We start from the raw sequence: 70,555 nt of genomic DNA on the forward strand, positions 1-70,555 counted from the left end.
GGTAGTCTACACAGAGTGCATTCCTGTGCGACGCACGCTGCTACAGGGTCGTGGCTGTGTCTGCTCTCATTTGAAAGGCACTGTGAACCCAGGACGCGAGTCTTGTGCCCCGGAATGCAAGGCCCAAGAGGCAGCAACTCTCTTGCAAGTCTTCTTCCCTCATGCAGGAGAGCAAACTTCTAAAGCTTTGCTGTGGATGCAGAAGCAAAGTGCTGTTCGCCCCAAGCAGAAAACCTCTGGAAAAGCTCAGCATTCACCGGGAAATCAATGTCAGTTCTGTGGCCAAGCCAGGCTTGTCTCAGCATAGTCTCCACAGTCTGGAGGGTGAAACCCGCATACAGCGAAACCCTCTTTACCCAGACTTTCCTTCTGCTCGAGAGATAAGCATGGTTGTGCTTATGGAAAGAGCAATAAGGAGAGGGACTCACCCGTTCACACGCTCCCAAGGAGAAGGTATGGGGAAGGCGCAATACCCGCTTCGGGAGAAGAGAGGAGACGTTGGCTTTGGTGTTGGCAAACAGAAGTGATGCTGGAAAGTATGCGCTCTGAGGAACACCCCTTAGGGGAAAACTAGTGTCATCGACTCCCTCTGAGGTGACACAGAACCCTGGATTCTTAAGGGTACATGACGGGACAACTAGGACAAGGGTGCTGCTCCACTCTGAGAAAGGTGTCTTGGCACAAGGCTCTTGTGTTCTGTGTACACCTGAACGCCAGAGCAAAAGGACAGACCCTGGTTATGCCAGGTGTTGGTAGTCTACACAGAGTGCATTCCTGTGAGACGCAGGCTGCAACAGGGTCGTGGCTGTGTCTGCTGTCATTAGAAAGGCACTGTGAACCCAGGACGCGAGTCTTGTGCCCCGGAATGGAAGGCCCAAGAGGCAGCAACTCTCTTGCAAGTCTTCTTCCCTCATGCAGGAGAGCAAACTTCTAAAGCTTTGCTGTGGATGCAGCAGCAAAGTGCTGTTCGCCCCAAGCAGAAAACCTCTGGAAAAGCTCAGCATTCACTGGGAAATCAATGTCAGTTCTGTGGCCAAGCCAGGCTTGTCTCAGCATAGTCTCCACAGTCTGAAGGGTGAAACCCGCATACAGCGAAACCCTCTTTACCCAGACTTTCCTTCTGCTCGAGAGATAAGCATGGTTGTGCTTATGGAAAGAGCAATAAGGAGAGGGACTCACCCGTTCACACGCTCCCAAGGAGAAGGTATGGGGAAGGCGCAATAACCGCTTCGGGAGTAGAGATGAGACTTTGGCTTTGGTGTTGGCAAACAGAAGTGATGCTGGAAAGTATGCGCTCTGAGGAACACCCCTTGTGGAAGACTAGTGTCAACGACTCCCTCTGAAGTGACACAGAACCCTGGCTTCTAAAGGGTAAAGGAGGGGACAACTAGGACAAGGGTGCTGCTCCACTCTGAGAAAGGAGTCTTGGCACAAGGCTCTTGTGTTCTGTGTACACCTGAACGCCAGAGCAAAAGGACAGACCCTGGTTATGCCAGGTGATGGTAGTCTACACAGAGTGCATTCCTGTGCGACGCACGCTGCTACAGGGTCGTGGCTGTGTCTGCTGTAATTTGAAAGGCACTGTGAACCCAGGACGCGAGTCTTGTGCCCCGGAATGCAGGGCCCATGAGGCAGCAACTCTCTTGCAAGTCTTCTTCCCAAATGCAGGAGAGCAAACTTCTAAAGCTTTGCTGTGGATGCAGCAGCAAAGTGCTGTTCGCCCCAAGCAGAAAACCTCTGGAAAAGCTCAGCATTCACTGGGAAATCAGTGTCAGTTCTGTGGCCAAGCCAGGCTTGTCTCAGCATAGTCTCCACAGTCTGGAGGGTGAAACCCGCATACAGCGAAACCCTCTTTACCCAGACTTTCCTTCTGCTCGAGAGATAAGCATGGTTGTGCTTATGGAAAGAGCAATAAGGAGAGGGACTCACCCGTTCACACGTTCCCAAGGAGAAGGTATGAGGAAGGCGCAATACCCGCTTCGGGAGTAGAGAGGAGACGGTGGCTTTGGTGTAGGCAAACAGAAGTGATGCTGGAAAGTATGCGCTCTGAGGAACACCCCTTGTGGAAGACTAGTGTCAACGACTCCCTCTGAGGTGAAACAGAACCCTGGCTTCTAAAGGGTACAGGAGGGGAAAACTAGGACAAGGGTGTTGCTCCACTCTGAGAAAGGAGTCTTGGCACAAGGCTCTTGTGTTCTGTGTACACCTGAACGCCAGAGCAAAAGGAATGTCCCTGGTTATGCCAGGTGTTGGTAGTCTACACAGAGTGCATTCCTGTGCGACGCACGCTGCTACAGGGTCGTGGCTGTGTCTGCTCTCATTTGAAAGGCACTGTGAACCCAGGACGCGAGTCTTGTGCCCCGGAATGCAAGGCCCAAGAGGCAGCAACTCTCTTGCAAGTCTTCTTCCCTCATGCAGTAGAGCAAACTTCTAAAGCTTTGCTGTGGATGCAGCAGCAAAGTGCTGTTCGCCCCAAGCAGAAAACCTCTGGAAAAGCTCAGCATTCACTGGGAAATCAAAGTCAGTTCGGTGGCCAAGCCAGGCTTGTCTCAGCATAGTCTCCACAGTCTTGAGGGTGAAACCCGCATACAGCGAAACCCTCTTTGCCCAGACATTCCTTCTGCTCGAGAGATAAGCATGGTTGTGCTTATGGAAAGAGCAATAAGGAGAGGGACTCACCCGTTCACACGCTCCCAAGGAGAAGGTATGGGGAAGGCGCAATACCCGCTTCGGGAGTAGAGAGGAGACGGTGGCTTTGGTGTTGGCAAACAGAAGTGATGCTGGAAAGTATGCGCTCTGAGGAACACCCCTTGTGGAAGACTAGTGTCAACGACTCGCTCTGAGGTGACACGGAACCCTGGCTTCTAAAGGGTACAGGAGGGGACAATTAGGACAAGGGTGTTGCTCCACTCTGAGAAAGGAGTCTTGGCACAAGGCTCTTGTGTTCTGTGTACACCTGAACGCCAGAGCAAAAGGAATGTCCCTGGTTATGCCAGGTGTTGGTAGTCTACACAGAGTGCATTCCTGTGCGACGCACGCTGCTACAGGGTCGTGGCTGTGTCTGCTGTCATTAGAAAGGCACTGTGAACCCAGGACGCGAGTCTTGTGCCCCGGAATGGAAGGCCCAAGAGGCAGCAACTCTCTTGCAATTCTTCTTCCCTCATGCAGGAGAGCAAACTTCTAAAGCTTTGCTGTGGATGCAGCAGCAAAGTGCTGTTCGTCCCAAGCAGAAAACCTCTGGAAAAGCTCAGCATTCACTGGGAAATCAATGTCAGTTCTGTGGCCAAGCCAGGCTTGTCTCAGCATAGTCTCCACCGTCTGAAGGGTGAAACCCGCATACAGCGAAACCCTCTTTACCCAGACTTTCCTTCTGCTCGAGAGATAAGCATGGTTGTGCTTATGGAAAGAGCCATAAGGAGAGGGACTCACCCGTTCACACGCTCCCAAGGAGAAGGTATGGGGAAGGCGCAATACCCGCTTCGGGAGTAGAGATGAGACTTTGGCTTTGGTGTTGGCAAACAGAAGTGATGCTGGAAAGTATGCGCTCTGAGGAACACCCCTTGTGGAAGACTAGTGTCAACGACTCCCTCTGAGGTGACACAGAAACCTGGTTTCTAAAGGGTACAGGAGGGGACAACTAGGACAAGGGAGCTGCTCCACTCTGAGTAAGGTGTCTTGGCACAAGGCTCTTGTGTTCTGTGTACACCTGAAAGCCAGAGCAAAAGGACAGACCCTCGTTATGCCAGGTGTTGGTAGTCTACACAGAGTGCATTCTTGTGCGACGCACGCTGCTACAGGGTCGTGGCTGTGTCTGCTGTCATTTGAAAGGCACTGTGAACCCAGGACGCGTCTCTTCTGCCCCGGAATGCAAGGCCCAAGAGGCAGCAACTCTCTTGCAAGTCTTCTTCCCTCATGCAGGAGAGCAAACTTCTAAAGCTTTGCTGTGGATGCAGCAGAAAAGTGCTGTTCGCCCCAAGCAGAAAACCTCTGGAAAAGCTCAGCATTCACTGGGAAATCATTTCAGTTCTGTGGCCAAGCCAGGCTTGTCTCAGCATAGTCTCCACAGCCTGGAGGGTGAAACCCGCATACAGCGAAACCCTCTTTAACCAGACTTTCCTTCTGCTCGAGAGATAAGCATGGTTGTGCTTATGGAAAGAGCAATAAGGAGAGGGACTCACCCGTTCACACGCTCCCAAGGAGAAGGTATGGGGAAGGCGCAATACCCGCTTCGGGAGTAGAGAGGAGACGGTGGCTTTGGTGTTGGCAAACAGAAGTGATGCTGGAAAGTATGCGCTCTGAGGAACACCCCTTGTGGAAGACTAGTGTGAACGACTCCCTCTGAGGTGACACCGAACCTTGGCTTCTAAAGGGTACAGGAGGGGACAACAAGGACAAGGGTGCTGCTCCACTCTGAGTAAGGTGTCTTGGCACAAGGCTCTTGTGTTCTGTGTACACCTGAACGCCAGAGCAAAAGGACAGACCCTGGTTATGCCACGTGTTGGTAGTCTACACAGAGTGCATTCCTGTGCGACGCACGCTGCTACAGGGTCGTGGCTGTGTCTGCTGTCATTTGAAAGGCACTGTGAACGCAGGACGCGAGTCTTGTGCCCCGGAATGCAAGGCCCAATAGGCAGCAACTCTCTTGCAAGTCTTCTTCCCTCATGCAGGAGAGCAAACTTCTAAAGCTTTGCTGTGGATGCAGTAGCAAAGTGCTGTTCGCCCCAAGCAGAAAACCTCTGGAAAAGCTCAGCATTCACTGGGAAATCAATGTCAGTTCTGTGGCCAAGCCAGGCTTGTCTCAGCATAGTCTCCACAGTATGGAGGGTGAAACCCGCATACAGCGAAACCCTCTTTACCCAGACATTCCTTTTGCTCGAGAGATAAGCATGGTTGTGCTTATGGAAAGAGCAAAAAGGAGAGGGACTCACCCGTTCACACGCTCCCAAGGAGAAGTTATGTGGAAGGCGCAATACCCGCTTCGGGAGTAGAGAGGAGACGGTGGCTTTGGTGTTGGCAAACAGAAGTGATGCTGGAAAGTATGCGCTCTGAGGAACACCCCTTGTGGAAGTCTAGTGTCAACGACTCCCTCTGAGGTGACACAGAACCCTGGCTTCTAAAGGGTACAGGAGGGGACAACTAGGACAAGGGTGCTGCTCCACTCTGAGAAAGGAGTCTTGGCACAAGGCTCTTGTGTTCTGTGTACACCTGAAAGCCAGAGCAAAAGAACAGTCCCTGGTTATGCCAGGTGTTGGTAGTCTACACAGAGTGCATTCCTGTGCGACGCATGCTGCTACAGGGTCGTGGCTGTGTCTGCTGTCATTTGAAAGGCACTGTGAACCCAGGACGCGAGTCTTGTGCCCCGGAATGCAAGGCCCAAGAGGCAGCAACTCTCTTGCAAGTCTTCTTCCCTCATGCAGGAGAGCAAACTTCTAAAGCTTTGCTGTGGATGCAGCAGCAAAGTGCTCTTCGCCCCAAGCAGAAAACCTCTGGAAAAGCTCAGCATTCACCGGGAAATCAATGTCAGTTCTGTGGCCAAGCCAGGCTTGTCTCAGCATAGTCTCCACAGTCTGGAGGGTGAAACCCGCATACAGCGAAACCCTCTTTACCCAGACTTTCCTTCTGCTCGAGAGATAAGCATGGTTGTGCTTATGGAAAGAGCAATAAGGAGAGGGACTCACCCGTTCACACGCTCCCAAGGATAAGGTATGGGGAAGGCGCAATACCCGCTTCGGGAGAAGAGAGGAGACGTTGGCTTTGGTGTTGGCAAACAGAAGTGATGCTGGAAAGTATGCGCTCTGAGGAACACCCCTTGGCGGAAAACTAGTGTCATCGACACCCTCTGAGGTGACACAGAACCCTGGCTTCTTAAGGGTACAGGAGGGGACAACTAGGAAAAGGGTGCTGCTCCACTCTGAGAAAGGAGTCTTGGCACAAGGCTCTTGTGTTCTGTGTACACCTGAACGCCAGAGCAAAAGGACAGACCCTGGTTATGCCAGGTGTTGGTAGTCTACACAGAGTGCATTCCTGTGCGACGCATGCTGCTACAGGGTCGTGGCTGGGTCTGCTTTCATTTGAAAGGCACTGTGATCGCAGGACGCGAGTCTTGTGCCCCGGAATGCAAGGCCCAAGAGGCAGCAACTCTCTTGCAAGTCTTCTTCCCTCATGCAGGAGAGCAAACTTCTAAAGCTTTGCTGTGGATGCAGCAGCAAAGTGCTGTTCGCCCCAAGCAGAAAACCTCTGGAGAAGCTCAGCATTCACTGGGAAATCAATGTCAGTTCTGTGGCCAAGCCAGGCTTGTCTCAGCATAGTCTCCACAGTCTGGAGGGTGAAACCCGCATACAGCGAAACCCTCTTTACCCAGACTTTCTTTCTGCTCGAGAGATAAGCATGTTTGTGCTTATGGAAAGAGAAATAAGGAGAGGGACTCATCCGTTCACACGCTCCCAAGGAGAAGGTATTGGGAAGGCGCAATACACGCTTCGGGAGTAGAGAGGAGACGGTGGCTTGGTGTTGGCAAACAGAAGTGATGCTGGAAAGTATGCGCTCTGAGGAACACCCCTTGTGGAAGACTAGTGTCAACGACTCCCTCTGAGGTGACACAGAAACCTGGTTTCTAAAGGGTACAGGAGGGGACAACTAGGACAAGGGAGCTGCTCCACTCTGAGTAAGGTGTCTTGGCACAAGGCTCTTGTGTTCTGTGTACACCTGAAAGCCAGAGCAAAAGGACAGACCCTCGTTATGCCAGGTGTCGGTAGTCTACACAGAGTGCATTCTTGTGCGACGCACGCTACTACAGGGTCGTGGCTGTGTCTGCTGTCATTTGAAAGGCACTGTGAACCCAGGACGCGTCTCTTCTGCCCCGGAATGCAAGGCCCAAGAGGCAGCAACTCTCTTGCAAGTCTTCTTCCCTCATGCAGGAGAGCAAACTTCTAAAGCTTTGCTGTGGATGCAGCAGCAAAGCGCTGTTCGCCCCAAGCAGAAAACCTCTGGAAAAGCTCAGCATTCACTGGGAAATCATGTCAGTTCTGTGGCCAAGCCAGGCTTGTCTCAGCATAGTCTCCACACGCTGGAGGGTGAAACCCGCATACAGCGAAACCCTCTTTACCCAGACTTTCCTTCTGCTCGAGAGATAAGCATGGTTGTGCTTATGGAAAGAGCAATAAGGAGAGGGACTCACCCGTTCACACGCTCCCAAGGAGAAGGTATGGGGAAGGCGCAATACCCGCTTCGGGAGTAGAGAGGAGACGGTGGCTTTGGTGTTGGCAAACAGAAGTGATGCTGGAAAGTATGCGCTCTGAGGAACACCCCTTGTGGAAGACTAGTGTGAACGACTCCCTCTGAGGTGACACCGAACCTTGGCTTCTAAAGGTACAGGAGGGGACAACAAGGATAAGGGTGCTGCTCCACTCTGAGTAAGGTGTCTTGGCACAAGGCTCTTGTGTTCTGTGTACACCTGAACGCCAGAGCAAAAGGACAGACCCTGGTTATGCCACGTGTTGGTAGTCTACACAGAGTGCATTCCTGTGCGACGCACGCTGCTACAGGGTCGTGGCTGTGTCTGCTGTCATTTGAAAGGCACTGTGAACCCAGGACGCGAGTCTTGTGCCCCGGAATGCAAGGCCCAATAGGCAGCAACTCTCTTGCAAGTCTTCTTCCCTCATGCAGGAGAGCAAACTTCTAAAGCTTTGCTGTGGATGCAGCAGCAAAGTGCTGTTCGCCCCAAGCAGAAAACCTCTGGAAAAGCTCAGCATTCACAGGGAAATCAATGTCAGTTCTGTGGCCAAGCCAGGCTTGTCTCAGCATAGTCTCCACAGTCTGAAGGGTGAAACCCGCATACAGCGAAACCCTCTTTACCCAGACTTTCGTTCTGCTCGAGAGATAAGCATGGTTGTGCTTATGGAAAGAGCAATAAGGAGAGGGACTCACCCGTTCACACGCTCCCAAGGAGAAGGTATGGGGAAGGCGCAATAACCGCTTCGGGAGTAGAGATGAGACTTTGGCTTTGGTGTTGGCAAACAGAAGTGATGCTGGAAAGTATGCGCTCTGAGGAACACCCCTTGTGGAAGACTAGTGTCAACGACTCCCTCTGAAGTGACACAGAACCCTGGCTTCTAAAGGGTAAAGGAGGAGACAACTAGGACAAGGGTGCTGCTCCACTCTGAGAAAGGAGTATTGGCACAAGGCTCTTGTGTTCTGTGTACACCTGAACGCCAGAGCTAAAGGACAGACCCTGGTTATGCCAGGTGATGGTAGTCTACACAGAGTGCATTCCTGTGCGACGCACGCTGCTACAGGGTCGTGGCTGTGTCTGCTGTAATTTGAAAGGCACTGTGAACCCAGGACGCGAGTCTTGTGCCCCGGAATGCAGGGCCCATGAGGCAGCAACTCTCTTGCAAGTCTTCTTCCCAAATGCAGGAGAGCAAACTTCTAAAGCTTTGCTGTGGATGCAGCAGCAAAGTGCTGTTCGCCCCAAGCAGAAAACCTCTGGAAAAGCTCAGCATTCACTGGGAAATCAGTGTCAGTTCTGTGGCCAAGCCAGGCTTGTCTCAGCATAGTCTCCACAGTCTGGAGGGTGAAACCCGCATACAGCGAAACCCTCTTTACCCAGACTTTCCTTCTGCTCGAGAGATAAGCATGGTTGTGCTTATGGAAAGAGCAATAAGGAGAGGGACTCACCCGTTCACACGTTCCCAAGGAGAAGGTATGAGGAAGGCGCAATACCCGCTTCGGGAGTAGAGAGGAGACGGTGGCTTTGGTGTTGGCAAACAGAAGTGATGCTGGAAAGTATGCGCTCTGAGGAACACCCCTTGTGGAAGACTAGTGTCAACGACTCCCTCTGAGGTGAAACAGAACCCTGGCTTCTAAAGGGTACAGGAGGGGAAAACTAGGACAAGGGTGTTGCTCCACTCTGAGAAAGGAGTCTTGGCACAAGGCTCTTGTGTTCTGTGTACACCTGAACGCCAGAGCAAAAGGAATGTCCCTGGTTATGCCAGGTGTTGGTAGTCTACACAGAGTGCATTCCTGTGCGACGCACGCTGCTACAGGGTCGTGGCTGTGTCTGCTCTCATTTGAAAGGCACTGTGAACCCAGGACGCGAGTCTTGTGCCCCGGAATGCAAGGCCCAAGAGGCAGCAACTCTCTTGCAAGTCTTCTTCCCTCATGCAGTAGAGCAAACTTCTAAAGCTTTGCTGTGGATGCAGCAGCAAAGTGCTGTTCGCCCCAAGCAGAAAACCTCTGGAAAAGCTCAGCATTCACTGGGAAATCAAAGTCAGTTCGGTGGCCAAGCCAGGCTTGTCTCAGCATAGTCTCCACAGTCTTGAGGGTGAAACCCGCATACAGCGAAACCCTCTTTGCCCAGACATTCCTTCTGCTCGAGAGATAAGCATGGTTGTGCTTATGGAAAGAGCAATAAGGAGAGGGACTCACCCGTTCACACGCTCCCAAGGAGAAGGTATGGGGAAGGCGCAATACCCGCTTCGGGAGTAGAGAGGAGACGGTGGCTTTGGTGTTGGCAAACAGAAGTGATGCTGGAAAGTATGCGCTCTGAGGAACACCCCTTGTGGAAGACTAGTGTCAACGACTCGCTCTGAGGTGACACGGAACCCTGGCTTCTAAAGGGTACAGGAGGGGACAACTAGGACAAGGGTGTTGCTCCACTCTGAGAAAGGAGTCTTGGCACAAGGCTCTTGTGTTCTGAGTACACCTGAACGCCAGAGCAAAAGGACAGACCCTGGTTATGCCAGGTGTTGGTAGTCTACACAGAGTGCATTCCTGTGCGACGCACGCTGCTACAGGGTCGTGGCTGTGTCTGCTGTCATTAGAAAGGAACTGTGAACCCAGGACGCGAGTCTTGTGCCCCGTAATGGAAGGCCCAAGAGGCAGCAACTCTCTTGCAATTCTTCTTCCCTCATGCAGGAGAGCAAACTTCTAAAGCTTTGCTGTGGATGCAGCAGCAAAGTGCTGTTCGTCCCAAGCAGAAAACCTCTGGAAAAGCTCAGCATTCACTGGGAAATCAATGTCAGTTCTGTGGCCAAGCCAGGCTTGTCTCAGCATAGTCTCCACCGTCTGAAGGGTGAAACCCGCATACAGCGAAACCCTCTTTACCCAGACTTTCCTTCTGCTCGAGAGATAAGCATGGTTGTGCTTATGGAAAGAGCCATAAGGAGAGGGACTCACCCGTTCACACGCTCCCAAGGAGAAGGTATGGGGAAGGCGCAATACCCGCTTCGGGAGTAGAGATGAGACTTTGGCTTTGGTGTTGGCAAACAGAAGTGATGCTGGAAAGTATGCGCTCTGAGGAACACCCCTTGTGGAAGACTAGTGTCAACGACTCCCTCTGAGGTGACACAGAAACCTGGTTTCTAAAGGGTACAGGAAGGGACAACTAGGACAAGGGAGCTGCTCCACCCTGAGTAAGGTGTCTTGGCACAAGGCTCTTGTGTTCTGTGTACACCTGAAAGCCAGAGCAAAAGGACAGACCCTCGTTATGCCAGGTGTTGGTAGTCTACACAGAGTGCATTCTTGTGCGACGCACGCTGCTACAGGGTCGTGGCTGTGTCTGCTGTCATTTGAAAGGCACTGTGAACCCAGGACGCGTCTCTTCTGCCCCGGAATGCAAGGCCCAAGAGGCAGCAACTCTCTTGCAAGTCTTCTTCCCTCATGCAGGAGAGCAAACTTCTAAAGCTTTGCTGTGGATGCAGCAGAAAAGTGCTGTTCGCCCCAAGCAGAAAACCTCTGGAAAAGCTCAGCATTCACTGGGAAATCATTTCAGTTCTGTGGCCAAGCCAGGCTTGTCTCAGCATAGTCTCCACAGCCTGGAGGGTGAAACCCGCATACAGCGAAACCCTCTTTAACCAGACTTTCCTTCTGCTCGAGAGATAAGCATGGTTGTGCTTATGGAAAGAGCAATAAGGAGAGGGACTCACCCGTTCACACGCTCCCAAGGAGAAGGTATGGGGAAGGCGCAATACCCGCTTCGGGAGTAGAGAGGAGACGGTGGCTTTGGTGTTGGCAAACAGAAGTGATGCTGGAAAGTATGCGCTCTGAGGAACACCCCTTGTGGAAGACTAGTGTGAACGACTCCCTCTGAGGTGACACCGAACCTTGGCTTCTAAAGGGTACAGGAGGGGACAACAAGGACAAGGGTGCTGCTCCACTCTGAGTAAGGTGTCTTGGCACAAGGCTCTTGTGTTCTGTGTACACCTGAACGCCAGAGCAAAAGGACAGACCCTGGTTATGCCACGTGTTGGTAGTCTACACAGAGTGCATTCCTGTGCGACGCACGCTGCTACAGGGTCGTGGCTGTGTCTGCTGTCATTTGAAAGGCACTGTGAACGCAGGACGCGAGTCTTGTGCCCCGGAATGCAAGGCCCAATAGGCAGCAACTCTCTTGCAAGTCTTCTTCCCTCATGCAGGAGAGCAAACTTCTAAAGCTTTGCTGTGGATGCAGTAGCAAAGTGCTGTTCGCCCCAAGCAGAAAACCTCTGGAAAAGCTCAGCATTCACTGGGAAATCAATGTCAGTTCTGTGGCCAAGCCAGGCTTGTCTCAGCATAGTCTCCACAGTATGGAGGGTGAAACCCGCATACAGCGAAACCCTCTTTACCCAGACATTCCTTTTGCTCGAGAGATAAGCATGGTTGTGCTTATGGAAAGAGCAAAAAGGAGAGGGACTCACCCGTTCACACGCTCCCAAGGAGAAGTTATGTGGAAGGCGCAATACCCGCTTCGGGAGTAGAGAGGAGACGGTGGCTTTGGTGTTGGCAAACAGAAGTGATGCTGGAAAGTATGCGCTCTGAGGAACACCCCTTGTGGAAGTCTAGTGTCAACGACTCCCTCTGAGGTGACACAGAACCCTGGCTTCTAAAGGGTACAGGAGGGGACAACTAGGACAAGGGTGCTGCTCCACTCTGAGAAAGGAGTCTTGGCACAAGGCTCTTGTGTTCTGTGTACACCTGAAAGCCAGAGCAAAAGAACAGTCCCTGGTTATGCCAGGTGTTGGTAGTCTACACAGAGTGCATTCCTGTGCGACGCATGCTGCTACAGGGTCGTGGCTGTGTCTGCTGTCATTTGAAAGGCACTGTGAACCCAGGACGCGAGTCTTGTGCCCCGGAATGCAAGGCCCAAGAGGCAGCAACTCTCTTGCAAGTCTTCTTCCCTCATGCAGGAGAGCAAACTTCTAAAGCTTTGCTGTGGATGCAGCAGCAAAGTGCTCTTCGCCCCAAGCAGAAAACCTCTGGAAAAGCTCAGCATTCACCGGGAAATCAATGTCAGTTCTGTGGCCAAGCCAGGCTTGTCTCAGCATAGTCTCCACAGTCTGGAGGGTGAAACCCGCATACAGCGAAACCCTCTTTACCCAGACTTTCCTTCTGCTCGAGAGATAAGCATGGTTGTGCTTATGGAAAGAGCAATAAGGAGAGGGACTCACCCGTTCACACGCTCCCAAGGATAAGGTATGGGGAAGGCGCAATACCCGCTTCGGGAGAAGAGAGGAGACGTTGGCTTTGGTGTTGGCAAACAGAAGTGATGCTGGAAAGTATGCGCTCTGAGGAACACCCCTTGGCGGAAAACTAGTGTCATCGACACCCTCTGAGGTGACACAGAACCCTGGCTTCTTAAGGGTACAGGAGGGGACAACTAGGAAAAGGGTGCTGCTCCACTCTGAGAAAGGAGTCTTGGCACAAGGCTCTTGTGTTCTGTGTACACCTGAACGCCAGAGCAAAAGGACAGACCCTGGTTATGCCAGGTGTTGGTAGTCTACACAGAGTGCATTCCTGTGCGACGCATGCTGCTACAGGGTCGTGGCTGGGTCTGCTTTCATTTGAAAGGCACTGTGATCGCAGGACGCGAGTCTTGTGCCCCGGAATGCAAGGCCCAAGAGGCAGCAACTCTCTTGCAAGTCTTCTTCCCTCATGCAGGAGAGCAAACTTCTAAAGCTTTGCTGTGGATGCAGCAGCAAAGTGCTGTTCGCCCCAAGCAGAAAACCTCTGGAGAAGCTCAGCATTCACTGGGAAATCAATGTCAGTTCTGTGGCCAAGCCAGGCTTGTCTCAGCATAGTCTCCACAGTCTGGAGGGTGAAACCCGCATACAGCGAAACCCTCTTTACCCAGACTTTCTTTCTGCTCGAGAGATAAGCATGTTTGTGCTTATGGAAAGAGAAATAAGGAGAGGGACTCATCCGTTCACACGCTCCCAAGGAGAAGGTATTGGGAAGGCGCAATACACGCTTCGGGAGTAGAGAGGAGACGGTGGCTTGGTGTTGGCAAACAGAAGTGATGCTGGAAAGTATGCGCTCTGAGGAACACCCCTTGTGGAAGACTAGTGTCAACGACTCCCTCTGAGGTGACACAGAAACCTGGTTTCTAAAGGGTACAGGAGGGGACAACTAGGACAAGGGAGCTGCTCCACTCTGAGTAAGGTGTCTTGGCACAAGGCTCTTGTGTTCTGTGTACACCTGAAAGCCAGAGCAAAAGGACAGACCCTCGTTATGCCAGGTGTCGGTAGTCTACACAGAGTGCATTCTTGTGCGACGCACGCTACTACAGGGTCGTGGCTGTGTCTGCTGTCATTTGAAAGGCACTGTGAACCCAGGACGCGTCTCTTCTGCCCCGGAATGCAAGGCCCAAGAGGCAGCAACTCTCTTGCAAGTCTTCTTCCCTCATGCAGGAGAGCAAACTTCTAAAGCTTTGCTGTGGATGCAGCAGCAAAGCGCTGTTCGCCCCAAGCAGAAAACCTCTGGAAAAGCTCAGCATTCACTGGGAAATCATGTCAGTTCTGTGGCCAAGCCAGGCTTGTCTCAGCATAGTCTCCACACGCTGGAGGGTGAAACCCGCATACAGCGAAACCCTCTTTACCCAGACTTTCCTTCTGCTCGAGAGATAAGCATGGTTGTGCTTATGGAAAGAGCAATAAGGAGAGGGACTCACCCGTTCACACGCTCCCAAGGAGAAGGTATGGGGAAGGCGCAATACCCGCTTCGGGAGTAGAGAGGAGACGGTGGCTTTGGTGTTGGCAAACAGAAGTGATGCTGGAAAGTATGCGCTCTGAGGAACACCCCTTGTGGAAGACTAGTGTGAACGACTCCCTCTGAGGTGACACCGAACCTTGGCTTCTAAAGGTACAGGAGGGGACAACAAGGATAAGGGTGCTGCTCCACTCTGAGTAAGGTGTCTTGGCACAAGGCTCTTGTGTTCTGTGTACACCTGAACGCCAGAGCAAAAGGACAGACCCTGGTTATGCCACGTGTTGGTAGTCTACACAGAGTGCATTCCTGTGCGACGCACGCTGCTACAGGGTCGTGGCTGTGTCTGCTGTCATTTGAAAGGCACTGTGAACCCAGGACGCGAGTCTTGTGCCCCGGAATGCAAGGCCCAATAGGCAGCAACTCTCTTGCAAGTCTTCTTCCCTCATGCAGGAGAGCAAACTTCTAAAGCTTTGCTGTGGATGCAGTAGCAAAGTGCTGTTCTCCCCAAGCAAAAAACCTCTGGAAAAGCTCAGCATTCACTGGGAAATCAATGTCAGTTCTGTGGCCAAGCCAGGCTTGTCTCAGCATAGTCTCCACAGTCTGGAGGGTGAAACCCGCATACAGCGAAACCCTCTTTACCCAGACATTCCTTTTGCTCGAGAGATAAGCATGGTTGTGCTTATGGAAAGAGCAAAAAGGAGAGGGACTCACCCGTTCACACGCTCCCAAGGAGAAGGTATGTGGAAGGCGCAATACCCGCTTCGGGAGTAGAGAGGAGACGGTGGCTTTGGTGTTGGCAAACAGAAGTGATGCTGGAATGTATGCGCTCTAGGAACACCCCTTGTGGAAGTCTAGTGTCAACGACTCCCTCTGAGGTGACACAGAACCCTGGCTTCTAAAGGGTACAGGAGGGGACAACTAGGACAAGGGTGCTGCTCCACTCTGAGAAAGGAGTCCTCGCTCAAGGTTCTTGTGTTCTGTGTACACCTGAACGCCAGAGCAAAAGAACAGTCCCTGGTTATGCCAGGTGTTGGTAGTCTACACAGAGTGCATTCCTGTGCGACGCATGCTGCTACAGGGTCGTGGCTGTGTCTGCTGTCATTTGAAAGGCACTGTGAACCCAGGACGCGAGTCTTGTGCCCCGGAATGCAAGGCCCAAGAGGCAGCAACTCTCTTGCAAGTCTTCTTCCCTCATGCAGGAGAGCAAACTTCTAAAGCTTTGCTGTGGATGCAGCAGCAAAGTGCTCTTCGCCCCAAGCAGAAAACCTCTGGAAAAGCTCAGCATTCACCGGGAAATCAATGTCAGTTCTGTGGCCAAGCCAGGCTTGTCTCAGCATAGTCTCCACAGTCTGGAGGGTGAAACCCGCATACAGCGAAACCCTCTTTACCCAGACTTTCCTTCTGCTCGAGAGATAAGCATGGTTGTGCTTATGGAAAGAGCAATAAGGAGAGGGACTCACCCGTTCACACGCTCCCAAGGAGAAGATATTGGGAAGGCGCAATACCCGCTACGGGAGAAGAGAGGAGACGTTGGCTTTGGTGTTGGCAAACAGAAGTGATGCTGGAAAGTATGCGCTCTGAGGAACACCCCTTGGGGGAAAACTAGTGTCATCGACTCCCTCTGAGGTGACACAGAACCCTGGCTTCTTAAGGGTACATGACGGGACAACTAGGACAAGGGTGCTGCTCCACTCTGAGAAAGGAGTCTTGGCACAAGGCTCTTGTGTTCTGAGTACACCTGAACGCCAGAGCAAAAGGACAGACCCTGGTTATGCCAGGTGTTGGTAGTCTACACAGAGTGCATTCCTGTGCGACGCACGCTGCTACAGGGTCGTGGCTGTGTCTGCTGTAATTTGAAAGGCACTGTGAACCCAGGACGCGAGTCTTGTGCCCCGGAATGCAGGGCCCAGGAGGCAGCAACTCTCTTGCAAGTCTTCTTCCCTCATGCAGGAGAGTAAACTTCTAAAGCTTTGCTGTGGATGCAGCAGCAAAGTGCTGTTCGCCCCAAGCAGAAAACCTCTGGAAAAGCTCAGCATTCACTGGGAAATCAAAGTCAGTTCTGTGGCCAAGCCAGGCTTGTCTCAGCATAGTCTCCACAGTCTGGAGGGTGAAACCCGCATACAGCGAAACCCTCTTTACCCAGACTTTCCTTCTGCTCGAGAGATAAGCATGGTTGTGCTTATGGAAAGGGCTTAAGGAGAGGGACTCACCCGTTCACACGTTCCCAAGGAGAATGTATGAGGAAGGCGCAATACCCGCTTCGGGAGTAGAGAGGAGACGGTGGCTTTGGTGTTGGCAAACAGAAGTGATGCTGGAAAGTATGCGCTCTGAGGAACACCCCTTGTGGAAGACTATTGTCAACGACTCCCTCTTAGGTGACACAGAACACTGGCTTCTAAAGGGTACAGGAGGGGACAACTAGGACAAGGGTGCTGCTCCACTATGAGAAAGGTGTCTTGGCACAAGGCTCTTGTGTTCTGTGTACACCTGAACGCCAGAGCAAAAGGACAGACCCTGGTTATGCCAGGTGTTGGTAGTCTACACAGAGTGCATTCCTGTGCGACGCACGCTGCAACAGGGTCGTGGCTGTGTCTGCTGTCATTAGAAAGGCACTGTGAACCCAGGACGCGAGTCTTGTGCCCCGGAATGGAAGGCCCAAGAGGCAGCAAATTTCCTGCAAGTCTTCTTCCCTCATGCAGGAGAGCAAACTTCTAAAGCTTTGCTGTGGATGCAGCAGCAAAGCGCTGTTCGCCCCAAGCAGAAAACCTCTGGAAAAGCTCAGCATTCACTGAGAAATCATGTCAGTTCTGTGGCCAAGCCAGGCTTGTCTCAGCATAGTCTCCACACGCTGGAGGGTGAAACCCGCATACAGCGAAACCCTCTTTACCCAGACTTTCCTTCTGCTCGAGAGATAAGCATGGTTGTGCTTATGGAAAGAGCAATAAGGAGAGGGACTCACCCGTTCACACGCTCCCATGGAGAAGGTATGGGGAAGGCGCAATACCCGCTTCGGGAGTAGAGAGGAGACGGTGGCTTTGGTGTTGGCAAACAGAAGTGATGCTGGAAAGTATGCGCTCTGAGGAACACCCCTTGTGGAAGACTAGTGTGAACGACTCCCTCTGAGGTGACACCGAACCTTGGCTTCTAAAGGGTACAGGAGGGGACAACAAGGAAAGGGTGCTGCTCCACTCTGAGTAAGGTGTCTTGGCACAAGGCTCTTGTGTTCTGTGTACACCTGAACGCCAGAGCAAAAGGACAGACCCTGGTTATGCCACGTGTTGGTAGTCTACACAGAGTGCATTCCTGTGCGACGCACGCTGCTACAGGGTCGTGGCTGTGTCTGCTGTCATTTGAAAGGCACTGTGAACCCAGGACGCGAGTCTTGTGCCCCGGAATGCAAGGCCCAATAGGCAGCAACTCTCTTGCAAGTCTTCTTCCCTCATGCAGGAGAGCAAACTTCTAAAGCTTTGCTGTGGATGCAGTAGCAAAGTGCTGTTCTCCCCAAGCAAAAAACCTCTGGAAAAGCTCAGCATTCACTGGGAAATCAATGTCAGTTCTGTGGCCAAGCCAGGCTAGTCTCATCATAGTCTCCACAGTCTGGAGGGTGAAACACGCATACAGCGAAACCCTCTTTACCCAGACATTCCTTTTGCTCGAGAGATAAGCATGGTTGTGCTTATGGAAAGAGCAAAAAGGAGAGGGACTCACCCGTTCACACGCTCCCAAGGAGAAGGTATGTGGAAGGCGCAATACCCGCTTCGGGAGTAGAGAGGAGACGGTGGCTTTGGTGTTGGCAAACAGAAGTGATGCTGGAATGTATGCGGTCTAGGAACACCCCTTGTGGAAGTCTAGTGTCAACGACTCCCTCTGAGGTGACACAGAACCCTGGCTTCTAAAGGGTACAGGAGGGGACAACTAGGACAAGGGTGCTGCTCCACTCTGAGAAAGGAGTCCTCGCTCAAGGTTCTTGTGTTCTGTGTACACCTGAACGCCAGAGCAAAAGAACAGTCCCTGGTTATGCCAGGTGTTGGTAGTCTACACAGAGTGCATTCCTGTGCGACGCATGCTGCTACAGGGTCGTGGCTGTGTCTGCTGTCATTTGAAAGGCACTGTGAACCCAGGACGCGAGTCTTGTGCCCCGGAATGCAAGGCCCAAGAGGCAGCAACTCTCTTGCAAGTCTTCTTCCCTCATGCAGGAGAGCAAACTTCTAAAGCTTTGCTGTGGATGCAGCAGCAAAGTGCTCTTCGCCCCAAGCAGAAAACCTCTGGAAAAGCTCAGCATTCACCGGGAAATCAATGTCAGTTCTGTGGCCAAGCCAGGCTTGTCTCAGCATAGTCTCCACAGTCTGGAGGGTGAAACCCGCATACAGCGAAACCCTCTTTACCCAGACTTTCCTTCTGCTCGAGAGATAAGCATGGTTGTGCTTATGGAAAGAGCAATAAGGAGAGGGACTCACCCGTTCACACGCTCCCAGGGAGAAGATATTGGGAAGGCGCAATACCCGCTTCGGGAGAAGAGAGGAGACGTTGGCTTTGGTGTTGGCAAACAGAAGTGATGCTGGAAAGTATGCGCTCTGAGGAACACCCCTTGGGGGAAAACTAGTGTCATCGACTCCCTCTGAGGTGACACAGAACCGTGGCTTCTTAAGGGTACATGACGGGACAACTAGGACAAGGGTGCTGCTCCACTCTGAGAAAGGAGTCTTGGCACAAGGCTCTTGTGTTCTGTGTACACCTGAACGCCAGAGCAAAAGGACAGACCCTGGTTATGCCAGGTGTTGGTAGTCTACACAGAGTGCATTCCTGTGCGACGCACGCTGGTACAGGGTTGTGGCTGTGTCTGCTGTCATTTGAAAGGCACTGTGAACCCAGGACGCGAGTCTTGTGCCCCGGAATGCAGGGCCCAGGAGGCAGCAACTCTCTTGCAAGTCTTCTTCCCTCATGCAGGAGAGTAAACTTCTAAAGCTTTGCTGTGGATGCAGCAGCAAAGTGCTGTTCGCCCCAAGCAGAAAACCTCTGGAAAAGCTCAGCATTCACTGGGAAATCAAAGTCAGTTCTGTGGCCAAGCCAGGCTTGTCTCAGCATAGTCTCCACAGTCTGGAGGGTGAAACCCGCATACAGCGAAACCCTCTTTACCCAGACTTTCCTTCTGCTCGAGAGATAAGCATGGTTGTGCTTATGGAAAGGGCTATAAGGAGAGGGACTCACCCGTTCACACGTTCCCAAGGAGAATGTATGAGGAAGGCGCAATACCCGCTTCGGGAGTAGAGAGGAGACGGTGGCTTTGGTGTTGGCAAACAGAAGTGATGCTGGAAAGTATGCCCTCTGAGGAACACCCCTTGTGGAAGACTATTGTCAACGACTCCCTCTGAGGTGACACAGAACACTGGCTTCTAAAGGGTACAGGAGGGGACAACTAGGACAAGGGTGCTGCTCCACTATGAGAAAGGTGTCTTGGCACAAGGCTCTTGTGTTCTGTGTACACCTGAACGCCAGAGCAAAAGGACAGACCCTGGTTATGCCAGGTGTTGGTAGTCTACACAGAGTGCATTCCTGTGCGACGCACGCTGCAACAGGGTCGTGGCTGTGTCTGCTGTCATTAGAAAGGCACTGTGAACCCAGGACGCGAGTCTTGTGCCCCGGAATGGAAGGCCCAAGAGGCAGCAAATCTCCTGCAAGTCTTCTTCCCTCATGGCAGGAGAGCAAACTTCTAAAGCTTTGCTGTGGATGCAGCAGCAAAGTGCTGTTCGCCCCAAGCAGAAAACCTCTGGAAAAGCTCAGCATTCACTGGGAAATCAATGTCAGTGCTGTGGCCAAGCCAGGCTTGTCTCAGCATAGTCTCCACAGTCTGGAGGGTGAAACCCGCATACAGCGAAACCCTCTTTACCCAGACTTTCCTTCTGCTCGAGAGATAAGCATGGTTGTGCTTATGGAAAGAGCAATAAGGAGAGGGACTCATCCGTTCACACGCTCCCAAGGAGAAGGTATGGGGAAGGCGCAATACCCGCTTCGGGAGTAGAGAGAAGACGTTGGCTTTGGTGTTGGCAAACACAAGTATTGCTGGAACGTATGCGCTCTGAGGAACACCCCTTGTGGAAGACTAGTGTCATCGACTCCCTCTGAGGTGACACAGAACCCTGGATTCTTAAGGGTACAGGAAGGGACAACTAGGACAAGGGTGCTGCTCCACTCTGAGAAAGGAGTCTAGGCACAAGGCTCTTGTGTTCTGTGTACACCTGAACGCCAGAGCAAAAGAACAGTCCCTGGTTATGCCAGGTGTTGGTAGTCTACACAGAGTGCATTCCTGTGCGACGCACGCTGCTACAGGGTCGTGGCTGTGTCTGCTGTCATTTGAAAGGCACTGTGAACCCAGGACGCGAGTCTTGTGCCCCGGAATGCAAGGCCCAAGAGGCAGCAACTCTCTTGCAAGTCTTCTTCCCTCATGCAGGAGAGCAAACTTCTAAAGCTTTGCTGTGGATGCAGCAGCAAAGTGCTGTTCGCCCCAAGCAGAAAACCTCTGGAAAAGCTCAGCATTCACCGGGAAATCAATGTCAGTTCTGTGGCCAAGCCAGGCTTGTCTCAGCATAGTCTCCACAGTCTGGAGGGTGAAACCCGCATACAGCGAAACCCTCTTTACCCAGACTTTCCTTCTGCTCGAGAGATAAGCATGGTTGTGCTTATGGAAAGAGCAATAAGGAGAGGGACTCACCCGTTCACACGCTCCCAAGGAGAAGGTATGGGGAAGGCGCAATACCCGCTTCGGGAGAAGAGAGGAGACGTTGGCTTTGGTTTTGGCAAACAGAAGTGATGCTGGAAAGTATGCGCTCTGAGGAACACCCCTTAGGGGAAAACTAGTGTCATCGACTCCCTCTGAGGTGACACAGAACCCTGGATTCTTAAGGGTACATGACGGGACAACTAGGACAAGGGTGCTGCTCCACTCTGAGAAAGGTGTCTTGGCACAAGGCTCTTGTGTTCTGTGTACACCTGAACGCCAGAGCAAAAGGACAGACCCTGGTTATGCCAGGTGTTGGTAGTCTACACAGAGTGCATTCCTGTGAGACGCAGGCTGCAACAGGGTCGTGGCTGTGTCTGCTGTCATTAGAAAGGCACTGTGAACCCAGGACGCGAGTCTTGTGCCCCGGAATGCAAGGCCCAAGAGGCAGCAACTCTCTTGCAAGTCTTCTTCCCTCATGCAGGAGAGCAAACTTCTAAAGCTTTGCTGTGGATGCAGCAGCAAAGTGCTGTTCGCCCCAAGCAGAAAACCTCTGGAAAAGCTCAGCATTCACTGGGAAATCAATGTCAGTTCTGTGGCCAAGCCAGGCTTGTCTCAGCATAGTCTCCAGAGTCTGAAGGGTGAAACCCGCATACAGCGAAACCCTCTTTACCCAGACTTTCCTTCTGCTCGAGAGATAAGCATGGTTGTGCTTATGGAAAGAGCAAAAAGGAGAGGGACTCACCCGTTCACACGCTCCCAAGGAGAAGTTATGTGGAAGGCGCAATACCCGCTTCGGGAGTAGAGAGGAGACGGTGGCTTTGGTGTTGGCAAACAGAAGTGATGCTGGAAAGTATGCGCTCTGAGGAACACCCCTTCTGGAAGTCTAGTGTCAACGACTCCCTCTGAGGTGACACAGAACCCTGGCTTCTAAAGGGTACAGGAGGGGACAACTAGGACATGGGTGCTGCTCCACTCTGAGAAAGGAGTCTTGGCACAAGGCTCTTGTGTTCTGTGTACACCTGAAAGCCAGAGCAAAAGGACAGACCCTGGTTATGCCAGGTGTTGGTAGTCTACACAGAGTGCATTCCTGTGCGACGCATGCTGCTACAGGGTCGTGGCTGGGTCTGCTGTCATTTGAAAGGCACTGTGATCGCAGGACGCGAGTCTTGTGCCCCGGAATGCAAGGCCCAAGAGGCAGCAACTCTCTTGCAAGTCTTCTTCCCTCATGCAGGAGAGCAAACTTCTAAAGCTTTGCTGTGGATGCAGCAGCAAAGTGCTGTTCGCCCCAAGCAGAAAACCTCTGGAGAAGCTCAGCATTCACTGGGAAATCAATGTCAGTTCTGTGGCCAAGCCAGGCTTGTCTCAGCATAGTCTCCACAGTCTGGAGGGTGAAACCCGCATACAGCGAAACCCTCTTTACCCAGACTTTCCTTCTGCTCGAGAGATAAGCATGGTTGTGCTTATGGAAAGAGCAATAAGGAGAGGGACTCATCCGTTCACACGCTCCCAAGGAGAAGGTATGGGGAAGGCGCAATACACGCATCGGGAGTAGAGAGGAGACGGTGGCTTTGGTGTTGGCAAACAGAAGTGATGCTGGAAAGTATGCGCTCTGAGGAACACCCCTTGTGGAAGACTAGTGTCAACGACTCCCTCTGAGGTGACACAGAAACCTGGTTTCTAAAGGGTACAGGAGGGGACAACTAGGACAAGGGAGCTGCTCCACTCTGAGTAAGGTGTCTTGGCACAAGGCTCTTGTGTTCTGTGTACACCTGAAAGCCAGAGCAAAAGGACAGACCCTCGTTATGCCACGTGTTGGTAGTCTACACAGAGTGCATTCTTGTGCGACGCACGCTGCTACAGGGTCGTGGCTGTGTCTGCTGTCATTTGAAACGCACTGTGAACCCAGGACGCGTCTCTTCTGCCCCGGAATGCAAGGCCCAAGAGGCAGCAACTCTCTTGCAAGTCTTCTTCCCTCATGCAGGAGAGCAAACTTCTAAAGCTTTGCTGTGGATGCAGCAGCAAAGTGCTGTTCGCCCCAAGCAGAAAACCTCTGGAAAAGCTCAGCATTCACTGGGAAATCATGTCAGTTCTGTGGCCAAGCCAGGCTTGTCTCAGCATAGTCTCCACAGCCTGGAGGGTGAAACCCGCATACAGCGAAACCCTCTTTAACCAGACTTTCCTTCTGCTCGAGAGATAAGCATGGTTGTGCTTATGGAAAGAGCAATAAGGAGAGGGACTCACCCGTTCACACGCTCCCAAGGAGAAGGTATGTGGAAGGCGCAATACCCGCTTCGGGAGTAGAGAGGAGACGGTGGCTTTGGTGTTGGCAAACAGAAGTGATGCTGGAAAGTATGCGCTCTGAGGAACACCCCTTGTGGAAGACTAGTGTGAACGACTCCCTCTGAGGTGACACCGAACCTTGGCTTCTAAAGGGTACAGGAGGGGACAACAAGGACAAGGGTGCTGCTCCACTCTGAGTAAGGTGTCTTGGCACAAGGCTCTTGTGTTCTGTGTACACCTGAACGCCAGAGCAAAAGGACAGACCCTGGTTATGCCACGTGTTGGTAGTCTACACAGAGTGCATTCCTGTGCGACGCACGCTGCTACAGGGTCGTGGCTGTGTCTGCTGTCATTTGAAAGGCACTGTGAACCCAGGACGCGAGTCTTGTGCCCCGGAATGCAAGGCCCAATAGGCAGCAACTCTCTTCCAAGTCTTCTTCCCTCATGCAGGAGAGCAAACTTCTAAAGCTTTGCTGTGGATGCAGTAGCAAAGTGCTGTTCGCCCCAAGCAGAAAACCTCTGGAAAAGCTCAGCATTCACTGGGAAATCAATGTCAGTTCTGTGGCCAAGCCAGGCTTGTCTCAGCATAGTCTCCACAGTATGGAGGGTGAAACCCGCATACAGCGAAACCCTCTTTACCCAGACATTCCTTTTGCTCGAGAGATAAGCATGGTTGTGCTTATGGAAAGAGCAAAAAGGAGAGGGACTCACCCGTTCACACGCTCCCAAGGAGAAGTTATGTGGAAGGCGCAATACCCGCTTCGGGAGTAGAGAGGAGACGGTGGCTTTGGTGTTGGCAAACAGAAGTGATGCTGGAAAGTATGCGCTCTGAGGAACACCCCTTCTGGAAGTCTAGTGTCAACGACTCCCTCTGAGGTGACACAGAACCCTGGCTTCTAAAGGGTACAGGAGGGGACAACTAGGACAAGGGTGCTGCTCCACTCTGAGAAAGGAGTCTTGGCACAAGGCTCTTGTGTTCTGTGTACACCTGAAAGCCAGAGCAAAAGAACAGTCCCTGGTTATGCCAGGTGTTGGTAGTCTACACAGAGTGCATTCCTGTGCGACGCATGCTGCTACAGGGTCGTGGCTGTGTCTGCTGTCATTTGAAAGGCACTGTGAACCCAGGACGCGAGTCTTGTGCCCCGGAATGCAAGGCCCAAGAGGCAGCAACTCTCTTGCAAGTCTTCTTCCCTCATGCAGGAGAGCAAACTTCTAAAGCTTTGCTGTGGATGCAGCAGCAAAGTGCTCTTCGCCCCAAGCAGAAAACCTCTGGAAAAGCTCAGCATTCACCGGGAAATCAATGTCAGTTCTGTGGCCAAGCCAGGCTTGTCTCAGCATAGTCTCCACAGTCTGGAGGGTGAAACCCGCATACAGCGAAACCCTCTTTACCCAGACTTTCCTTCTGCTCGAGAGATAAGCATGGTTGTGCTTATGGAAAGAGCAATAAGGAGAGGGACTCACCCGTTCACACGCTCCCAAGGATAAGGTATGGGGAAGGCGCAATACCCGCTTCGGGAGAAGAGAGGAGACGTTGGCTTTGGTGTTGGCAAACAGAAGTGATGCTGGAAAGTATGCGCTCTGAGGAACACCCCTTGGCGGAAAACTAGTGTCATCGACACCCTCTGAGGTGACACAGAACCCTGGCTTCTTAAGGGTACAGGAGGGGACAACTAGGACAAGGGTGCTGCTCCACTCTGAGAAAGGAGTCTTGGCACAAGGCTCTTGTGTTCTGTGTACACCTGAAAGCCAGAGCAAAAGGACAGACCCTCGTTATGCCAGGTGTTGGTAGTCTACACAGAGTGCATTCTTGTGCGACGCACGCTGCTACAGGGTCGTGGCTGTGTCTGCTGTCATTTGAAAGGCACTGTGAACCCAGGACGCGTCTCTTCTGCCCCGGAATGCAAGGCCCAAGAGGCAGCAACTCTCTTGCAAGTCTTCTTCCCTCATGCAGGAGAGCAAACTTCTAAAGCTTTGCTGTGGATGCAGCAGCAAAGTGCTGTTCGCCCCAAGCAGAAAACCTCTGGAAAAGCTCAGCATTCACTGGGAAATCATGTCAGTTCTGTGGCGAAGCCAGGCTTGTCTCAGCATAGTCTCCACACGCTGGAGGGTGAAACCCGCATACAGCGAAACCCTCTTTACCCAGACTTTCCTTCTGCTCGAGAGATAAGCATGGTTGTGCTTATGGAAAGAGCAATAAGGAGAGGGACTCACCCGTTCACACGCTCCCAAGGAGAAGGTATGGGGAAGGCGCAATACCCGCTTCGGGAGTAGAGAGGAGACGGTGGCTTTGGTGTTGGCAAACAGAAGTGATGCTGGAAAGTATGCGCTCTGAGGAACACCCCTTGTGGAAGACTAGTGTCAACGACTCCCTCTGAGGTGACACCGAACCTTGGTTTCTAAAGGGTACAGGAGGGGACAACAAGGACAAGGGTGCTGCTCCACTCTGAGTAAGGTGTCTTGGCACAAGGCTCTTGTGTTCTGTGTACACCTGAACGCCAGAGCAAAAGGAAAGACCCTGGTTATGCCACGTGTTGGTAGTCTACACAGAGTGCATTCCTGTGCGACGCACGCTGCTACAGGGTCGTGGCTGTGTCTGCTGTCATTTGAAAGGCACTGTGAACCCAGGACGCGAGTCTTGTGCCCCGGAATGCAAGGCCCAAGAGGCAGCAACTCTCTTGCAAGTGTTCTTCCCTCATGCATGAGAGCAAACTTCTAAAGCTTTGCTGTGGATGCAGCAGCAAAGTGCTGTTCGCCCCAAGCAGAAAACCTCTGGAAAAGCTCAGCATTCACTGGGAAATCAATGTCAGTTCTGTGGCCAAGCCAGGCTTGTCTCAGCATAGTCTCCACAGTCTGGAGGGTGAAACCCGCATACAGCGAAACCCTCTTTACCCAGACTTTCCTTCTGCTCGAGAGATAAGCATGGTTTTACTTATGGAAAGAGCAATAAGGAGAGGGACTCATCCGTTCACACGCTCCCAAGGAGAAGGTATGGGGAAGGCGCAATACCCGCTTCGGGAGTAGAGAGAAGACGTTGGCTTTGGTGTTGGCAAACACAAGTCATGCTGGAACGTATGCGCTCTGAGGAACACCCCTTGTGGAAGACTAGTGTCATCGACTCCCTCTGAGGTGACACAGAACCCTGGCTTCTTAAGGGTACAGGACGGGACAACTAGGACAAGGGTGCTGCTCCACTCTGAGAAAGGAGTCAAGGCACAAGGCTCTTGTGTTCTGTGTACACCTGAACGCCAGAGCAAAAGGACAGACCCTGGTTATGCCAGGTGTTGGTAGTCTACACAGAGTGCATTCCTGTGCGACGCACGCTGCTACAGGGTCGTGGCTGTGTCTGCTCTCATTTGAAAGGCACTGTGAACCCAGGACGTGAGTCTTGTGCCCCGGAATGCAAAGCCCAAGAGGCAGCAACTCTCTTGCAAGTCTTCTTCCCTCATGCAGGAGAGCAAACTTCTAAAGCTTTGCTGTGGATGCAGCTGCAAAGTGCTTTTCGCCCCAAGCAGAAAACCTCTGGAAAAGCTCAGCATTCACTGGGAAATCAATGTCAGTTCTGTGGCCAAGCCAGGCTTGTCTCAGCATAGTCTCCACAGTCTGGAGGGTGAAACCCGCATACAGCGAAACCCTCTTTACCCCGACTTTCCTTCTGCTCCTGAGACAATCATGGTTGTGCTTATGGAAAGGGCAATAAGGAGAGGGACTCACCCGTTCATACGCTCCCAAGGAGAAGGTATGGGGAAGGCGCAATACCTGCTTCGGGAGTAGAGAGGAGACGGTGGCTTTGGTGTTGGCAAACAGAATTGATGCTGGAAAGTATGCGCTCTGAGGAACACCCCTTGTGGAAGACTAGTGTCAACGACTCCCTCTGAAGTGACACAGAACCCTGGCTTCTAAAGGGTACAGGAGGGGACAACTAGGACAAGGGTGCTGCTCCACTCTGAGAAAGGAGTCTTGGCACAAGGCTCTTGTGTTCTGTGTACACCTGAAAGCCAGAGCAAAAGGACAGACCCTGGTTATGCCAGGTGTTGGTAGTCTACACAGAGTGCATTCCTGTGCGACGCATGCTGCTACAGGGTCGTGGCTGGGTCTGCTTTCATTTGAAAGGCACTGTGATCGCAGGACGCGAGTCTTGTGCCCCGGAATGCAAGGCCCAAGAGGCAGCAACTCTCTTGCAAGTCTTCTTCCCTCATGCAGGAGAGCAAACTTCTAAAGCTTTGCTGTGGATGCAGCAGCAAAGTGCTGTTCGCCCCAAGCAGTAAACCTCTGGAGAAGCTCAGCATTCACTGGGAAATCAATGTCAGTTCTGTGGCCAAGCCAGGCTTGTCTCAGCATAGTCTCCACAGTCTGGAGGGTGAAACCCGCATACAGCGAAACCCTCTTTACCCAGACTTTCCTTCTGCTCGAGAGAAAGCAAGGTTGTGCTTATGGAAAGAGCAATAAGGAGAGGGACTCATCCGTTCACACGCTCCCAAGGAGAAGGTATGGGGAAGGCGCAATACACGCATCGGGAGTAGAGAGGAGACGGTGGCTTTGGTGTTGGCAAACAGAAGTGATGCTGGAAAGTATGCGCTCTGAGGAACACCCCTTGTGGAAGACTAGTGTCAACGACTCCCTCTGAGGTGACACAGAAACCTGGTTTCTAAAGGGTACAGGAGGGGACAACTAGGACAAGGGAGCTGCTCCACTCTAAGGTGTCTTGGCACAAGGCTCTTGTGTTCTGTGTACACCTGAAAGCCAGAGCAAAAGGACAGACCCTCGTTATGCCAGGTGTTGGTAGTCTACACAGAGTGCATTCTTGTGCGACGCACGCTGCTACAGGGTCGTGGCTGTGTCTGCTGTCATTTGAAAGGCACTGTGAACCCAGGACGCGTCTCTTCTGCCCCGGAATGCAAGGCCCAAGAGGCAGCAACTCTCTTGCAAGACTTCTTCCCTCATGCAGGAGAGCAAACTTCTAAAGCTTTGCTGTGGATGCAGCAGCAAAGTGCTGTTCGCCCCAAGCAGAAAACCTCTGGAAAAGCTCAGCATTCACTGGGAAATCATTTCAGTTCTGTGGCCAAGCCAGGCTTGTCTCAGCATAGTCTCCACAGCCTGGAGGGTGAAACCCGCATACAGCGAAACCCTCTTTAACCAGACTTTCCTTCTGCTCGAGAGATAAGCATGGTTGTGCTTATGGAAAGAGCAATAAGGAGAGGGACTCACCCGTTCACACGCTCCCAAGGAGAAGGTATGGGGAAGGCGCAATACCCGCTTCGGGAGTAGAGAGGAGACGGTGGCTTTGGTGTTGGCAAACAGAAGTGATGCTGGAAAGTATGCGCTCTGAGGAACACCCCTTGTGGAAGACTAGTGTGAACGACTCCCTCTGAGGTGACACCGAACCTTGGCTTCTAAAGGGTACAGGAGGGGACAACAAGGACAAGGGTGCTCCTCCACTCTGAGTAAGGTGTCTTGGCACAAGGCTCTTGTGTTCTGTGTACACCTGAACGCCAGAGCAAAAGGACAGACCCTGGTTATGCCACGTGTTGGTAGTCTACACAGAGTGCATTCCTGTGCGACGCACGCTGCTACAGGGTCGTGGCTGTGTCTGCTGTCATTTGAAAGGCACTGTGAACCCAGGACGCGAGTCTTGTGCCCCGGAATGCAAGGCCCAATAGGCAGCAACTCTCTTGCAAGTCTTCTTCCCTCATGCAGGAGAGCAAACTTCTAAAGCTTTGCTGTGGATGCAGCAGCAAAGTGCTGTTCGCCCCAAGCAGAAAACCTCTGGAAAAGCTCAGCATTCACTGGGAAATCAATGTCAGTTCTGTGGCCAAGCCAGGCTTGTCTCAGCATAGTCTCCACAGTATGGAGGGTGAAACCCGCATACAGCGAAACCCTCTTTACCCAGACATTCCTTTTGCTCGAGAGATAAGCATGGTTGTGCTTATGGAAAGAGCAAAAAGGAGAGGGACTCACCCGTTCACACGCTCCCAAGGAGAAGGTATGTGGAAGGCGCAATACCCGCTTCGGGAGTAGAGAGGAGACGGTGGCTTTGGTGTTGGCAAACAGAAGTGATGCTGGAATGTATGCGCTCTAGGAACACCCCTTGTGGAAGTCTAGTGACAACGACTCCCTCTGAGGTGACACAGAACCCTGGCTTCTAAAGGGTACAGGAGGGGACAACTAGGACAAGGGTGCTGCTCCACTCTGAGAAAGGAGTCCTCGCTCAAGGTTCTTGTGTTCTGTGTACACCTGAACGCCAGAGCAAAAGAACAGTCCCTGGTTATGCCAGGTGTTGGTAGTCTACACAGAGTGCATTCCTGTGCGACGCATGCTGCTACAGGGTCGTGGCTGTGTCTGCTGTCATTTGAAAGGCACTGTGAACCCAGGACGCGAGTCTTGTGCCCCGGAATGCAAGGCCCAAGAGGCAGCAACTCTCTTGCAAGTCTTCTTCCCTCATGCAGGAGAGCAAACTTCTAAAGCTTTGCTGTGGATGCAGCAGCAAAGTGCTCTTCGCCCCAAGCAGAAAACCTCTGGAAAAGCTCAGCATTCACCGGGAAATCAATGTCAGTTCTGTGGCCAAGCCAGGCTTGTCTCAGCATAGTCTCCACAGTCTGGAGGGTGAAACCCGCATACAGCGAAACCCTCTTTACCCAGACTTTCCTTCTGCTCGAGAGATAAGCATGGTTGTGCTTATGGAAAGAGCAATAAGGAGAGGGACTCACCCGTTCACACGCTCCCAAGGAGAAGATATTGGGAAGGCGCAATACCCGCTTCGGGAGAAGAGAGGAGACGTTGGCTTTGGTGTTGGCAAACAGAAGTGATGCTGGAAAGTATGCGCTCTGAGGAACACCCCTTGGGGGAAAACTAGTGTCATCGACTCCCTCTGAGGTGACACAGAACCCTGGCTTCTTAAGGGTACATGACGGGACAACTAGGACAAGGGTGCTGCTCCACTCTGAGAAAGGAGTCTTGGCACAAGGCTCTTGTGTTCTGTGTACACCTGAACGCCAGAGCAAAAGGACAGACCCTGGTTATGCCAGGTGTTGGTAGGCTACACAGAGTGCATTCCTGTGCGACGCACGCTGCTACAGGGTCGTGGCTGTGTCTGCTGTCATTTGAAAGGCACTGTGAACCCAGGACGCGAGTCTTGTGCCCCGGAATGCAGGGCCCAGGAGGCAGCAACTCTCTTGCAAGTCTTCTTCCCTCATGCAGGAGAGTAAACTTCTAAAGCTTTGCTGTGGATGCAGCAGCAAAGTGCTGTTCGCCCCAAGCAGAAAACCTCTGGAAAAGCTCAGCATTCACTGGGAAATCAAAGTCAGTTCTGTGGCCAAGCCAGGCTTGTCTCAGCATAGTCTCCACAGTCTGGAGGGTGAAACCCGCATACAGCGAAACCCTCTTTACCCAGACTTTCCTTCTGCTCGAGAGATAAGCATGGTTGTGCTTATGGAAAGGGCTATAAGGAGAGGGACTCACCCGTTCACACGTTCCCAAGGAGAATGTATGAGGAAGGCGCAATACCCGCTTCGGGAGTAGAGAGGAGACGGTGGCTTTGGTGTTGGCAAACAGAAGTGATGCTGGAAAGTATGCGCTCTGAGGAACACCCCTTCTGGAAGACTATTGTCAACGACTCCCTCTGAGGTGACACAGAACACTGGCTTCTAAAGGGTACAGGAGGGGACAACTAAGACAAGGGTGCTGCTCCACTATGAGAAAGGTGTCTTGGCACAAGGCTCTTGTGTTCTGTGTACACCTGAACGCCAGAGCAAAAGGACAGACCCTGGTTATGCCAGGTGTTGGTAGTCTACACAGAGTGCATTCCTGTGCGACGCACGCTGCAACAGGGTCGTGGCTGTGTCTGCTGTCATTAGAAAGGCACTGTGAACCCAGGACGCGAGTCTTGTTCCCCGGAATGCAAGGCCCAAGAGGCAGCAAATCTCTTGCAAGTCTTCTTCCCTCATGCAGGAGAGCAAACTTCTAAAGCTTTGCTGTGGATGCAGCAGCAAAGTGCTGTTCGCCCCAAGCAGAAAACCTCTGGAAAAGCTCAGCATTCACTGGGAAATCAATGTCAGTGCTGTGGCCAAGCCAGGCTTGTCTCAGAATAGTCTCCACAGTCTGGAGGGTGAAACCCGCATACAGCGAAACCCTCTTTACCCAGACTTTCCTTCTGCTCGAGAGATAAGCATGGTTGTGCTTATGGAAAGAGCAATAAGGAGAGGGACTCATCCGTTCACACGCTCCCAAGGAGAAGGTATGGGGAAGGCGCAATACCCGCTTCGGGAGTAGAGAGAAGACGTTGGCTTTGGTGTTGGCAAACACAAGTGATGCTGGAACGTATGCGCTCTGAGGAACACCCCTTGTGGAAGACTAGTGTCATCGACTCCCTCTGAGGTGACACAGAACCCTGGATTCTTAAGGGTACAGGAAGGGACAACTAGGACAAGGGTGCTGCTCCACTCTGAGAAAGGAGTCTAGGCACAAGGCTCTTGTGTTCTCTGTACACCTGAACGCCAGAGCAAAAGAACAGTCCCTGGTTATGCCAGGTGTTGGTAGTCTACACAGAGTGCATTCCTGTGCGACGCACGCTGCTACAGGGTCGTGGCTGTGTCTGCTGTCATTTGAAAGGCACTGTGAACCCAGGACGCGAGTCTTGTGCCCCGGAATGCAAGGCCCAAGAGGCAGCAACTCTCTTGCAAGTCTTCTTCCCTCATGCAGGAGAGCAAACTTCTAAAGCTTTGCTGTGGATGCAGCAGCAAAGTGCTGTTCGCCCCAAGCAGAAAACCTCTGGAAAAGCTCAGCATTCACCGGGAAATCAATGTCAGTTCTGTGGCCAAGCCAGGCTTGTCTCAGCATAGTCTCCACAGTCTGGAGGGTGAAACCCGCATACAGCGAAACCCTCTTTACCCAGACTTTCCTTCTGCTCGAGAGATAAGCATGGTTGTGCTTATGGAAAGAGCAATAAGGAGAGGGACTCACCCGTTCACACGCTCCCAAGGAGAAGGTATGGGGAAGGCGCAATACCCGCTTCGGGAGAAGAGAGGAGACGTTGGCTTTGGTGTTGGCAAACAGAAGTGATGCTGGAAAGTATGCGCTCTGAGGAACACCCCTTAGGGGAAAACTAGTGTCATCGACTCCCTCTGAGGTGACACAGAACCCTGGATTCTTAAGGGTACATGACGGGACAACTAGGACAAGGGTGCTGCTCCACTCTGAGAAAGGTGTCTTGGCACAAGGCTCTTGTGTTCTGTGTACACCTGAACGCCAGAGCAAAAGGACAGACCCTGGTTATGCCAGGTGTTGGTAGTCTACACAGAGTGCATTCCTGTGAGACGCAGGCTGCAACAGGGTCGTGGCTGTGTCTGCTGTCATTAGAAAGGCACTGTGAACCCAGGACGCGAGACTTGTGCCCCGGAATGGAAGGCCCAAGAGGCAGCAACTCTCTTGCAAGTCTTCTTCCCTCATGCAGGAGAGCAAACTTCTAAAGCTTTGCTGTGGATGCAGCAGCAAAGTGCTGTTCGCCCCAAGCAGAAAACCTCTGGAAAAGCTCAGCATTCACTGGGAAATCAATGTCAGTTCTGTGGCCAAGCCAGGCTTGTCTCAGCATAGTCTCCACAGTCTGAAGGGTGAAACCCGCATACAGCGAAACCCTCTTTACCCAGACTTTCCTTCTGCTCGAGAGATAAGCATGGTTGTGCTTATGGAAAGAGCAATAAGGAGAGGGACTCACCCATTCACACGCTCCCAAGGAGAAGGTATGGGGAAGGCGCAATAACCGCTTCGGGAGTAGTGATGAGACTTTGGCTTTGGTGTTGGCAAACAGAAGTGATGCTGGAAAGTATGCGCTCTGAGGAACACCCCTTGTGGAAGACTAGTGTCAACGACTCCCTCTGAAGTGACACAGAACCCTGGCTTCTAAAGGGTAAAGGAGTGGACAACTAGGACAAGGGTGCTGCTCCACTCTGAGAAAGGAGTCTTGGCACACGGCTCTTGTGTTCTGTGTACACCTGAACGCCAGAGCAAAAGGACAGACCCTGGTTATGCCAGGTGATGGTAGTCTACACAGAGTGCATTCCTGTGCGACGCACGCTGCTACAGGGTCGTGGCTGTGTCTGCTGTAATTTGAAAGGCACTGTGAACCCAGGACGCGAGTCTTGTGCCCCGGAATGCAGGGCCCATGAGGCAGCAACTCTCTTGCAAGTCTTCTTCCCAAATGCAGGAGAGCAAACTTCTAAAGCTTTGCTGTGGATGCAGCAGCAAAGTGCTGTTCGCCCCAAGCAGAAAACCTCTGGAAAAGCTCAGCATTCACTGGGAAATCAGTGTCAGTTCTGTGGCCAAGCCAGGCTTGTCTCAGCATAGTCTCCACAGTCTGGAGGGTGAAACCCGCATACAGCGAAACCCTCTTTACCCAGACTTTCCTTCTGCTCGAGAAATAAGCATGGTTTGCTTATGGAAAGAGCAATAAGGAGAGGGACTCACCCGTTCACACGTTCCCAAGGAGAAGGTATGAGGAAGGCGCAATACCCGCTTCGGGAGTAGAGAGGAGACGGTGGCTTTGGTGTTGGCAAACAGAAGTGATGCTGGAAAGTATGCGCTCTGAGGAACACCCCTTGTGGAAGACTAGTGTCAACGACTCCCTCTGAGGTGAAACAGAACCCTGGCTTCTAAAGGGTACAGGAGGGGAAAACTAGGACAAGGGTGTTGCTCCACTCTGAGAAAGGAGTCTTGGCACAAGGCTCTTGTGTTCTGTGTACACCTGAACGCCAGAGCAAAAGGAATGTCCCTGGTTATGCCAGGTGTTGGTAGTCTACACAGAGTGCATTCCTGTGCGACGCACGCTGCTACAGGGTCGTGGCTGTGTCTGCTGTCATTAGAAAGGCACTGTGAACCCAGGACGCGAGTCTTGTGCCCCGGAATGGAAGGCCCAAGAGGCAGCAACTCTCTTGCAATTCTTCTTCCCTCATGCAGGAGAGCAAACTTCTAAAGCTTTGCTGTGGATGCAGCAGCAAAGTGCTGTTCGTCCCAAGCAGAAAACCTCTGGAAAAGCTCAGCATTCACTGGGAAATCAATGTCAGTTCTGTGGCCAAGCCAGGCTTGTCTCAGCATAGTCTCCACCGTCTGAAGGGTGAAACCCGCATACAGCGAAACCCTCTTTACCCAGACTTTCCTTCTGCTCGAGAGATAAGCATGGTTGTGCTTATGGAAAGAGCCATAAGGAGAGGGACTCACCCGTTCACACGCTCCCAAGGAGAAGGTATGGGGAAGGCGCAATACCCGCTTCGGGAGTAGAGAGGAGACTTTGGCTTTGGTGTTGGCAAACAGAAGTGATGCTGGAAAGTATGCGCTCTGAGGAACACCCCTTGTGGAAGACTAGTGTCAACTACTCCCTCTGAAGTGACACAGAACCCTGGCTTCTAAAGGGTACAGGAGGGGACAACTAGGACAAGGGTGCTGCTCCACTCTGAGAAAGGAGTCTTGGCACAAGGCTCTTGTGTTCTGTGTACACCTGAACGCCAGAGCAAAAGGACAGACCCTGGTTATGCCAGGTGATGGTAGTCTACACAGAGTGCATTCCTGTGCGACGCACGCTGCTACAGGGTCGTGGCTGTGTCTGCTGTCATTTGAAAGGCACTGTGAACCCAGGACGCGAGTCTTGTGCCCCGGAATGCAGGGCCCATGAGGCAGCAACTCTCTTGCAAGCCTCTTCCCTCATGCAGGAGTGCAAACTTCTAAAGCTTTGCTGTGGATGCAGCAGCAAAGTGCTGTTCGCCCCAAGCAGAAAACCTCTGGAAAAGCTCAGCATTCACTGGGAAATCAGTGTCAGTTCTGTGGCCAAGCCAGGCTTGTCTCAGCATAGTCTCCACAGTCTGGAGGGTGAAACCCGCATACAGCGAAACCCTCTTTACCCAGACTTTCCTTCTGCTCGAGAGATAAGCATGGTTGTGCTTATGGAAAGAGCGATAAGGAGAGGGACTCACCCGTTCACACGTTCCCAAGGAGAAGGTATGAGGAAGGCGCAATACCCGCTTCGGGAGTAGAGAGGAGACGGTGGATTTGGTGTTGGCAAACAGAAGTGATGCTGGAAAGTATGCGCTCTGAGGAACACCCCTTGTGGAAGACTAGTGTCATCGACTCCCTCTGAGATGACACAGAACCCTGGCTTCTTAAGGGTACAGGACGGGACAACTAGGACAAGGGTGCTGCTCCACTCTGAGAAAGGAGTCAAGGCACAAGGCTCTTGTGTTCTGTGTACACCTGAACGCCAGAGCAAAAGGACAGACCCTGGTTATGCCAGGTGTTGGTAGTCTACACAGAGTGCATTCCTGTGCGACGCACGCTGCTACAGGGTCGTGGCTGTGTCTGCTCTCATTTGAAAGGCACTGTGAACCCAGGACGTGAGTCTTGTGCCCCGGAATGCAAAGCCCAAGAGGCAGCAACTCTCTTGCAAGTCTTCTTCCCTCATGCAGGAGAGCAAACTTCTAAAGCTTTGCTGTGGATGCAGCTGCAAAGTGCTTTTCGCCCCAAGCAGAAAACCTCTGGAAAAGCTCAGCATTCACTGGGAAATCAATGTCAGTTCTTTGGCCAAGCCAGGCTTGTCTCAGCATAGTCTCCACAGTCTGGAGGGTGAAACCCGCATACAGCGAAACCCTCTTTACCCCGACTTTCCTTCTGCTCCTGAGACAATCATGGTTGTGCTTATGGAAAGGGCAATAAGGAGAGGGACTCACCCGTTCATACGCTCCCAAGGAGAAGGTATGGGGAAGGCGCAATACCTGCTTCGGGAGTAGAGAGGAGACGGTGGCTTTGGTGTTGGCAAACAGAATTGATGCTGGAAAGTATGCGCTCTGAGGAACACCCCTTGTGGAAGACTAGTGTCAACGACTCCCTCTGAAGTGACACAGAACCCTGGCTTCTAAAGGGTACAGGAGGGGACAACTAGGACAAGGGTGCTGCTCCACTCTGAGAAAGGAGTCTTGGCACAAGGCTCTTGTGTTCTGTGTACACCTGAAAGCCAGAGCAAAAGGACAGACCCTGGTTATGCCAGGTGTTGGTAGTCTACACAGAGTGCATTCCTGTGCGACGCATGCTGCTACAGGGTCGTGGCTGGGTCTGCTTTCATTTGAAAGGCACTGTGATCGCAGGACGCGAGTCTTGTGCCCCGGAATGCAAGGCCCAAGAGGCAGCAACTCTCTTGCAAGTCTTCTTCCCTCATGCAGGAGAGCAAACTTCTAAAGCTTTGCTGTGGATGCAGCAGCAAAGTGCTGTTCGCCCCAAGCAGAAAACCTCTGGAGAAGCTCAGCATTCACTGGGAAATCAATGTCAGTTCTGTGGCCAAGCCAGGCTTGTCTCAGCATAGTCTCCACAGTCTGGAGGGTGAAAACCGCATACAGCGAAACCCTCTTTACCCAGACTTTCCTTCTGCTCGAGAGAAAGCATGGTTGTGCTTATGGAAAGAGCAATAAGGAGAGGGACTCATCCGTTCACACGCTCCCAAGGAGAAGGTATGGGGAAGGCGCAATACACGCATCGGGAGTAGAGAGGAGACGGTGGCTTTGGTGTTGGCAAACAGAATTGATGCTGGAAAGTATGCGCTCTGAGGAACACCCCTTGTGGAAGACTAGTGTCAACGACTCCCTCTGAGGTGACACAGAAACCTGGTTTCTAAAGGGTACAGGAGGGGACAACTAGGACAAGGGAGCTGCTCCACTCTGAGTAAGGTGTCTTGGCACAAGGCTCTTGTGTTCTGTGTACACCTGAAAGCCAGAGCAAAAGGACAGACCCTCGTTATGCCAGGTGTTGGTAGTCTACACAGAGTGCATTCTTGTGCGACGCACGCTGCTACAGGGTCGTGGCTGTGTCTGCTGTCATTTGAAAGGCACTGTGAACCCAGGACGCGTCTCTTCTGCCCCGGAATGCAAGGCCCAAGAGGCAGCAACTCTCTTGCAAGTCTTCTTCCCTCATGCAGGAGAGCAAACTTCTAAAGCTTTGCTGTGGATGCAGCAGAAAAGTGCTGTTCGCCCCAAGCAGAAAACCTCTGGAAAAGCTCAGCATTCACTGGGAAATCATTTCAGTTCTGTGGCCAAGCCAGGCTTGTCTCAGCATAGTCTCCACAGCCTGGAGGGTGAAACCCGCATACAGCGAAACCCTCTTTAACCAGACTTTCCTTCTGCTCGAGAGATAAGCATGGTTGTGCTTATGGAAAGAGCAATAAGGAGAGGGACTCACCCGTTCACACGCTCCCAAGGAGAAGGTATGGGGAAGGCGCAATACCCGCTTCGGGAGTAGAGAGGAGACGGTGGCTTTGGTGTTGGCAAACAGAAGTGATGCTGGAAAGTATGCGCTCTGAGGAACACCCCTTGTGGAAGACTAGTGTGAACGACTCCCTCTGAGGTGACACCGAACCTTGGCTTCTAAAGGGTACAGGAGGGGACAACAAGGACAAGGGTGCTGCTCCACTCTGAGTAAGGTGTCTTGGCACAAGGCTCTTGTGTTCTGTGTACACCTGAACGCCAGAGCAAAAGGACAGACCCTGGTTATGCCACGTGTTGGTAGTCTACACAGAGTGCATTCCTGTGCGACGCACGCTGCTACAGGGTCGTGGCTGTGTCTGCTGTCATTTGAAAGGCACTGTGAACGCAGGACGCGAGTCTTGTGCCCCGGAATGCAAGGCCCAATAGGCAGCAACTCTCTTGCAAGTCTTCTTCCCTCATGCAGGAGAGCAAACTTCTAAAGCTTTGCTGTGGATGCAGTAGCAAAGTGCTGTTCGCCCCAAGCAGAAAACCTCTGGAAAAGCTCAGCATTCACTGGGAAATCAATGTCAGTTCTGTGGCCAAGCCAGGCTTGTCTCAGCATAGTCTCCACAGTATGGAGGGTGAAACCCGCATACAGCGAAACCCTCTTTACCCAGACATTCCTTTTGCTCGAGAGATAAGCATGGTTGTGCTTATGGAAAGAGCAAAAAGGAGAGGGACTCACCCGTTCACACGCTCCCAAGGAGAAGTTATGTGGAAGGCGCAATACTCGCTTCGGGAGTAGAGAGGAGACGGTGGCTTTGGTGTTGGCAAACAGAAGTGATGCTGGAAAGTATGCGCTCTGAGGAACACCCCTTGTGGAAGTCTAGTGTCAACGACTCCCTCTGAGGTGACACAGAACCCTGGCTTCTAAAGGGTACAGGAGGGGACAACTAGGACAAGGGTGCTGCTCCACTCTGAGAAAGGAGTCTTGGCACAAGGCTCTTGTGTTCTGTGTACACCTGAAAGCCAGAGCAAAAGAACAGTCCCTGGTTATGCCAGGTGTTGGTAGTCTACACAGAGTGCATTCCTGTGCGACGCATGCTGCTACAGGGTCGTGGCTGTGTCTGCTGTCATTTGAAAGGCACTGTGAACCCAGGACGCGAGTCTTGTGCCCCGGAATGCAAGGCCCAAGAGGCAGCAACTCTCTTGCAAGTCTTCTTCCCTCATGCAGGAGAGCAAACTTCTAAAGCTTTTCTGTGGATGCAGCAGCAAAGTGCTCTTCGCCCGAAGCAGAAAACCTCTGGAAAAGCTCAGCATTCACCGGGAAATCAATGTCAGTTCTGTGGCCAAGCCAGGCTTGTCTCAGCATAGTCTCCACAGTCTGGAGGGTGAAACCCGCATACAGCGAAACCCTCTTTACCCAGACTTTCCTTCTGCTCGAGAGATAAGCATGGTTGTGCTTATGGAAAGAGCAATAAGGAGAGGGACTCACCCGTTCACACGCTCCCAAGGATAAGGTATGGGGAAGGCGCAATACCCGCTTCGGGAGAAGAGAGGAGACGTTGGCTTTGGTGTTGGCAAACAGAAGTGATGCTGGAAAGTATGCGCTCTGAGGAACACCCCTTGGCGGAAAACTAGTGTCATCGACACCCTCTGAGGTGACACAGAACCCTGGCTTCTTAAGGGTACAGGAGGGGACAACTAGGAAAAGGGTGCTGCTCCACTCTGAGAAAGGAGTCTTGGCACAAGGCTCTTGTGTTCTGTGTACACCTGAACGCCAGAGCAAAAGGACAGACCCTGGTTATGCCAGGTGTTGGTAGTCTACACAGAGTGCATTCCTGTGCGACGCATGCTGCTACAGGGTCGTGGCTGGGTCTGCTTTCATTTGAAAGGCACTGTGATCGCAGGACGCGAGTCTTGTGCCCCGGAATGCAAGGCCCAAGAGGCAGCAACTCTCTTGCAAGTCTTCTTCCCTCATGCAGGAGAGCAAACTTCTAAAGCTTTGCTGTGGATGCAGCAGCAAAGTGCTGTTCGCCCCAAGCAGAAAACCTCTGGAGAAGCTCAGCATTCACTGGGAAATCAATGTCAGTTCTGTGGCCAAGCCAGGCTTGTCTCAGCATAGTCTCCACAGTCTGGAGGGTGAAACCCGCATACAGCGAAACCCTCTTTACCCAGACTTTCCTTCTGCTCGAGAGATAAGCATGTTTGTGCTTATGGAAAGAGAAATAAGGAGAGGGACTCATCCGTTCACACGCTCCCAAGGAGAAGGTATTGGGAAGGCGCAATACACGCTTCGGGAGTAGAGAGGAGACGGTGGCTTTGGTGTTGGCAAACAGAAGTGATGCTGGAAAGTATGCGCTCTGAGGAACACCCCTTGTGGAAGACTAGTGTCAACGACTCCCTCTGAGGTGACACAGAAACCTGGTTTCTAAAGGGTACAGGAGGGGACAACTAGGACAAGGGAGCTGCTCCACTCTGAGTAAGGTGTCTTGGCACAAGGCTCTTGTGTTCTGTGTACACCTGAAAGCCAGAGCAAAAGGACAGACCCTCGTTATGCCAGGTGTCGGTAGTCTACACAGAGTGCATTCTTGTGCGACGCACGCTACCACAGGGTCGTGGCTGTGTCTGCTGTCATTTGAAAGGCACTGTGAACCCAGGACGCGTCTCTTCTGCCCCGGAATGCAAGGCCCAAGAGGCAGCAACTCTCTTGCAAGTCTTCTTCCCTCATGCAGGAGAGCAAACTTCTAAAGCTTTGCTGTGGATGCAGCAGCAAAGCGCTGTTCGCCCCAAGCAGAAAACCTCTGGAAAAGCTCAGCATTCACTGGGAAATCATGTCAGTTCTGAGGCCAAGCCAGGCTTGTCTCAGCATAGTCTCCACACGCTGGAGGGTGAAACCCGCATACAGCGAAACCCTCTTTACCCAGACTTTCCTTCTGCTCGAGAGATAAGCATGGTTGTGCTTATGGAAAGAGCAATAAGGAGAGGGACTCACCCGTTCACACGCTCCCAAGGAGAAGGTATGGGGAAGGCGCAATACCCGCTTCGGGAGTAGAGAGGAGACGGTGGCTTTGGTGTTGGCAAACAGAAGTGATGCTGGAAAGTATGCGCTCTGAGGAACACCCCTTGTGGAAGACTAGTGTGAACGATCCCTCTGAGGTGACACCGAACCTTGGCTTCTAAAGGTACAGGAGGGGACAACAAGGATAAGGGTGCTGCTCCACTCTGAGTAAGGTGTCGTGGCACAAGGCTCTTGTGTTCTGTGTACACCTGAACGCCAGAGCAAAAGGACAGACCCTGGTTATGCCACGTGTTGGTAGTCTACACAGAGTGCATTCCTGTGCGACGCACGCTGCTACAGGGTCGTGGCTGTGTCTGCTGTCATTTGAAAGGCACTGTGAACCCAGGACGCGAGTCTTGTGCCCCGGAATGCAAGGCCCAATAGGCAATAACTCTCTTGCAAGTCTTCTTCCCTCATGCAGGAGAGCAAACTTCTAAAGCTTTGCTGTGGATGCAGTAGCAAAGTGCTGTTCGCCCCAAGCAGAAAACCTCTGGAAAAGCTCAGCATTCACTGGGAAATCAATGTCAGTTCTGTGGCCAAGCCAGGCTTGTCTCAGCATAGTCTCCACAGTCTGGAGGGTGAAACCCGCATACAGCGAAACCCTCTTTACCCAGACATTCCTTTTGCTCGAGAGATAAGCATGGTTGTGCTTATGGAAAGAGCAAAAAGGAGAGGGACTCACCCGTTCACACGCTCCCAAGGAGAAGGTATGTGGAAGGCGCAATACCCGCTTCGGGAGTAGAGAGGAGACGGTGGCTTTGGTGTTGGCAAACAGAAGTGATGCTGGAATGTATGCGCTCTAGGAACACCCCTTGTGGAAGTCTAGTGTCAACGACTCCCTCTGAGGTGACACAGAACCCTGGCTTCTAAAGGGTACAGGAGGGGACAACTAGGACAAGGGTGCTGCTCCACTCTGAGAAAGGAGTCCTCGCTCAAGGTTCTTGTGTTCTGTGTACACCTGAACGCCAGAGCAAAAGAACAGTCCCTGGTTATGCCAGGTGTTGGTAGTCTACACAGAGTGCATTCCTGTGCGACGCATGCTGCTACAGGGTCGTGGCTGTGTCTGCTGTCATTTGAAAGGCACTGTGAACCCAGGACGCGAGTCTTGTGCCCCGGAATGCAAGGCCCAAGAGGCAGCAACTCTCTTGCAAGTCTTCTTCCCTCATGCAGGAGAGCAAACTTCTAAAGCTTTGCTGTGGATGCAGCAGCAAAGTGCTCTTCGCCCCAAGCAGAAAACCTCTGGAAAAGCTAAGCATTCACTGGGAAATCAATGTCAGTTCTGTGGCCAAGCCAGGCTTGTCTCAGCATAGTCTCCACAGTCTGGAGGGTGAAACCCGCATACAGCGAAACCCTCTTTACCCAGACTTTCCTTCTGCTCGAGAGATAAGCATGATTGTGCTTATGGAAAGAGCAATAAGGAGAGGGACTCACCCGTTCACACGCTCCCAAGGAGAAGATATTGGGAAGGCGCAATACCCGCTACGGGAGAAGAGAGGAGACGTTGGCTTTGGTGTTGGCAAACAGAAGTGATGCTGGAAAGTATGCGCTCTGAGGAACACCCCTTGGGGGAAAACTAGTGTCATCGACTCCCTCTGAGGTGACACAGAACCCTGGCTTCTTAAGGGTACATGACGGGACAACTAGGACAAGGGTGCTGCTCCACTCTGAGAAAGGAGTCTTGGCACAAGGCTCTTGTGTTCTGTGTACACCTGAACGCCAGAGCAAAAGGACAGACCCTGGTTATGCCAGGTGTTGGTAGTCTACACAGAGTGCATTCCTGTGCGACGCACGCTGCTACAGGGTCGTGGCTGTGTCTGCTGTCATTTGAAAGGCACTGTGAACCCAGGACGCGAGTCTTGTGCCCCGGAATGCAGGGCCCAGGAGGCAGCAACTCTCTTGCAAGTCTTCTTCCCTCATGCAGGAGAGTAAACTTCTAAAGCTTTGCTGTGGATGCAGCAGCAAAGTGCTGTTCGCCCCAAGCAGAAAACCTCTGGAAAAGCTCAGCATTCACTGGGAAATCAAAGTCAGTTCTGTGGCCAAGCCAGGCTTGTCTCAGCATAGTCTCCACAGTCTGGAGGGTGAAACCCGCATACAGCGAAACCCTCTTTACCCAGACTTTCCTTCTGCTCGAGAGATAAGCATGGTTGTGCTTATGGAAAGGGCTATAAGGAGAGGGACTCACCCGTTCACACGTTCCCAAGGAGAATGTATGAGGAAGGCGCAATACCCGCTTCGGGAGTAGAGAGGAGACGGTGGCTTTGGTGTTGGCAAACAGAAGTGATGCTGGAAAGTATGCGCTCTGAGGAACACCCCTTGTGGAAGACTATTGTCAACGACTCCCTCTGAGGTGACACAGAACACTGGCTTCTAAAGGGTACAGGAGGGGACAACTAGGACAAGGGTGCTGCTCCACTATGAGAAAGGTGTCTTGGCACAAGGCTCTTGTGTTCTGTGTACACCTGAACGCCAGAGCAAAAGGACAGACCCTGGTTATGCCAGGTGTTGGTAGTCTACACAGAGTGCATTCCTGTGCGACGCACGCTGCAACAGGGTCGTGGCTGTGTCTGCTGTCATTAGAAAGGCACTATGAACCCAGGACGCGAGTCTTGTGCCCCGGAATGGAAGGCCCAAGAGGCAGCAAATCTCTTGCAAGTCTTCTTCCCTCATGCAGGAGAGCAAACTTCTAAAGCTTTGCTGTGGATGCAGCAGCAAAGCGCTGTTCGCCCCAAGCAGAAAACCTCTGGAAAAGCTCAGCATTCACTGGGAAATCATGTCAGTTCTGAGGCCAAGCCAGGCTTGTCTCAGCATAGTCTCCACACGCTGGAGGGTGAAACCCGCATACAGCGAAACCCTCTTTACCCAGACTTTCCTTCTGCTCGAGAGATAAGCATGGTTGTGCTTATGGAAAGAGCAATAAGGAGAGGGACTCACCCGTTCACACGCTCCCAAGGAGAAGGTATGGGGAAGGCGCAATACCCGCTTCGGGAGTAGAGAGGAGACGGTGGCTTTGGTGTTGGCAAACAGAAGTGATGCTGGAAAGTATGCGCTCTGAGGAACACCCCTTGTGGAAGACTAGTGTGAACGATCCCTCTGAGGTGACACCGAACCTTGGCTTCTAAAGGTACAGGAGGGGACAACAAGGATAAGGGTGCTGCTCCACTCTGAGTAAGGTGTCGTGGCACAAGGCTCTTGTGTTCTGTGTACACCTGAACGCCAGAGCAAAAGGACAGACCCTGGTTATGCCACGTGTTGGTAGTCTACACAGAGTGCATTCCTGTGCGACGCACGCTGCTACAGGGTCGTGGCTGTGTCTGCTGTCATTTGAAAGGCACTGTGAACCCAGGACGCGAGTCTTGTGCCCCGGAATGCAAGGCCCAATAGGCAATAACTCTCTTGCAAGTCTTCTTCCCTCATGCAGGAGAGCAAACTTCTAAAGCTTTGCTGTGGATGCAGTAGCAAAGTGCTGTTCGCCCCAAGCAGAAAACCTCTGGAAAAGCTCAGCATTCACTGGGAAATCAATGTCAGTTCTGTGGCCAAGCCAGGCTTGTCTCAGCATAGTCTCCACAGTCTGGAGGGTGAAACCCGCATACAGCGAAACCCTCTTTACCCAGACATTCCTTTTGCTCGAGAGATAAGCATGGTTGTGCTTATGGAAAGAGCAAAAAGGAGAGGGACTCACCCGTTCACACGCTCCCAAGGAGAAGGTATGTGGAAGGCGCAATACCCGCTTCGGGAGTAGAGAGGAGACGGTGGCTTTGGTGTTGGCAAACAGAAGTGATGCTGGAATGTATGCGCTCTAGGAACACCCCTTGTGGAAGTCTAGTGTCAACGACTCCCTCTGAGGTGACACAGAACCCTGGCTTCTAAAGGGTACAGGAGGGGACAACTAGGACAAGGGTGCTGCTCCACTCTGAGAAAGGAGTCCTCGCTCAAGGTTCTTGTGTTCTGTGTACACCTGAACGCCAGAGCAAAAGAACAGTCCCTGGTTATGCCAGGTGTTGGTAGTCTACACAGAGTGCATTCCTGTGCGACGCATGCTGCTACAGGGTCGTGGCTGTGTCTGCTGTCATTTGAAAGGCACTGTGAACCCAGGACGCGAGTCTTGTGCCCCGGAATGCAAGGCCCAAGAGGCAGCAACTCTCTTGCAAGTCTTCTTCCCTCATGCAGGAGAGCAAACTTCTAAAGCTTTGCTGTGGATGCAGCAGCAAAGTGCTCTTCGCCCCAAGCAGAAAACCTCTGGAAAAGCTCAGCATTCACTGGGAAATCAATGTCAGTTCTGTGGCCAAGCCAGGCTTGTCTCAGCATAGTCTCCACAGTCTGGAGGGTGAAACCCGCATACAGCGAAACCCTCTTTACCCAGACTTTCCTTCTGCTCGAGAGATAAGCATGGTTGTGCTTATGGAAAGAGCAATAAGGAGAGGGACTCACCCGTTCACACGCTCCCAAGGAGAAGATATTGGGAAGGCGCAATACCCGCTACGGGAGAAGAGAGGAGACGTTGGCTTTGGTGTTGGCAAACAGAAGTGATGCTGGAAAGTATGCGCTCTGAGGAACACCCCTTGGGGGAAAACTAGTGTCATCGACTCCCTCTGAGGTGACACAGAACCCTGGCTTCTTAAGGGTACATGACGGGACAACTAGGACAAGGGTGCTGCTCCACTCTGAGAAAGGAGTCTTGGCACAAGGCTCTTGTGTTCTGTGTACACCTGAACGCCAGAGCAAAAGGACAGACCCTGGTTATGCCAGGTGTTGGTAGTCTACACAGAGTGCATTCCTGTGCGACGCACGCTGCTACAGGGTCGTGGCTGTGTCTGCTGTCATTTGAAAGGCACTGTGAACCCAGGACGCGAGTCTTGTGCCCCGGAATGCAGGGCCCAGGAGGCAGCAACTCTCTTGCAAGTCTTCTTCCCTCATGCAGGAGAGTAAACTTCTAAAGCTTTGCTGTGGATGCAGCAGCAAAGTGCTGTTCGCCCCAAGCAGAAAACCTCTGGAAAAGCTCAGCATTCACTGGGAAATCAAAGTCAGTTCTGTGGCCAAGCCAGGCTTGTCTCAGCATAGTCTCCACAGTCTGGAGGGTGAAACCCGCATACAGCGAAACCCTCTTTACCCAGACTTTCCTTCTGCTCGAGAGATAAGCATGGTTGTGCTTATGGAAAGGGCTATAAGGAGAGGGACTCACCCGTTCACACGTTCCCAAGGAGAATGTATGAGGAAGGCGCAATACCCGCTTCGGGAGTAGAGAGGAGACGGTGGCTTTGGTGTTGGCAAACAGAAGTGATGCTGGAAAGTATGCGCTCTGAGGAACACCCCTTAGGGGAAAACTAGTGTCATCGACTCCCTCTGAGGTGACACAGAACCCTGGATTCTTAAGGGTACATGACGGGACAACTAGGACAAGGGTGCTGCTCCACTCTGAGAAAGGTGTCTTGGCACAAGGCTCTTGTGTTCTGTGTACACCTGAACGCCAGAGCAAAAGGACAGACCCTGGTTATGCCAGGTGTTGGTAGTCTACACAGAGTGCATTCCTGTGAGACGCAGGCTGCAACAGGGTCGTGGCTGTGTCTGCTGTCATTAGAAAGGCACTGTGAACCCAGGACGCGAGTCTTGTGCCCCGGAATGGAAGGCCCAAGAGGCAGCAACTCTCTTGCAAGTCTTCTTCCCTCATGCAGGAGAGCAAACTTCTAAAGCTTTGCTGTGGATGCAGCAGCAAAGTGCTGTTCGCCCCAAGCAGAAAACCTCTGGAAAAGCTCAGCATTCACTGGGAAATCAATGTCAGTTCTGTGGCCAAGCCAGGCTTGTCTCAGCATAGTCTCCACAGTCTGAAGGGTGAAACCCGCATACAGCGAAACCCTCTTTACCCAGACTTTCCTTCTGCTCGAGAGATAAGCATGGTTGTGCTTATGGAAAGAGCAATAAGGAGAGGGACTCACCCGTTCACACGCTCCCAAGGAGAAGGTATGGGGAAGGCGCAATAACCGCTTCGGGAGTAGAGATGAGACTTTGGCTTTGGTGTTGGCAAACAGAAGTGATGCTGGAAAGTATGCGCTCTGAGGAACACCCCTTGTGGAAGACTAGTGTCAACGACTCCCTCTGAAGTGACACAGAACCCTGGCTTCTAAAGGGTAAAGGAGGGGACAACTAGGACAAGGGTGCTGCTCCACTCTGAGAAAGGAGTCTTGGCACAAGGCTCTTGTGTTCTGTGTACACCTGAACGCCAGAGCAAAAGGACAGACCCTGGTTATGCCAGGTGATGGTAGTCTACACAGAGTGCATTCCTGTGCGACGCACGCTGCTACAGGGTCGTGGCTGTGTCTGCTGTAATTTGAAAGGCACTGTGAACCCAGGACGCGAGTCTTGTGCCCCGGAATGCAGGGCCCATGAGGCAGCAACTCTCTTGCAAGTCTTCTTCCCAAATGCAGGAGAGCAAACTTCTAAAGCTTTGCTGTGGATGCAGCAGCAAAGTGCTGTTCGCCCCAAGCAGAAAACCTCTGGAAAAGCTCAGCATTCACTGGGAAATCAGTGTCAGTTCTGTGGCCAAGCCAGGCTTGTCTCAGCATAGTCTCCACAGTCTGGAGGGTGAAACCCGCATACAGCGAAACCCTCTTTACCCAGACTTTCCTTCTGCTCGAGAGATAAGCATGGTTGTGCTTATGGAAAGAGCAATAAGGAGAGGGACTCACCCGTTCACACGTTCCCAAGGAGAAGGTATGAGGAAGGCGCAATACCCGCTTCGGGAGTAGAGAGGAGACGGTGGCTTTGGTGTAGGCAAACAGAAGTGATGCTGGAAAGTATGCGCTCTGAGGAACACCCCTTGTGGAAGACTAGTGTCAACGACTCCCTCTGAGGTGAAACAGAACCCTGGCTTCTAAAGGGTACAGGAGGGGAAAACTAGGACAAGGGTGTTGCTCCACTCTGAGAAAGGAGTCTTGGCACAAGGCTCTTGTGTTCTGTGTACACCTGAACGCCAGAGCAAAAGGAATGTCCCTGGTTATGCCAGGTGTTGGTAGTCTACACAGAGTGCATTCCTGTGCGACGCACGCTGCTACAGGGTCGTGGCTGTGTCTGCTCTCATTTGAAAGGCACTGTGAACCCAGGACGCGAGTCTTGTGCCCCGGAATGCAAGGCCCAAGAGGCAGCAACTCTCTTGCAAGTCTTCTTCCCTCATGCAGTAGAGCAAACTTCTAAAGCTTTGCTGTGGATGCAGCAGCAAAGTGCTGTTCGCCCCAAGCAGAAAACCTCTGGAAAAGCTCAGCATTCACTGGGAAATCAAAGTCAGTTCGGTGGCCAAGCCAGGCTTGTCTCAGCATAGTCTCCACAGTCTTGAGGGTGAAACCCGCATACAGCGAAACCCTCTTTGCCCAGACATTCCTTCTGCTCGAGAGATAAGCATGGTTGTGCTTATGGAAAGAGCAATAAGGAGAGGGACTCACCCGTTCACACGCTCCCAAGGAGAAGGTATGGGGAAGGCGCAATACCCGCTTCGGGAGTAGAGAGGAGACGGTGGCTTTGGTGTTGGCAAACAGAAGTGATGCTGGAAAGTATGCGCTCTGAGGAACACCCCTTGTGGAAGACTAGTGTCAACGACTCGCTCTGAGGTGACACGGAACCCTGGCTTCTAAAGGGTACAGGAGGGGACAATTAGGACAAGGGTGTTGCTCCACTCTGAGAAAGGATTCTTGGCACAAGGCTCTTGTGTTCTGTGTACACCTGAACGCCAGACCAAAAGGAATGTCCCTGGTTATGCCAGGTGTTGGTAGTCTACACAGAGTGCATTCCTGTGCGACGCACGCTGCTACAGGGTCGTGGCTGTGTCTGCTGTCATTAGAAAGGCACTGTGAACCCAGGACGCGAGTCTTGTGCCCCGGAATGGAAGGCCCAAGAGGCAGCAACTCTCTTGTAATTCTTCTTCCCTCATGCAGGAGAGCAAACTTCTAAAGCTTTGCTGTGGATGCAGCAGCAAAGTGCTGTTCGTCCCAAGCAGAAAACCTCTGGAAAAGCTCAGCATTCACTGGGAAATCAATGTCAGTTCTGTGGCCAAGCCAGGCTTGTCTCAGCATAGTCTCCACCGTCTGAAGGGTGAAACCCGCATACAGCGAAACCCTCTTTACCCAGACTTTCCTTCTGCTCGAGAGATAAGCATGGTTGTGCTTATGGAAAGAGCCATAAGGAGAGGGACTCACCCGTTCACACGCTCCCAAGGAGAAGGTATGGGGAAGGCGCAATACCCGCTTCGGGAGTAGAGATGAGACTTTGGCTTTGGTGTTGGCAAACAGAAGTGATGCTGGAAAGTATGCGCTCTGAGGAACACCCCTTGTGGAAGACTAGTGTCAACGACTCCCTCTGAGGTGACACAGAAACCTGGTTTCTAAAGGGTACAGGAGGGGACAACTAGGACAAGGGAGCTGCTCCACTCTGAGTAAGGTGTCTTGGCACAAGGCTCTTGTGTTCTGTGTACACCTGAAAGCCAGAGCAAAAGGACAGACCCTCGTTATGCCAGGTGTTGGTAGTCTACACAGAGTGCATTCTTGTGCGACGCACGCTGCTACAGGGTCGTGGCTGTGTCTGCTGTCATTTGAAAGGCACTGTGAACCCAGGACGCGTCTCTTCTGCCCCGGAATGCAAGGCCCAAGAGGCAGCAACTCTCTTGCAAGTCTTCTTCCCTCATGCAGGAGAGCAAACTTCTAAAGCTTTGCTGTGGATGCAGCAGAAAAGTGCTGTTCGCCCCAAGCAGAAAACCTCTGGAAAAGCTCAGCATTCACTGGGAAATCATTTCAGTTCTGTGGCCAAGCCAGGCTTGTCTCAGCATAGTCTCTACAGCCTGGAGGGTGAAACCCGCATACAGCGAAACCCTCTTTAACCAGACTTTCCTTCTGCTCGAGAGATAAGCATGGTTGTGCTTATGGAAAGAGCAATAAGGAGAGGGACTCACCCGTTCACACGCTCCCAAGGAGAAGGTATGGGGAAGGCGCAATACCCGCTTCGGGAGTAGAGAGGAGACGGTGGCTTTGGTGTTGGCAAACAGAAGTGATGCTGGAAAGTATGCGCTCTGAGGAACACCCCTTGTGGAAGTCTAGTGTCAACGACTCCCTCTGAGGTGACACAGAACCCTGGCTTCTAAAGGGTACAGGAGGGGACAACTAGGACAAGGGTGCTGCTCCACTCTGAGAAAGGAGTCTTGGCACAAGGCTCTTGTGTTCTGTGTACACCTGAAAGCCAGAGCAAAAGAACAGTCCCTGGTTATGCCAGGTGTTGGTAGTCTACACAGAGTGCATTCCTGTGCGACGCATGCTGCTACAGGGTCGTGGCTGTGTCTGCTGTCATTTGAAAGGCACTGTGAACCCAGGACGCGAGTCTTGTGCCCCGGAATGCAAGGCCCAAGAGGCAGCAACTCTCTTGCAAGTCTTCTTCCCTCATGCAGGAGAGCAAACTTCTAAAGCTTTGCTGTGGATGCAGCAGCAAAGTGCTCTTCGCCCCAAGCAGAAAACCTCTGGAAAAGCTCAGCATTCACCGGGAAATCAATGTCAGTTCTGTGGCCAAGCCAGGCTTGTCTCAGCATAGTCTCCACAGTCTGGAGGGTGAAACCCGCATACAGCGAAACCCTCTTTACCCAGACTTTCCTTCTGCTCGAGAGATAAGCATGGTTGTGCTTATGGAAAGAGCAATAAGGAGAGGGACTCACCCGTTCACACGCTCCCAAGGATAAGGTATGGGGAAGGCGCAATACCCGCTTCGGGAGAAGAGAGGAGACGTTGGCTTTGGTGTTGGCAAACAGAAGTGATGCTGGAAAGTATGCGCTCTGAGGAACACCCCTTGGCGGAAAACTAGTGTCATCGACACCCTCTGAGGTGACACAGAACCCTGGCTTCTTAAGGGTACAGGAGGGGACAACTAGGAAAAGGGTGCTGCTCCACTCTGAGAAAGGAGTCTTGGCACAAGGCTCTTGTGTTCTGTGTACACCTGAACGCCAGAGCAAAAGGACAGACCCTGGTTATGCCAGGTGTTGGTAGTCTACACAGAGTGCATTCCTGTGCGACGCATGCTGCTACAGGGTCGTGGCTGGGTCTGCTTTCATTTGAAAGGAACTGTGATCGCAGGACGCGAGTCTTGTGCCCCGGAATGGAAGGCCCAAGAGGCAGCAACTCTCTTGCAAGTCTTCTTCCCTCATGCAGGAGAGCAAACTTCTAAAGCTTTGCTGTGGATGCAGCAGCAAAGTGCTGTTCGCCCCAAGCAGAAAACCTCTGGAAAAGCTCAGCATTCACAGGGAAATCAATGTCAGTTCTGTGGCCAAGCCAGGCTTGTCTCAGCATAGTCTCCACAGTCTGAAGGGTGAAACCCGCATACAGCGAAACCCTCTTTACCCAGACTTTCCTTCTGCTCGAGAGATAAGCATGGTTGTGCTTATGGAAAGAGCAATAAGGAGAGGGACTCACCCGTTCACACGCTCCCAAGGAGAAGGTATGGGGAAGGCGCAATAACCGCTTCGGGAGTAGAGATGAGACTTTGGCTTTGGTGTTGGCAAACAGAAGTGATGCTGGAAAGTATGCGCTCTGAGGAACACCCCTTGTGGAAGACTAGTGTCAACGACTCCCTCTGAAGTGACACAGAACCCTGGCTTCTAAAGGGTAAAGGAGGGGACAACTAGGACAAGGGTGCTGCTCCACTCTGAGAAAGGAGTCTTGGCACAAGGCTCTTGTGTTCTGTGTACACCTGAACGCCAGAGCAAAAGGACAGACCCTGGTTATGCCAGGTGATGGTAGTCTACACAGAGTGCATTCCTGTGCGACGCACGCTGCTACAGGGTCGTGGCTGTGTCTGCTGTCATTTGAAAGGCACTGTGAAACCAGGACGCGAGTCTTGTGCCCCGGAATGCAGGGCCCATGAGGCAGCAACTCTCTTGCAAGTCTTCTTCCCAAATGCAGGAGAGCAAACTTCTAAAGCTTTGCTGTGGATGCAGCAGCAAAGTGCTGTTCGCCCCAAGCAGAAAACCTCTGGAAAAGCTCAGCATTCACTGGGAAATCAGTGTCAGTTCTGTGGCCAAGCCAGGCTTGTCTCAGCATAGTCTCCACAGTCTGGAGGGTGAAACCCGCATACAGCGAAACCCTCTTTACCCAGACATTCCTTCTGCTCGAGAGATAAGCATGGTTGTGCTTATGGAAAGAGCAATAAGGAGAGGGACTCACCCGTTCACACGTTCCCAAGGAGAAGGTATGAGGAAGGCGCAATACCCGCTTCGGGAGTAGAGAGGAGACGGTGGCTTTGGTGTTGGCAAACAGAAGTGATGCTGGAAAGTATGCGCTCTGAGGAACACCCCTTGTGGAAGACTAGTGTCAACGACTCCCTCTGAGGTGAAACAGAACCCTGGCTTCTAAAGGGTACAGGAGGGGAAAACTAGGACAAGGGTGTTGCTCCACTCTGAGAAAGGAGTCTTGGCACAAGGCTCTTGTGTTCTGTGTACACCTGAACGCCAGAGCAAAAGGAATGTCCCTGGTTATGCCAGGTGTTGGTAGTCTACACAGAGTGCATTCCTGTGCGACGCACGCTGCTACAGGGTCGTGGCTGTGTCTGCTCTCATTTGAAAGGCACTGTGAACCCAGGACGCGAGTCTTGTGCCCCGGAATGCAAGGCCCAAGAGGCAGCAACTCTCTTGCAAGTCTTCTTCCCTCATGCAGTAGAGCAAACTTCTAAAGCTTTGCTGTGGATGCAGCAGCAAAGTGCTGTTCGCCCCAAGCAGAAAACCTCTGGAAAAGCTCAGCATTCACTGGGAAATCAAAGTCAGTTCGGTGGCCAAGCCAGGCTTGTCTCAGCATAGTCTCCACAGTCTGGAGGGTGAAACCCGCATACAGCGAAACCCTCTTTGCCCAGACATTCCTTCTGCTCGAGAGATAAGCATGGTTGTGCTTATGGAAAGAGCAATAAGGAGAGGGACTCACCCGATCACACGCTCCCAAGGAGAAGGTATGGGGAAGGCGCAATACCCGCTTCGGGAGTAGAGAGGAGACGGTGGCTTTGGTGTTGGCAAACAGAAGTGATGCTGGAAAGTATGCGCTCTGAGGAACACCCCTTGTGGAAGACTAGTGTCAACGACTCGCTCTGAGGTGACACGGAACCCTGGCTTCTAAAGGGTACAGGAGGGGACAACTAGGACAAGGGTGTTGCTCCACTCTGAGAAAGGAGTCTTGGCACAAGGCTCTTGTGTTCTGTGTACACCTGAACGCCAGAGCAAAAGGAATGTCCCTGGTTATGCCAGGTGTTGGTAGTCTACACAGAGTGCATTCCTGTGCGACGCACGCTGCTACAGGGTCGTGGCTGTGTCTGCTGTCATTAGAAAGGCACTGTGAACCCAGGACGCGAGTCTTGTGCCCCGTAATGGAAGGCCCAAGAGGCAGCAACTCTCTTGCAATTCTTCTTCCCTCATGCAGGAGAGCAAACTTCTAAAGCTTTGCTGTGGATGCAGCAGCAAAGTGCTGTTCGTCCCAAGCAGAAAACCTCTGGAAAAGCTCAGCATTCACTGGGAAATCAATGTCAGTTCTGTGGCCAAGCCAGGCTTGTCTCAGCATAGTCTCCACCGTCTGAAGGGTGAAACCCGCATACAGCGAAACCCTCTTTACCCAGACTTTCCTTCTGCTCGAGAGATAAGCATGGTTGTGCTTATGGAAAGAGCCATAAGGAGAGGGACTCACCCGTTCACACGCTCCCAAGGAGAAGGTATGGGGAAGGCGCAATACCCGCTTCGGGAGTAGAGATGAGACTTTGGCTTTGGTGTTGGCAAACAGAAGTGATGCTGGAAAGTATGCGCTCTGAGGAACACCCCTTGTGGAAGACTAGTGTCAACGACTCCCTCTGAGGTGACACAGAAACCTGGTTTCTAAAGGGTACAGGAGGGGACAACTAGGACAAGGGAGCTGCTCCACCCTGAGTAAGGTGTCTTGGCACAAGGCTCTTGTGTTCTGTGTACACCTGAAAGCCAGAGCAAAAGGACAGACCCTCGTTATGCCAGGTGTTGGTAGTCTACACAGAGTGCATTCTTGTGCGACGCACGCTGCTACAGGGTCGTGGCTGTGTCTGCTGTCATTTGAAAGGCACTGTGAACCCAGGACGCGTCTCTTCTGCCCCGGAATGCAAGGCCCAAGAGGCAGCAACTCTCTTGCAAGTCTTCTTCCCTCATGCAGGAGAGCAAACTTCTAAAGCTTTGCTGTGGATGCAGCAGAAAAGTGCTGTTCGCCCCAAGCAGAAAACCTCTGGAAAAGCTCAGCATTCACTGGGAAATCATTTCAGTTCTGTGGCCAAGCCAGGCTTGTCTCAGCATAGTCTCCACAGCCTGGAGGGTGAAACCCGCATACAGCGAAACCCTCTTTAACCAGACTTTCCTTCTGCTCGAGAGATAAGCATGGTTGTGCTTATGGAAAGAGCAATAAGGAGAGGGACTCACCCGTTCACACGCTCCCAAGGAGAAGGTATGGGGAAGGCGCAATACCCGCTTCGGGAGTAGAGAGGAGACGGTGGCTTTGGTGTTGGCAAACAGAAGTGATGCTGGAAAGTATGCGCTCTGAGGAACACCCCTTGTGGAAGACTAGTGTGAACGACTCCCTCTGAGGTGACACCGAACCTTGGCTTCTAAAGGGTACAGGAGGGGACAACAAGGACAAGGGTGCTGCTCCACTCTGAGTAAGGTGTCTTGGCACAAGGCTCTTGTGTTCTGTGTACACCTGAACGCCAGAGCAAAAGGACAGACCCTGGTTATGCCACGTGTTGGTAGTCTACACAGAGTGCATTCCTGTGCGACGCACGCTGCTACAGGGTCGTGGCTGTGTCTGCTGTCATTTGAAAGGCACTGTGAAACCAGGACGCGAGTCTTGTGCCCCGGAATGCAGGGCCCATGAGGCAGCAACTCTCTTGCAAGTCTTCTTCCCAAATGCAGGAGAGCAAACTTCTAAAGCTTTGCTGTGGATGCAGCAGCAAAGTGCTGTTCGCCCCAAGCAGAAAACCTCTGGAAAAGCTCAGCATTCACTGGGAAATCAGTGTCAGTTCTGTGGCCAAGCCAGGCTTGTCTCAGCATAGTCTCCACAGTCTGGAGGGTGAAACCCGCATACAGCGAAACCCTCTTTACCCAGACATTCCTTCTGCTCGAGAGATAAGCATGGTTGTGCTTATGGAAAGAGCAATAAGGAGAGGGACTCACCCGTTCACACGTTCCCAAGGAGAAGGTATGAGGAAGGCGCAATACCCGCTTCGGGAGTAGAGAGGAGACGGTGGCTTTGGTGTTGGCAAACAGAAGTGATGCTGGAAAGTATGCGCTCTGAGGAACACCCCTTGTGGAAGACTAGTGTCAACGACTCCCTCTGAGGTGAAACAGAACCCTGGCTTCTAAAGGGTACAGGAGGGGAAAACTAGGACAAGGGTGTTGCTCCACTCTGAGAAAGGAGTCTTGGCACAAGGCTCTTGTGTTCTGTGTACACCTGAACGCCAGAGCAAAAGGAATGTCCCTGGTTATGCCAGGTGTTGGTAGTCTACACAGAGTGCATTCCTGTGCGACGCACGCTGCTACAGGGTCGTGGCTGTGTCTGCTCTCATTTGAAAGGCACTGTGAACCCAGGACGCGAGTCTTGTGCCCCGGAATGCAAGGCCCAAGAGGCAGCAACTCTCTTGCAAGTCTTCTTCCCTCATGCAGTAGAGCAAACTTCTAAAGCTTTGCTGTGGATGCAGCAGCAAAGTGCTGTTCGCCCCAAGCAGAAAACCTCTGGAAAAGCTCAGCATTCACTGGGAAATCAAAGTCAGTTCGGTGGCCAAGCCAGGCTTGTCTCAGCATAGTCTCCACAGTCTGGAGGGTGAAACCCGCATACAGCGAAACCCTCTTTGCCCAGACATTCCTTCTGCTCGAGAGATAAGCATGGTTGTGCTTATGGAAAGAGCAATAAGGAGAGGGACTCACCCGATCACACGCTCCCAAGGAGAAGGTATGGGGAAGGCGCAATACCCGCTTCGGGAGTAGAGAGGAGACGGTGGCTTTGGTGTTGGCAAACAGAAGTGATGCTGGAAAGTATGCGCTCTGAGGAACACCCCTTGTGGAAGACTAGTGTCAACGACTCGCTCTGAGGTGACACGGAACCCTGGCTTCTAAAGGGTACAGGAGGGGACAACTAGGACAAGGGTGTTGCTCCACTCTGAGAAAGGAGTCTTGGCACAAGGCTCTTGTGTTCTGTGTACACCTGAACGCCAGAGCAAAAGGAATGTCCCTGGTTATGCCAGGTGTTGGTAGTCTACACAGAGTGCATTCCTGTGCGACGCACGCTGCTACAGGGTCGTGGCTGTGTCTGCTGTCATTAGAAAGGCACTGTGAACCCAGGACGCGAGTCTTGTGCCCCGTAATGGAAGGCCCAAGAGGCAGCAACTCTCTTGCAATTCTTCTTCCCTCATGCAGGAGAGCAAACTTCTAAAGCTTTGCTGTGGATGCAGCAGCAAAGTGCTGTTCGTCCCAAGCAGAAAACCTCTGGAAAAGCTCAGCATTCACTGGGAAATCAATGTCAGTTCTGTGGCCAAGCCAGGCTTGTCTCAGCATAGTCTCCACCGTCTGAAGGGTGAAACCCGCATACAGCGAAACCCTCTTTACCCAGACTTTCCTTCTGCTCGAGAGATAAGCATGGTTGTGCTTATGGAAAGAGCCATAAGGAGAGGGACTCACCCGTTCACACGCTCCCAAGGAGAAGGTATGGGGAAGGCGCAATACCCGCTTCGGGAGTAGAGATGAGACTTTGGCTTTGGTGTTGGCAAACAGAAGTGATGCTGGAAAGTATGCGCTCTGAGGAACACCCCTTGTGGAAGACTAGTGTCAACGACTCCCTCTGAGGTGACACAGAAACCTGGTTTCTAAAGGGTACAGGAGGGGACAACTAGGACAAGGGAGCTGCTCCACCCTGAGTAAGGTGTCTTGGCACAAGGCTCTTGTGTTCTGTGTACACCTGAAAGCCAGAGCAAAAGGACAGACCCTCGTTATGCCAGGTGTTGGTAGTCTACACAGAGTGCATTCTTGTGCGACGCACGCTGCTACAGGGTCGTGGCTGTGTCTGCTGTCATTTGAAAGGCACTGTGAACCCAGGACGCGTCTCTTCTGCCCCGGAATGCAAGGCCCAAGAGGCAGCAACTCTCTTGCAAGTCTTCTTCCCTCATGCAGGAGAGCAAACTTCTAAAGCTTTGCTGTGGATGCAGCAGAAAAGTGCTGTTCGCCCCAAGCAGAAAACCTCTGGAAAAGCTCAGCATTCACTGGGAAATCATTTCAGTTCTGTGGCCAAGCCAGGCTTGTCTCAGCATAGTCTCCACAGCCTGGAGGGTGAAACCCGCATACAGCGAAACCCTCTTTAACCAGACTTTCCTTCTGCTCGAGAGATAAGCATGGTTGTGCTTATGGAAAGAGCAATAAGGAGAGGGACTCACCCGTTCACACGCTCCCAAGGAGAAGGTATGGGGAAGGCGCAATACCCGCTTCGGGAGTAGAGAGGAGACGGTGGCTTTGGTGTTGGCAAACAGAAGTGATGCTGGAAAGTATGCGCTCTGAGGAACACCCCTTGTGGAAGACTAGTGTGAACGACTCCCTCTGAGGTGACACCGAACCTTGGCTTCTAAAGGGTACAGGAGGGGACAACAAGGACAAGGGTGCTGCTCCACTCTGAGTAAGGTGTCTTGGCACAAGGCTCTTGTGTTCTGTGTACACCTGAACGCCAGAGCAAAAGGACAGACCCTGGTTATGCCACGTGTTGGTAGTCTACACAGAGTGCATTCCTGTGCGACGCACGCTGCTACAGGGTCGTGGCTGTGTCTGCTGTCATTTGAAAGGCACTGTGAACGCAGGACGCGAGTCTTGTGCCCCGGAATGCAAGGCCCAATAGGCAGCAACTCTCTTGCAAGTCTTCTTCCCTCATGCAGGAGAGCAAACTTCTAAAGCTTTGCTGTGGATGCAGTAGCAAAGTGCTGTTCGCCCCAAGCAGAAAACCTCTGGAAAAGCTCAGCATTCACTGGGAAATCAATGTCAGTTCTGTGGCCAAGCCAGGCTTGTCTCAGCATAGTCTCCACAGTATGGAGGGTGAAACCCGCATACAGCGAAACCCTCTTTACCCAGACATTCCTTTTGCTCGAGAGATAAGCATGGTTGTGCTTATGGAAAGAGCAAAAAGGAGAGGGACTCACCCGTTCACACGCTCCCAAGGAGAAGTTATGTGGAAGGCGCAATACCCGCTTCGGGAGTAGAGAGGAGACGGTGGCTTTGGTGTTGGCAAACAGAAGTGATGCTGGAAAGTATGCGCTCTGAGGAACACCCCTTGTGGAAGTCTAGTGTCAACGACTCCCTCTGAGGTGACACAGAACCCTGGCTTCTAAAGGGTACAGGAGGGGACAACTAGGACAAGGGTGCTGCTCCACTCTGAGAAAGGAGTCTTGGCACAAGGCTCTTGTGTTCTGTGTACACCTGAAAGCCAGAGCAAAAGAACAGTCCCTGGTTATGCCAGGTGTTGGTAGTCTACACAGAGTGCATTCCTGTGCGACGCATGCTGCTACAGGGTCGTGGCTGTGTCTGCTGTCATTTGAAAGGCACTGTGAACCCAGGACGCGAGTCTTGTGCCCCGGAATGCAAGGCCCAAGAGGCAGCAACTCTCTTGCAAGTCTTCTTCCCTCATGCAGGAGAGCAAACTTCTAAAGCTTTGCTGTGGATGCAGCAGCAAAGTGCTCTTCGCCCCAAGCAGAAAACCTCTCGAAAAGCTCAGCATTCACCGGGAAATCAATGTCAGTTCTGTGGCCAAGCCAGGCTTGTCTCAGCATAGTCTCCACAGTCTTGAGGGTGAAACCCGCATACAGCGAAACCCTCTTTACCCAGACTTTCCTTCTGCTCGAGAGATAAGCATGGTTGTGCTTATGGAAAGAGCAATAAGGAGAGGGACTCACCCGTTCACACGCTCCCAAGGATAAGGTATGGGGAAGGCGCAATACCCGCTTCGGGAGAAGAGAGGAGACGTTGGCTTTGGTGTTGGCAAACAGAAGTGATGCTGGAAAGTATGCGCTCTGAGGAACACCCCTTGGCGGAAAACTAGTGTCATCGACACCCTCTGAGGTGACACAGAACCCTGGCTTCTTAAGGGTACAGGAGGGGACAACTAGGAAAAGGGTGCTGCTCCACTCTGAGAAAGGAGTCTTGGCACAAGGCTCTTGTGTTCTGTGTACACCTGAACGCCAGAGCAAAAGGACAGACCCTGGTTATGCCAGGTGTTGGTAGTCTACACAGAGTGCATTCCTGTGCGACGCATGCTGCTACAGGGTCGTGGCTGGGTCTGCTTTCATTTGAAAGGCACTGTGATCGCAGGACGCGAGTCTTGTGCCCCGGAATGCAAGGCCCAAGAGGCAGCAACTCTCTTGCAAGTCTTCTTCCCTCATGCAGGAGAGCAAACTTCTAAAGCTTTGCTGTGGATGCAGCAGCAAAGTGCTGTTCGCCCCAAGCAGAAAACCTCTGGAGAAGCTCAGCATTCACTGGGAAATCAATGTCAGTTCTGTGGCCAAGCCAGGCTTGTCTCAGCATAGTCTCCACAGTCTGGAGGGTGAAACCCGCATACAGCGAAACCCTCTTTACCCAGACTTTCTTTCTGCTCGAGAGATAAGCATGTTTGTGCTTATGGAAAGAGAAATAAGGAGAGGGACTCATCCGTTCACACGCTCCCAAGGAGAAGGTATTGGGAAGGCGCAATACACGCTTCGGGAGTAGAGAGGAGACGGTGGCTTTGGTGTTGGCAAACAGAAGTGATGCTGGAAAGTATGCGCTCTGAGGAACACCCCTTGTGGAAGACTAGTGTCAACGACTCCCTCTGAGGTGACACAGAAACCTGGTTTCTAAAGGGTACAGGAGGGGACAACTAGGACAAGGGAGCTGCTCCACTCTGAGTAAGGTGTCTTGGCACAAGGCTCTTGTGTTCTGTGTACACCTGAAAGCCAGAGCAAAAGGACAGACCCTCGTTATGCCAGGTGTCGGTAGTCTACACAGAGTGCATTCTTGTGCGACGCACGCTACTACAGGGTCGTGGCTGTGTCTGCTGTCATTTGAAAGGCACTGTGAACCCAGGACGCGTCTCTTCTGCCCCGGAATGCAAGGCCCAAGAGGCAGCAACTCTCTTGCAAGTCTTCTTCCCTCATGCAGGAGAGCAAACTTCTAAAGCTTTGCTGTGGATGCAGCAGCAAAGCGCTGTTCGCCCCAAGCAGAAAACCTCTGGAAAAGCTCAGCATTCACTGGGAAATCATGTCAGTTCTGTGGCCAAGCCAGGCTTGTCTCAGCATAGTCTCCACACGCTGGAGGGTGAAACCCGCATACAGCGAAACCCTCTTTACCCAGACTTTCCTTCTGCTCGAGAGATAAGCATGGTTGTGCTTATGGAAAGAGCAATAAGGAGAGGGACTCACCCGTTCACACGCTCCCAAGGAGAAGGTATGGGGAAGGCGCAATACCCGCTTCGGGAGTAGAGAGGAGACGGTGGCTTTGGTGTTGGCAAACAGAAGTGATGCTGGAAAGTATGCGCTCTGAGGAACACCCCTTGTGGAAGACTAGTGTGAACGACTCCCTCTGAGGTGACACCGAACCTTGGCTTCTAAAGGTACAGGAGGGGACAACAAGGATAAGGGTGCTGCTCCACTCTGAGTAAGGTGTCTTGGCACAAGGCTCTTGTGTTCTGTGTACACCTGAACGCCAGAGCAAAAGGACAGACCCTGGTTATGCCACGTGTTGGTAGTCTACACAGAGTGCATTCCTGTGCGACGCACGCTGCTACAGGGTCGTGGCTGTGTCTGCTGTCATTTGAAAGGCACTGTGAACCCAGGACGCGAGTCTTGTGCCCCGGAATGCAAGGCCCAATAGGCAGCAACTCTCTTGCAAGTCTTCTTCCCTCATGCAGGAGAGCAAACTTCTAAAGCTTTGCTGTGGATGCAGTAGCAAAGTGCTGTTCCCCCCAAGCAAAAAACCTCTGGAAAAGCTCAGCATTCACTGGGAAATCAATGTCAGTTCTGTGGCCAAGCCAGGCTTGTCTCAGCATAGTCTCCACAGTCTGGAGGGTGAAACCCGCATACAGCGAAACCCTCTTTACCCAGACATTCCTTTTGCTCGAGAGATAAGCATGGTTGTGCTTATGGAAAGAGCAAAAAGGAGAGGGACTCACCCGTTCACACGCTCCCAAGGAGAAGGTATGTGGAAGGCGCAATACCCGCTTCGGGAGTAGAGAGGAGACGGTGGCTTTGGTGTTGGCAAACAGAAGTGATGCTGGAATGTATGCGCTCTAGGAACACCCCTTGTGGAAGTCTAGTGTCAACGACTCCCTCTGAGGTGACACAGAACCCTGGCTTCTAAAGGGTACAGGAGGGGACAACTAGGACAAGGGTGCTGCTCCACTCTGAGAAAGGAGTCCTCGCTCAAGGTTCTTGTGTTCTGTGTACACCTGAACGCCAGAGCAAAAGAACAGTCCCTGGTTATGCCAGGTGTTGGTAGTCTACACAGAGTGCATTCCTGTGCGACGCATGCTGCTACAGTGTCGTGGCTGTGTCTGCTGTCATTTGAAAGGCACTGTGAACCCAGGACGCGAGTCTTGTGCCCCGGAATGCAAGGCCCAAGAGGCAGCAACTCTCTTGCAAGTCTTCTTCCCTCATGCAGGAGAGCAAACTTCTAAAGCTTTGCTGTGGATGCAGCAGCAAAGTGCTCTTCGCCCCAAGCAGAAAACCTCTGGAAAAGCTCAGCATTCACCGGGAAATCAATGTCAGTTCTGTGGCCAAGCCAGGCTTGTCTCAGCATAGTCTCCACAGTCTGGAGGGTGAAACCCGCATACAGCGAAACCCTCTTTACCCAGACTTTCCTTCTGCTCGAGAGATAAGCATGGTTGTGCTTATGGAAAGAGCAATAAGGAGAGGGACTCACCCGTTCACACGCTCCCAAGGAGAAGATATTGGGAAGGCGCAATACCCGCTACGGGAGAAGAGAGGAGACGTTGGCTTTGGTGTTGGCAAACAGAAGTGATGCTGGAAAGTATGCGCTCTGAGGAACACCCCTTGGGGGAAAACTAGTGTCATCGACTCCCTCTGAGGTGACACAGAACCCTGGCTTCTTAAGGGTACATGACGGGACAACTAGGACAAGGGTGCTGCTCCACTCTGAGAAAGGAGTCTTGGCACAAGGCTCTTGTGTTCTGTGTACACCTGAACGCCAGAGCAAAAGGACAGACCCTGATTATGCCTGTGTTGGTAGTCTACACAGAGTGCATTCCTGTGCGACGCACGCTGCTACAGGGTCGTGGCTGTGTCTGCTGTCATTTGAAAGGCACTGTGAACCCAGGACGCGAGTCTTGTGCCCCGGAATGCAGGGCCCAGGAGGCAGCAACTCTCTTGCAAGTCTTCTTCCCTCATGCAGGAGAGTAAACTTCTAAAGCTTTGCTGTGGATGCAGCAGCAAAGTGCTGTTCGCCCCAAGCAGAAAACCTCTGGAAAAGCTCAGCATTCACTGGGAAATCAAAGTCAGTTCTGTGGCCAAGCCAGGCTTGTCTCAGCATAGTCTCCACAGTCTGGAGGTTGAAACCCGCATACAGCGAAACCCTCTTTACCCAGACTTTCCTTCTGCTCGAGAGATAAGCATGGTTGTGCTTATGGAAAGGGCTATAAGGAGAGGGACTCACCCGTTCACACGTTCCCAAGGAGAATGTATGAGGAAGGCGCAATACCCGCTTCGGGAGTAGAGAGAAGACGTTGGCTTTGGTGTTGGCAAACACAAGTGATGCTGGAACGTATGCGCTCTGAGGAACACCCCTTGTGGAAGACTAGTGTCATCGACTCCCTCTGAGGTGACACAGAACCCTGGATTCTTAAGGGTACAGGAAGGGACAACTAGGACAAGGGTGCTGCTCCACTCTGAGAAAGGAGTCTAGGCACAAGGCATTTGTGTTCTGTGTACACCTGAACGCCAGAGCAAAAGAACAGTCCCTGGTTATGCCAGGTGTTGGTAGTCTACACAGAGTGCATTCCTGTGCGACGCACGCTGCTACAGGGTCGTGGCTGTGTCTGCTGTCATTTGAAAGGCACTGTGAACCCAGGACGCGAGTCTTGTGCCCCGGAATGCAAGGCCCAAGAGGCAGCAACTCTCTTGCAAGTCTTCTTCCCTCATGCAGGAGAGCAAACTTCTAAAGCTTTGCTGTGGATGCAGAAGCAAAGTGCTGTTCGCCCCAAGCAGAAAACCTCTGGAAAAGCTCAGCATTCACCGGGAAATCAATGTCAGTTCTGTGGCCAAGCCAGGCTTGTCTCAGCATAGTCTCCACTGTCTGGAGGGTGAAACCCGCATACAGCGAAACCCTCTTTACCCAGACTTTCCTTCTGCTCGAGAGATAAGCATGGTTGTGCTTATGGAAAGAGCAATAAGGAGAGGGACTCACCCGTTCACACGCTCCCAAGGAGAAGGTATGGGGAAGGCGCAATACCCGCTTCGGGAGAAGAGAGGAGACGTTGGCTTTGGTGTTGGCAAACAGAAGTGATGCTGGAAAGTATGCGCTCTGAGGAACACCCCTTAGGGGAAAACTAGTGTCATCGACTCCCTCTGAGGTGACACAGAACCCTGGATTCTTAAGGGTACATGACGGGACAATTAGGACAAGGGTGCTGCTCCACTCTGAGAAAGGTGTCTTGGCACAAGGCTCTTGTGTTCTGTGTACACCTGAACGCCAGAGCAAAAGGACAGACCCTGGTTATGCCAGGTGTTGGTAGTCTACACAGAGTGCATTCCTGTGAGACGCAGGCTGCAACAGGGTCGTGGCTGTGTCTGCTGTCATTAGAAAGGCACTGTGAACCCAGGACGCGAGTCTTGTGCCCCGGAATGGAAGGCCCAAGAGGCAGCAACTCTCTTGCAAGTCTTCTTCCCTCATGCAGGAGAGCAAAATTCTAAAGCTTTGCTGTGGATGCAGCAGCAAAGTGCTGTTCGCCCCAAGCAGAAAACCTCTGGAAAAGCTCAGCATTCACTGGGAAATCAATGTCAGTTCTGTGGCCAAGCCAGGCTTGTCTCAGCATAGTCTCCACAGTCTGAAGGGTGAAACCCGCATACAGCGAAACCCTCTTTACCCAGACTTTCCTTCTGCTCGAGAGATAAGCATGGTTGTGCTTATGGAAAGAGCAATAAGGAGAGGGACTCACCCGTTCACACGCTCCCAAGGAGAAGGTATGGGGAAGGCGCAATAACCGCTTCGGGAGTAGAGATGAGACTTTGGCTTTGGTGTTGGCAAACAGAAGTGATGCTGGAAAGTATGCGCTCTGAGGAACACCCCTTGTGGAAGACTAGTGTCAACGACTCCCTCTGAAGTGACACAGAACCCTGGCTTCTAAAGGGTAAAGGAGGGGACAACTAGGACAAGGGTGCTGCTCCACTCTGAGAAAGGAGTCTTGGCACAAGGCTCTTGTGTTCTGTGTACACCTGAACGCCAGAGCAAAAGGACAGACCCTGGTTATGCCAGGTGATGGTAGTCTACACAGAGTGCATTCCTGTGCGACGCACGCTGCTACAGGGTCGTGGCTGTGTCTGCTGTCATTTGAAAGGCACTGTGAACCCAGGACGCGAGTCTTGTGCCCCGGAATGCAGGGCCCATGAGGCAGCAACTCTCTTGCAAGTCTTCTTCCCAATGCAGGAGAGCAAACTTCTAAAGCTTTGCTGTGGATGCAGCAGCAAAGTGCTGTTCGCCCCAAGCAGAAAACCTCTGGAAAAGCTCAGCATTCACTGGGAAATCAGTGTCAGTTCTGTGGCCAAGCCAGGCTTGTCTCAGCATAGTCTCCACAGTCTGGAGGGTGAAACCCGCATACAGCGAAACCCTCTTTACCCAGACTTTCCTTCTGCTCGAGAGATAAGCATGGTTGTGCTTATGGAAAGAGCAATAAGGAGAGGGACTCACCCGTTCACACGTTCCCAAGGAGAAGGTATGAGGAAGGCGCAATACCCGCTTCGGGAGTAGAGAGGAGACGGTGGCTTTGGTGTTGGCAAACAGAAGTGATGCTGGAAAGTATGCGCTCTGAGGAACACCCCTTGTGGAAGACTAGTGTCAACGACTCCCTCTGAGGTGAAACAGAACCCTGGCTTCTAAAGGGTACAGGAGGGGAAAACTAGGACAAGGGAGTTGCTCCACTCTGAGAAAGGAGTCTTGGCACAAGGCTCTTGTGTTCTGTGTACACCTGAACGCCAGAGCAAAAGGAATGTCCCTGGTTATGCCAGGTGTTGGTAGTCTACACAGAGTGCATTCCTGTGCGACGCACGCTGCTACAGGGTCGTGGCTGTGTCTGCTCTCATTTGAAAGGCACTGTGAACCCAGGACGCGAGTCTTGTGCCCCGGAATGCAAGGCCCAAGAGGCAGCAACTCTCTTGCAAGTCTTCTTCCCTCATGCAGTAGAGCAAACTTCTAAAGCTTTGCTGTGGATGCAGCAGCAAAGTGCTGTTCGCCCCAAGCAGAAAACCTCTGGAAAAGCTCAGCATTCACTGAGAAATCAAAGTCAGTTCGGTGGCCAAGCCAGGCTTGTCTCAGCATAGTCTCCACAGTCTGGAGGGTGAAACCCGCATACAGCGAAACCCTCTTTACCCAGACTTTCCTTCTGCTCGAGAGATAAGCATGGTTGTGCTTATGGAAAGGGCTATAAGGAGAGGGACTCACCCGTTCACACGTTCCCAAGGAGAATGTATGAGGAAGGCGCAATACCCGCTTCGGGAGTAGAGAGGAGACGGTGGCTTTGGTGTTGGCAAACAGAAGTGATGCTGGAATGTATGCGCTCTGAGGAACACCCCTTGTGGAAGACTAGTGTCAACGACTCGCTCTGAGGTGACACAGAACCCTGGCTTCTAAAGGGTAAAGGAGGGGACAACTAGGACAAGGGTGCTGCTCCACTCTGAGAAAGGTGTCTTGGCACAAGGCTCTTGTGTTCTGTGTACACCTGAACGCCAGAGCAAAAGGACAGACCCTGGTTATGCCAGGTGTTGGTAGTCTACACAGAGTGCATTCCTGTGAGACGCAGGCTGCAACAGGGTCGTGGCTGTGTCTGCTGTCATTAGAAAGGCACTGTGAACCCAGGACGCGAGTCTTGTGCCCCGGAATGGAAGGCCCAAGAGGCAGCAACTCTCTTGCAAGTCTTCTTCCCTCATGCAGGAGAGCAAACTTCTAAAGCTTTGCTGTGGATGCAGCAGCAAAGTGCTGTTCGCCCCAAGCAGAAAACCTCTGGAAAAGCTCAGCATTCACTGGGAAATCAATGTCAGTTCTGTGGCCAAGCCAGGCTTGTCTCAGCATAGTCTCCACAGTCTGAAGGGTGAAACCCGCATACAGCGAAACCCTCTTTACCCAGACTTTCCTTCTGCTCGAGAGATAAGCATGGTTGTGCTTATGGAAAGAGCAATAAGGAGAGGGACTCACCCGTTCACACGCTCCCAAGGAGAAGGTATGGGGAAGGCGCAATAACCGCTTCGGGAGTAGAGATGAGACTTTGGCTTTGGTGTTGGCAAACAGAAGTGATGCTGGAAAGTATGCGCTCTGAGGAACACCCCTTGTGGAAAACTAGTGTCAACGACTCCCTCTGAAGTGACACAGAACCCTGGCTTCTAAAGGGTAAAGGAGGGGACAACTAGGACAAGGGTGCTGCTCCACTCTGAGAAAGGAGTCTTGGCACAAGGCTCTTGTGTTCTGTGTACACCTGAACGCCAGAGCAAAAGGACAGACCCTGGTTATGCCAGGTGATGGTAGTCTACACAGAGTGCATTCCTGTGCGACGCACGCTGCTACAGGGTCGTGGCTGTGTCTGCTGTCATTTGAAAGGCACTGTGAACCCAGGACGCGAGTCTTGTGCCCCGGAATGCAGGGCCCATGAGGCAGCAACTCTCTTGCAAGTCTTCTTCCCTCATGCAGGAGAGCAAACTTCTAAAGCTTTGCTGTGGATGCAGCAGCAAAGTGCTGTTCGCCCCAAGCAGAAAACCTCTGGAAAAGCTCAGCATTCACTGGGAAATCAGTGTCAGTTCTGTGGCCAAGCCAGGCTTGTCTCAGCATAGTCTCCACAGTCTGGAGGGTGAAACCCGCATACAGCGAAACCCTCTTTACCCAGACTTTCCTTCTGCTCGAGAGATAAGCATGGTTGTGCTTATGGAAAGAGCAATAAGGAGAGGGACTCACCCGTTCACACGTTCCCAAGGAGAAGGTATGAGGAAGGCGCAATACCCGCTTCGGGAGTAGAGAGGAGACGGTGGCTTTGGTGTTGGCAAACAGAAGTGATGCTGGAAAGTATGCGCTCTGAGGAACACCCCTTGTGGAAGACTATTGTCAAAGACTCCCTCTGAGGTGACACAGAACCCTGGCTTCTAAAGGGTACAGGAGGGGACAACTAGGACAAGGGTGCTGCTCCACTCTGAGAAAGGAGTCTTGGCACAAGGCTCTTGTGTTCTGTGTACACCTGAACGCCTGAGCAAAAGGAAAGTCCCTGGTTATGCCAGGTGTTGGTAGTCTACACAGAGTGCATTCCTGTGCGACGCACGCTGCTACAGGGTCGTGGCTGTGTCTGCTCTCATTTAAAAGGCACTGTGAACCCAGGACGCGAGTCTTGTGCCCCGGAATGCAAGGCCCAAGAGGCAGGAACTCTCTTGCAATTCTTCTTCCCTCATGCAGGAGAGCAAACTTCTAAAGCTTTGCTGTGGATGCAGCAGCAAAGTGCTGTTCGCCCCAAGCAGAAAACCTCTGGAAAAGCTCAGCATTCACTGGGAAATCAAAGTCAGTTCGGTGGCCAAGCCAGGCTTGTCTCAGCATAGTCTCCACAGTCTGGAGGGTGAAACCCGCATACAGCGAAACCCTCTTTGCCCAGACATTCCTTCTACTCGAGAGATAAGCATGGTTGTGCTTATGGAAAGAGCAATAAGGAGAGGGACTCACCCGTTCACACGCTCCCAAGGAGAAGGTATGGGGAAGGCGCAATACCCGCTTCGGGAGTAGAGAGGAGACGGTGGCTTTGGTGTTGGCAAACAGAAGTGATGCTGGAAAGTATGCGCTCTGAGGAACACCCCTTGTGGAAGACTAGTGTCAACGACTCGCTCTGAGGTGACACAGAACCCTGGCTTCTAAAGGGTACAGGAGGGGACAACTAGGACAAGGGTGCTGCTCCACTCTGAGAAAGGTGTCTTGGAACAAGGCTCTTGTGTTCTGTGTACACCTGAACGCCAGAGCAAAAGGACAGACCCTGGTTATGCCAGGTGTTGGTAGTCTACACAGAGTGCATTCCTGTGCGACGCACGCTGCAACAGGGTCGTGGCTGTGTCTGCTGTCATTAGAAAGGCACTGTGAACCCAGGACGCGAGTCTTGTGCCCCGGAATGGAAGGCCCAAGAGGCAGCAACTCTCTTGCAAGTCTTCTTCCCTCATGCAGCAGAGCAAACTTCTAAAGCTTTGCTGTGGATGCAGCAGCAAAGTGCTGTTCGTCCCAAGCAGAAAACCTCTGGAAAAGCTCAGCATTCACTGGGAAATCAATGTCAGTTCTGTGGCCAAGCCAGGCTTGTCTCAGCATAGTCTCCACAGTCTGAAGGGTGAAACCCGCATACAGCGAAACCCTCTTTACCCAGACTTTCCTTCTGCTCGAGAGATAAGCATGGTTGTGCTTATGGAAAGAGCCATAAGGAGAGGGACTCACCCGTTCACACGCTCCCAAGGAGAAGGTATGGGGAAGACGCAATACACGCTTCGGGAGTAGAGATGAGACTTTGGCTTTGGTGTTGGCAAACAGAAGTGATGCTGGAAAGTATGCGCTCTGAGGAACACCCCTTGTGGAAGTCTAGTGTCAACGACTCCCTCTGAGGTGACACAGAACCCTGGCTTCTAAAGGGTACAGGAGGGGACAACTAGGACAAGGGTGCTGCTCCACTCTGAGAAAGGAGTCTTGGCACAAAGCTCTTGTGTTCTGTGTACACCTGAAAGCCAGAGCAAAAGAACAGTCCCTGGTTATGCCAGGTGTTGGTAGTCTACACAGAGTGCATTCCTGTGCGACGCATGCTGCTACAGGGTCGTGGCTGTGTCTGCTGTCATTTGAAAGGCACTGTGAACCCAGGACGCGAGTCTTGTGCCCCGGAATGCAAGGCCCAAGAGGCAGCAACTCTCTTGCAAGTCTTCTTCCCTCATGCAGGAGAGCAAACTTCTAAAGCTTTGCTGCGGATGCAGCAGCAAAGTGCTGTTCGCCCCAAGCAGAAAACCTCTGGAAAAGCTCAGCATTCACTGGGAAATCAATGTCAGTGCTGTGGCCAAGCCAGGCTTGTCTCAGCATAGTCTCCACAGTCTGGAGGGTGAAACCCGCATACAGCGAAACCCTCTTTACCCAGACTTTCCTTCTGCTCGAGAGATAAGCATGGTTGTGCTTATGGAAAGAGCAATAAGGAGAGGGACTCATCCGTTCACACGCTCCCAAGGAGAAGGTATGGGGAAGGCGCAATACCCGCTTCGGGAGTAGAGAGAAGACGTTGGCTTTGGTGTTGGCAAACACAAGTGATGCTGGAACGTATGCGCTCTGAGGAACACCCCTTTGGAAGACTAGTGTCATCGACTCCCTCTGAGGTGACACAGAACCCTGGATTCTTAAGGGTACAGGAAGGGACAACTAGGACACGGGTGCTGCTCCACTCTGAGAAAGGAGTCTAGGCACAAGGCTCTTGTGTTCTGTGTACACCTGAACGCCAGAGCAAAAGAACAGTCCCTGGTTATGCCAGGTGTTGGTAGTCTACACAGAGTGCATTCCTGTGCGACGCACGCTGCTACAGGGTCGTGGCTGTGTCTGCTGTCATTTGAAAGGCACTGTGAACCCAGGACGCGAGTCTTGTGCCCCGGAATGCAAGGCCCAAAAGGCAGCAACTCTCTTGCAAGTCTTCTTCCCTCATGCAGGAGAGCAAACTTCTAAAGCTTTGCTGTGGATGCAGCAGCAAAGTGCTGTTCGCCCCAAGCAGAAAACCTCCGGAAAAGCTCAGCATTCACCGGGAAATCAATGTCAGTTCTGTGGCCAAGCCAGGCTTGTCTCAGCATAGTCTCCACAGTCTGGAGGGTGAAACCCGCATACAGCGAAACCCTCTTTACCCAGACTTTCCTTCTGCTCGAGAGATAAGCATGGTTGTGCTTATGGAAAGAGCAATAAGGAGAGGGACTCACCCGTTCACACGCTCCCAAGGAGAAGGTATGGGGAAGGCGCAATACCCGCTTCGGGAGAAGAGAGGAGACGTTGGCTTTGGTGTTGGCAAACAGAAGTGATGCTGGAAAGTATGCGCTCTGAGGAACACCCCTTAGGGGAAAACTAGTGTCATCGACTCCCTCTGAGGTGACACAGAACCCTGGATTCTTAAGGGTACATGACGGGACAACTAGGACAAGGGTGCTGCTCCACTCTGAGAAAGGAGCCTTGGCACAAGGCTCTTGTGTTCTGTGTACACCGGAACGCTAGAGCAAAAGGACAGACCCTGGTTATGCCAGGTGTTGGTAGTATACACAGAGTGCATTCCTGTGTGACGCACTCTGCTACAGGGTCGTGGCTGTGTCTGCTGTCATTTGAAAGGCACTGTGAACCCAGGACGCGAGTCTTGTGCCCCGGAATGCAGGGCCCAAGAGGCAGCAACTCTCTTGCAAGTCTCCTTCCCTCATGCAGGAGAGCAAACTTCTAAAGCTTTGCTGTGGATGCAGCAGCAAAGTGCTGTTCGCCCCAAGCAGAAAACCTCTGGAAAAGCTCAGCATTCACTGGGAAATCAAAGTAAGTTCTGTGGCCAAGCCAGGCTTGTCTCAGCATAGTCTCCACAGTCTGGAGGGTGAAACCCGCATACAGCGAAACCCTCTTTACCCAGACTTTCCTTCTGCTCAAGAGATAAGCATGGTTGTGCTTATGGAAAGGGCTATAAGGAGAGGGACACACCCATTCACACGTTCCCAAGGAGAATGTATGAGGAAGGCGCAATACCCGCTTCGGGAGTAGAGAGGAGACGGTGGCTTTGGTGTTGGCAAACAGAAGTGATGCTGGAATGTATGCGCTCTGAGGAACACCCCTTGTGGAAGACTAGTGTCAACGACTCGCTCTGAGGTGACACAGAACCCTGGCTTCTAAAGGGTAAGGAGGGGACAACTAGGACAAGGGTGCTGCTCCACTCTGAGAAAGGTGTCTTGGCACAAGGCTCTTGTGTTCTGTGTACACCTGAACGCCAGAGCAAAAGGACAGACCCTGGTTATGCCAGGTGTTGGTAGTCTACACAGAGTGCATTCCTGTGAGACGCAGGCTGCAACAGGGTCGTGGCAGTGTCTGCTGTCATTAGAAAGGCA

The sequence above is a fragment of the Neovison vison genome, chromosome 9 (assembly GCF_020171115.1).
Source record: "Neovison vison isolate M4711 chromosome 9, ASM_NN_V1, whole genome shotgun sequence".
Lineage (NCBI taxonomy): Eukaryota > Metazoa > Chordata > Mammalia > Carnivora > Mustelidae > Neogale > Neogale vison.